A 72,089-nucleotide genomic window follows, 5' to 3' on the forward strand; every position below is an offset into this window, starting at 1 on the left:
AAAATCATTCAGCGAACCCTTTGAATTTGAAATTTTTGGGGAGTAAAACACTACAAATTAGGACCAAGACATGGGAATTTGAATAACCAATTGTTACGTGAAGAGGTGCGGTGGATATACCAATAGTCCTATTGGTTTAAATGAAGGTTTTACCTTCTCTACATTTTTGTAATATAATCAATTGCCTGCAGTAAATCTAGGAATAATTGGAATATGTAAACAAATAACGCCAATAGTGAGCCTTAATAGTGATGTCCAAAAATAAAGAATAATATTTGGAAGAGAATCTCACAAAAATATTTATAAGAATAGAAGGATTTAAAAGCAAGTTAGGGAGGATAGTGATCCCCCATAAAATTCTTGTTAATAAATAACAAATAATAAAAAATAGTTAGTCACTTAATAGCATTAGGAAATAAAATAAATACCTATCAAGAAGTAATAACTAGTGACACAAACACTTACCTTTATTAGAAAATACCTACCTGTGATAGTTTAACTATAGGAATGTGGAATGGTTGGTTATATATATGTGTATGTGTGTATATATATATATATATATATATATTGGTGAATTGCATATGTAAACTCTGTTATTACTCTAGGAAGAAATGGCTAGTTGGATTATATATTTATATAACAACCAACTGGAGTAATAAATGTGAAGGTGAGAGTATCCTATGCACCATCTATGAGCGTTATATTGTTATAGTGTAAAGATTGTAGGCTTGAGATTAAACCATAAGATTACAATGGAGTATATATGTAATTCCTAGTGTATGTGTAAATTCTAGTGTATATTAGTAGTTTGTAATTCATATTTTATATTGCCGAAATCACATCTTGTACCATCTTGTATTTTATACTGCTGAAATTATACTAACAGTCGGCGCAGTCTGTACAGCGCAGCGTAGTGTTTAGTGTAGCCCCGCTAGTACACGTACAAGAATATCAATTAAATATGCACTAACCGTTCGCGCAGCTTGAACTGCGCAGGGAAGCGGAGATTAGAGTATGGGAATTATACACTAACAGGACGCGCAGATAGTACTGCACATATACGTCATTTTACAATTGACCAGTGAGGGAGTGATAAAAATTGCCTGTGCAGTAAAAATAGAGAAGGGCTATAGAACGAGTTATATACTAACAGTACGCGCAGCCTGTGTGGCGCACATACGTCATTATTAACCAGCCAATCAGGAGGTATGTAAACAAAGCAGGAACGCCTGCGCAAAGAAGCATGAGAAGCGCTCCAATAACAGCTCGCGCAGGGAGTTTAGCGCAGAGACGTAGGTAGTAGATGGACCAATTAGAAAGGTAAGAGATAATTGCTAGGACCGATTGGATATATTGTATGTCCATCATGGTGACATAATGAATTGAATGACCTGATGGATTGGCTCTGATAGTAGTCAATCATGGAAAACACCAATGATATGGGTCTAATTGTTTGTGAGATCATTTCCTCTTGTGACATCACTATATAGGAGGTTATAAAAACCCAAACAGAGCTTCAACACATGCCATTGACCCCATAGCCCTTGATAAAGCCACTGCTTGTGGTGAAATGTCGGGGGGGGGGGGGAGTAGTGTGTGACAGTTTTTAATATAAAGTGGTTGTCCCAGCAACATTTTATGTGGACTGCAGCCACAGCAATGCATATGTATAATAGCATGTAGTATCATGCATTGGTAATAATTCAAACTGGAGATGAATCCACTTAAAATTTTAACGTTTTTGGCGAACAATAAAAGTTAAATTTTAGGTATTATTATTTAGTGGGTGGTAAAATTAGGGTCTTAGTGATCACCTAGAGATCAATTGTAAATAAATTGAAGAGAATAACCCTCCACCCATAGGTCCATTTTTGAAGTTTAAATGTCCTGCTGGAAGACCCAAGATCTTGGATGCAAACCCAGCTTTCTGACACTGGGCTGTACAGTGCAATCCAAAATCTGTTGGTAATCCTCAGATTTCATGAGGCCTTGTACACATTCAAGGCACCCAGTGGCAGCAAAACAACCACAAAACATCATTGAACCTCCACCATATTTCACTGTGGGTACTGTATTCTTTTCTTTGTAGGCCTCGTTCCATTTTCGGTAAACAGTAGCATGATTTGCTTTACCAAAAAGCTCTATCTTGGTCTCATGTCCACAAGATGTTTTCCCAGAAGGATTTTGGCTTACTCAAGTTCATTTTGGCAAAATGTAGTCCTTGCTTTTTTATGTCTCTGTGTCAGCAGTGGGATCCTCCTGGGTCTCCTGCCATAGCATTTCATTTCATTTAAAGGTCGACTGATGGTTCACGCTGATAATGATGCTCCCTGAGCTTGCAGGACAGCTTGAATATATCTTTGGAACTTGTTTGGGGCTGCTTATCCACCATCCGGACTATCCTGCGTTGATACCTTTCATCAATAACTCTTCCGTCCATGCCCAGGGAGATTAGCTACAGTGCCATGGTTTGCAAACTTCTTGATCATGTTGTGCACTGTGGACAAAGGCAAATCTAGATCTTTGGAGATGGATTTGTAACCTTGAGATTGTTGATATTTTTCCACAATTTTGGTTCTTAAGTCCTAAGACAGCTCTCTTCTCCACTTTCTGTTGTCCATGCTTAGTGTGGCACACACAGAAACACAACGCAAAGACTAAGTGAATTTCTCTCCTTTTTTATCTGCTTTCAGGTGTGATTTTTATATCGCCCACACCTGTTACTTGCTCCAGGTGAGTTTAAAGAAGCATCACATGCTTGAAACAATCTTATTTTTCCACAATTTTGAAAGGGTGCCGATCATTTTGTCCAGCCCATTTTTGGAGTTTGGTGTGACATTGTCAAATTAGCTTTTTTCCCTCCCTTTTTTGGTTTAGTTCCAATAAACACAAAGGAAATAAATGTGTTTTTTAAAAGTATTTATTTAAATTTTGCAGAGAATAAAACCGAATAACAGAATAATAAGACACAGACAGACACATTCACACAACACAAACATCTGTCCCGGCAAACCCAACCCCCCCCCCCCAAAGCCCTACAGAGAACAGGAAAACCTGCTGGGTTACACTAACCGGAAGGTCCGCCGACACATCCAGCTGGAGCCAGGGGGTCCACACTTTGTCAAATTTCTTGGGGCACTTAGGACTCACATATAGGGCTTGATACAATGGAACATATCTGTTGACAAATGTAGCCAACGGGACAGCAGGGGGGGGGGGGGGGGAGAGAAGTATCCTTCCAGGTCATCACCACCACCACCTTACGAAGACAAAATAACAGAAAGCGAAGTAGTAAACATCTGTGAGAGCTAAAGACTATGTAATTAAAAATTCCCAGCAAGCAAACCACTGGAGTGAACAAAAAATGAAACTCCAACTAATCAGTAAGGAATTGCATTACCTCCCACCGAAAAACAGCAACAGGACACTCCCACACCGAATGCAAAAAAGTACTGACTTCCGCAGAGCATCGGAAACATAAATCAGACGGAGACACACCTCAGAACATATAATACAACCTCAGAACATATCTCGACTACTAACCACTGTAGCATAGTAAGAACCCTCAACCTCCTTCCATTGACTGTCAGACAAGTCAGGGATATCAGCTACCCATTTGGGAAAGGCTAACAAAAAGGAGTTAGGACCCAGCATCTGGAGAAGTGTATAAGCTTGAGTGAGGGGTTTAGAAAAGTCCGTAGTGCCTAGGAGAAGCTCCACCTCAGAAAAAACAGGGGTAAATTCCAGGGAGCCAAACTGTGCCTGAACTGCATGCCTCAGCTGGAGATACCTAAAAAGGCATCTCCAGGGATGTCATAGCGTTCCTTTATATCTGAAAAGGACAAGAAGACTTGGTCCTCCCCAAACAAGTGAAACACAAATTTGACTCCCCGAGGTCCCCAAAAACAGCCTCCTGTAACCCATGTAGGTGAGGTAAGTGTACATTCCACCACAAGGGTGCCCTAGGAGAAACCAGCAGTAGTGGAAATTTGCTCGACACCACGGACCACACTTTAGCAACAGTCAGTAAAGGAACAGGAAAAGACGAATGAGAGTGATACCTGTAAAGCGTATTAGTGAGAGCCTCATAGGAACCCATGAGCACACCAGCCAGGGCCGTAGCCGAGTTGGACAGATCCAAATCGAGCCACCAAGCTGCATAGACCAGTTGCGAAGCAAGAAAATAACTATAGATATCAGGGGCCGCCAGACCACCATGCCGTCTTGGGGCCTGCAGAAGAGCCCGACCGAGTCTGGGAGACTACCACTGCCAGTAGAAAGATCCCAGAGCACCACACAAAGTAGTAAAAAATGACCTAGGGGGGATCACGGGCGCTAAGTGAAACATGTAGAGGAATTTAGGGAGGTATATAATTAAAAAAAAAATTAATCCTGCTCGTTAAGCAGAGGGGAAGGGAGGACCAGGCTTTTAACCGCTCTATAGTGGAGTTCAAGAGAGGGTCCAAATTAAGTGGCATATAGTCTGATAGGGACATAGTCACCTCCACCCCCAAATACTTGAAACAGGAAACCATCTGCACCCCAGCCGGAGGATGGGACAGTAGGGGAACTCCAGATGAGAGCGTCATCAATGAGGATTTGGCCCAATTAACCCGCAAGCCCGAGATGGCCACAAACTGGTCAAGTAGGTCAGTAAAGGACAGGTGAGAGCCCTCAGCATCCTTCAAGTTTACCAGTGTGTCATCTGCATAAAGGGAAACCTTCTCTACAATAGATCCCCGTGGAATACCACAAATATCAGGATCCCTGTGAATAGCTGCAGCAAAGGGTCCCAGCGCAAAGAGAAAAGGGGAGAGGGGGCACCCTTGCCGCATCCCACAGCCTAGGCTAAAAGGATCAGACACAGTCAAATTAGTGCGTATGCGAGCCCTGGGACAGTAACCGAACCCACGCACAGAAACGAGCCCCAAACCCAAATGCACCCAAAACTTCCCAGAGATAGCGCCACAAAGGCCTTATAAATATCTAAGCTGACTACCACAACCGTAGGAAAGCCTTCCCCCACCGCCGCAATGTTGAGTTGCAGACGCTTTACATTAACATCTGTCGCCCTACCTGGCATAAACCCAGTTTGGTCAGGATGAACAACAGAATGAATGACCCCATACAACCTAGTAGCCAATATTCTAGCCATTATCTTAATATCAACATTCAACAAGGAAATAGGTCTATACGAGTCGGGCAGTAACAGGTTTTTACCAGGCTTAGGAAGCACTACAATCAACGCCTCCCTCATTGAGTCCGGAAGAGCGTCAGCTTCCGCTATGGAATGAAACAGTTTGAGAAGTATAGGGGCCAAGCGTTCCTTAGCCGTCCTGTACCAATCGCCCACCAGCCCATCTAACCCAGGGGTCTTCCCATGAGGAAGATCTCTAATAGCTTGTTCAACCTCCTCAACTGAAAGGGGGGCATCCAACTCATCCACCTGGGAGCGACTAAGTGAAGGAAGGGTCAAGTCCCTAAAAAAATTTTAAAAAAAATCTCTCCCTGAAAGGGCATAGAGGGGGCGGCATACAAGGAGGAATAGAAGTCTTTTAAAACATAGTTAATCAACAAGGGATCAGTCAGCACCAAAATCCGGACCCCTGATACTCGGGATAGAAACAGTAGGGCGACAAATGAGCCAGCAATTTACCGTTTTTGTCCCCAAATGCAAACAAGGCAGCCTCCCTATCCGCCAGGCACAACTACCCTATCCTTCTGGACAATCAGCAGAGACCAAGTATTGAACAAGGAAGAACCAGGGTCCGCAGCGGTGGTGCAATCAAGAGCTGGATCAGGAACCACATTGAAATCACCTGTGAAAAGAACAGGATCAAGAGGAAAAGCCAACAATTTAGTAGTGATGAGATCAAGGACAGAAACATTGAAAGGAGGGGGGATATAGACCAAGACAAAGGAGAAAGAGCCTAGAGAGCAATGTAACATCACAAATCTTCCAAAATGGTCACACACAGCTTGAGATACCTCCAAGTGGCAGGGATTTGGTAACTAGGACAGAAACACCCCTAGCATAATTAGAATAAGATGCATGGTAACCCCGCACTATCCAGGCCCTCTTCAAGGCCAGAATCTTCTGACCCGTAACATGAGTCTCCTGCAGGTAGATAACATGAGGAGACTGGCGTTTCACAAAATCGAGACACAAGGCCCTTTTAATCTTAGAATTAAGCCCCCTAACATTCAAACTAATCACCTTCAGGGTCCCCATCTATATAGAAAGCGTAACGCAACAGCAGGAGACGCCACAGGAGGGTCAGGAAAGAGAAGGGCAGGGCCCTGGGACCATACACACCACACACAACTGACGGCAAAACACACAGGGCACAGACTGAACAGAGAAACACAAAAACAACACGGCATAATCGAAAAATCCCCAACAAAACCCTGTCTAGCACTAAACGGGACATAGTATCCACTAACACAGTGCAGACCTAGACCCCAAACTACAACTGGTATAGAGCGTCAAAAGAAAGCCAAAAGAGAGTAAACCACTAGGACAAATATGCCCACCCACCACCCCACTATAAACCGGTGATGGCCGGTAGCTAAATAACTACCCCCAGAAACCTAAGGGATCAGGAACCTATGGGCCCCTAAAGGAGACTACCTACCTACCACCTAACTAAAGACAAGCAGGGGGAACAGTCTCCAGCAGGGATGATCAGGAAAGTTCAATCCGGAGGGGCCGCATCCACCCAGTTAAGTGCTTCGGTCGGGGAAGTGAAGAACTTGGCCATCGCTCCATCAACAACTCTCAAGCGGGCCGGGTATAACGTGGAGTAGCGGTAACCCTTGGCACGCAGCTTCGCCTGAACCTCCGTAAACTGCACCCGCTGCTTGCGAAGTTCCACTGAAAAGTCCAGGTAAAAGGACACTACTGCCATTACAGATGACCTCTCCTTTAACACGCACAACCCTAAGAATAGCATCTCTGTCTCTGAAGTGTAGCAACTTGGCAAGGAAGGGACGTGGAGGGCCGCCAGGAGGAGGAGGCCTAGCCGGAACACGATGAGCACGCTCAACCGAGAAATATGGAGAAAAGGTGTCCAAGGGGAGAATCTCCTTCAGCCAACTCTTGAGGAACAACACGGATTCAGTCCCTTCAGTCTCGTGGCGCAGGTTAAAAAATTCCTGGCACAGTTCGTTGACTTTGGTCACAATAATAGATTGGCAGGAGGTGAAAGCAGCCATAAGTTCAGTAAATCCCTTATCCATAAGTGCAGCATCATAGACAGGCCATGTAGGGGACAACTGCTGCGGAGGAGTAGTGGACCCTTCAAGGGTCGAGAACCGTGGGTCACAAGGCTCACCCCCACAACAGTCCGGGACCCTGGAGAACCGGCTCAGAGCTTTCACCGCCTGCTCCAAGACTCTGGAAGCAAACGGGGTCTGAGCACTAAGATTTCTTTGAGAAGGGCCAACAGAGCAAGAGGACCCATTATCAGAGGAGGCATCCTCATCAGAGGTCGGCCTAGAGGCCTCAACAGGTAACTTGGACTTCTTGTTCTTCTTATTACTCCTAGGGCCCCCCATAGCAGCCAGGGACACAGCAAGAGAAGGCATGAAGTCACTAGCAACCCAGTTATGGAGCAGAGAAGACAGCAGCACAGCAGAGGTAGCCACAGAGCCTGCACTACAAGTCCCAGCCAGGCAATATATTCTCCACCAAGGTACTCACAGTCCGGAGCAGCAGGGCAAGAGGCCTAGAAGGAGATGTCCAGGACACCCGAAGATCCCTTCAGGGTGCCAGCAATCTCCACGGCAACCAGGCCCAGGATGGAAGCCACGCCCATGAAGGCCCGTTATGGCGCTCCCCACCAAAGAGGTCCGAGACAGGAAGGAGCCCAGCACTGGAGGAATGCACCCACTGCCCGCAGACAGCGTTAGGAACCAGGAGGAAGGCACTTCACTGCCAGCAACAGTGCTGGAGCCGCTCGCCACCAGCACCAGCTACCCGGCCGCAAGTGGATGCAGCCACCGCTCCACCACCAGCCACCGAACCAGGACTAACTCCAGATGTTTCGCCACTTCAGAGGGACCCAGCGAACGAAGACTGGCCACTCAGGATGAGGTAAGTCAGGGTTAACGAGCAGGGATAGCGGGAGCCCTCAGCAAGTCCGTCCACTCACTCCGGCATTCAGGCCACGCCGGGAATAAACGTGTATAGCAAAACATGTTACTGCAATCCTTTTCTGTGAGAAATACTTAATTTTCTTGAAAAATTTCAGGGGTGCCACTGCCAACATTTACGGGCCATGAGTGTGTGTGTGTGTGTGTGTGTATATATATAATATATATATATATATATATATATATATATATAATTTAACCCCTTAAGAACCACAGTTTTTTTTCCACCTCACCTAAAAATCATAACGCTTTCAATTCTGCACCTACAGACCCATATGGGGCTTGTTTTTTGCGCCACCAATTGTACTTTGCAAAGACACCAATCATTTTATCACAAAATCTAGGGAGAAACAAAAAAAAAAAATTATCCGGCCCGCCGGGTGTTTTTGCTGCCGCTGCCTGAGGACATCCCTGTGTCCCGAAACATGTTTTCGGGACACAGGGATGCCCCTGTTAACTCTCTGCGGCCCCGCGTTTACTTTAAAAACGCAAGGACTGCTGGGAGGTAGCACACGCAGGGACGTCACTGAGGTCCCGTGCGTGCGTCCAAAGCAACGGAGAGCGGAGCAGCGAGCAGGACATGCGCTGACCAGCTTGGTAAGTGATACCAGCGGCATGTCGGCTTCGGTGCTCTGACCCCCGCTCCTCCGGTCCCAGGACCTACTGCTTTGGCCGGAGCAGTGGTCGGAGCACTGAAGTGGGGCAGTACACCTGCATACATCCTCCAGCCATACTGTATGGCTGGAGGCTGTATGTCTGTGGGGGAACATACTGCCAGCCTAATGTGAGGGGAACTATACTGCCAACTAAATGTGGGGGAACTATACTGCCAACCTAATGTGGGGGAACTATACTGCCAACCTAATGTGGGGGAACTACAACCTAATGTGGGGGGAACTATACTGCCAACTAAATGTGGAGGAACTATACTGCCAACTAAATGTGGAGGAACTATACTGCCAACTAAATGTGGGGGAACTATACTGCCAACCTAATGTGGGGGAACTACAACCTAATGTGGGGGGAACTATATTGCCAACCTAATGTGGGGGGAACTATACTGCCAACCTAATGTGGGGGAACTATACTGCCAACCTAATGTGGGGGAACTACAACCTAATGTGGGGGGAACTATACTGCCAACTAAATGTGGAGGAACTATACTGCCAACTAAATGTGGGGGAACTATACTGCCAACCTAATGAGGGGGAACTACAACCTAATGTGGGGGGGGAGGGGACTATACTGCAAGCCTAATGTGGGGGGGGACCATACTGCCAACCTAATGTGGGGGAACTATACTGCTAACCTAATCTGGGGGAACTATACTGCCAACCTAATGTGGGGGAACTACAACCTAATGTGGGGGAGCTATACTGCCAGCCTAATGTGGGGGAACTATACTGCCAGCCTAATGTGGGGGAACTATACTGCCAACTAAATGTGGGGGAACTACAAACTAATGTGGGGGAACTATACTGCCAACCTAATGTGGGGGAACTACAACCTAATGTGGGGGGGGGGAGGGGACTATACTGCAAGCCTAATGTGGGGGGGACCATACTGCCAACCTAATGTGGGGGAACTATACTGCCAACCTAATCTGGGGGAACTATACTGCCAACCCTAATGTGGGGGATCTATGCTGCCTACCTAATGTGGGGGGAACTGTGCTGCGTACTTAAAGGGGTAGTCCACTAATAAGATATATAAGTGTGTATAGGAATTTGTTAATTTTTTTTTTTTTTTTAAACTATAGTCGGCCCTCCAACGGTCTAAGGGACAGTGAACTGGCCCCCTGTTTAAAAAGTTTGAGGACCCCTAGTCTATATGATTAAAATGATACCCAACTTATATAGGTTTCATTTTCTTTTAGTTCTTTTAAAAAATTTTATAAGGGTGGGTTCCCATCAAGATTTTACCATCCTCTTTTTCTTTTTCTCACGATTTTTTACCTTTAAATTGTACAAAACTGTATGACAAGTCGGATCCATTGGCTTCCATTAAGTAATAATATTCAACACATGCATCAGTTTTGATCCCCATCCGATTTTGCACGATTTTATGTCGGGGATAAAATCGTGGTTGACCATGATTCTTTGCCCAGATTCAAAATAGGATTAAAATTGTGTACAATTTTTAGATTATTATGGTCTATGTAAATCATATTGAATTGTGTGACTGTGATTTCATCAGATTTATTGCACACAATTTTTTTTTTTACACATGCGCAGTAACCTCAATACTCTGGAAAGTGCTAGAAACTTCCTCCTGCTACATACAAGTAGTGTAAAAATTGGATGAAAAAGCTTTAAACAATTATTTACAATATTATGGTATACAATATCAGGGAATCCGTTTTTGTCCAATTTTAATTCTTTTATTTTTCTGCATACAGGGATGTGTGAGGGCCATGATCTGTAGTTTTTATCGGAACCATTTTTGTTTTGATGGGACTTTTTGATCGTATTTTATACAATTTTTTTAGGGTATACAAAGTGACAGAAAATACGCAATTCTGGACTTTATATATATATTGTATATTTTTTATGTGCCATTCACATGCGGTTTAATTGACATGATATTTTTATAGTTTGGACATTTACGCTCGCGGCGGTATTACATGTTTGTTTTTGTTGGAAAAGGGGGGGTGATTCAAACTTATTAGGGAAGGGGTTAAATCACATTTATTAACCTTTTTTTTTTTAGGGGCTATTACATGCAATCCTTAGATTGCATACAATGAACAATGCTATGCCATAGCATCGGGGCACATATCTGAGAGTGAGGAGGCAGGTATGGGCTCTCCCGCTGTCCTCTCATATGTTTGTGACGCCACAATTTCACCGTGGCGGTCCCGAACAGCTAGCTGAGCTAGCCACAATGACTTTTCTCCCATTTTAGATGCCACAATCAACTTTGATCGCAGCGTCTAAAGGACTAATACCGGACATCAGCCAGATCGGCGATGTCCAGCATTAGCTGTGGGTCCTGGTTTCTAATAGACCCTGGGACCCACTTGGTATGAAGTGCAATCAGCTCCTGAGCACGCATCATATAACTGGAGCTTGCAATGGACATAAATATACGTCCATTGTCCTTAACTCCTTAACGACGCATATTTACGTCCTCCGCCGGCTGCCGCGGTATGCCGCGGGGCCACGCGGTGTCCCTGCGTCATATCGGGTCGGTCCCAACGGCTATCAACGGTCGGGACCCGCGGCTAATACAGGACATCACCGATCGCAGTGATGCCCTGTATTAACCCTTCAGACGTGGCAATCAAAGCTGACCGCCGCGTCTGAAGTGAAAGTGAAAGTATCCCGGCTGCTCTGTCGGGCTGTTCAGGACCGCCGCGGTGAAATCGCGGCGTCCCGAACAGCTTACAGGACACCGGGAGGGCCCTTACCTGCCTCCTCGAATGACTGCTCTGTGCCTGAGATCCAGGCAGGAGCAGTCAAGCGCCGATAACACTGATCACAGGCGTTTTAATACACGCCAGTGATCAGCATGAGAGATCAGTGTGTGCAGTGTTATAGCCCCCTATCCGACCTATAACACTGCAAAAAAATTAGTAAAAAAAAAAAGTGTTAATAAAGGTCATTTAACCCCTTCCCTAATAAAAGTTTGAATTACCCCCCTTTTCCCATAAAAAAAATAAAACCGTGTAAAAAAATAAATAAATAAACATATGTGGTATCGCCGCGTGCGTAAATGTCCGAACTATAAAAATATATCATTAATTTAACCGCACGGTCAATGGCATACGCGCAAAAAAATTCCAAAGTCCAAAAAAGCATATTTTTTATACCATTCAAAAATTTATAAAAAGTCCAATCAAAACAAAAATCGTACCGATAAAATCACGGTGCAAAAAATGACTCCTCATACCGCCCTGTACGTGGAAAAATAAAAAAGTCATAGGGGTCAGAAGATGACATTTTTAAACGTAGAAATTTTCCTGCATGTAGTTATGATTTTTTCCAGAAGTACGACAAAATCAAACCTATATAAGTAGGGTATCATTTTAACCGTATAGACCTACAGAATAATTATAAGGTGTCATTTTTACCGAAATATTCACTGCGTAGAAACGGAAGCCCCCAAAAGTTACAAAATTAAATTTTTTCTTCGATTTTGTCACACAATGATTTTTTTTTCCGTTTCGCCGTGAATTTTGGGGTAAAATGACTAATGTCATTGCAAAGTAGAATTGGTGACGCATAAAATAAGCCATAATATGGACTTTTAGGTGGAAAATTTAAAGGGTTATGATTTTTAAAAGGTAAGGAGGAAAAAACAAAAGGGCAAAAACTGAAAAACCTTGAGTCCTTAAGGGGTTAAGGAATTAATAAAATAGCAAAGATTTGAAACATTTGGTTTTCACTTGCTTATGGGGTATAGAGGAGTACTGAAACTATAGTTGTATAACAATACTGGTTATATATACTGTTTATGGGGTTATACTAATCTTATAGTGCTGTACTGGTTATATGGAGGTATACTGATTACATGGTAGTTTACTATATTAAAAAGGGGTGTAGGGGTCTACAATGCATGGATTTATTGGTTACATAGAGGTGTACGGTTTTTGTAAGCTTGCTAGTTACACGGATGTGGTGTAAGCGGGGTGCAATGCAGAGTAGCTGTTATAACCCTAGGAGCAGATGTTATTAACCCCTTCTTGTTGTGACACCAGGGCATGGTTTAGCCTTAACCACCTGAAGGTAATACCGCTGGTCCTGGGCTAGGCACGGGGGCATTGAAGACACCGACACCAAGTTACAGACAACGGTAGCATTACTGAGGGTAGACAGATGACACAGGCATGACTGTTATAATCTTGCTTTTGTCTTCGTTGAGCCTTGCCCATCTTTTTACCAACAATCTCTCTTGCTTCTTGGATCCTTCTTTGATGGTCAGAGACCCACTCCATGGAGGCTTGCGGGGAGTTATTGAATGGGGCCTGAAGCCCAAATGTCCGGTCTTTCGGCAGCTGCCCATGCCTCCCCATCATCAGGTAGAAAGGGGTGTACCCTGTAAAACAATGAACCATGTTGCTATAAATCTCCAACAATTCGGGAAACAATCGGGGCCACTCTTCCTGCTTGGATACAGAACCTGCTTGCAACATGTGGATGAAGACTTGATGCACTCACAGAGCCCATTCCCTTGAGGGTGGTAAGGTGTAGTCTGAAGTTTCTTACAGGCGTGGAACGGACACAGCTCCTGGAAGAGTTGGGCCTCGAAGGCCGCTCCACAGTTTGTTAGGACAGACTCTGGTCACCCAAGGGTTTGCACCCAACTGGAGTAGAACACCTGGGCTACTGTCTTGGCTGTGATGTCTTTAACGGGTACTACAACAACCCATTTGAAGTAGTGATCCACCATGGTGAGAGCATAAGTGTACCCGGACCGGGGAGGAGACAACTTGACATGGTCTAGCGAGACCAACTGATTAGGCTTTTCACTCTGGATGGAGTGGAGGGGTGCTCTTGCGTCCTTGTGCACATTCTTGGTGACGTTGTAGACTGCACGCTCACTGCACCATTTCTCAATGTCGCTCCACGTTCCAATCCAGTAAAATCTTCGCCTGACAGTAACCTCGGTCTTGTGGACTCCAACGTGTCCCGACTGATCATGATATGCGTTGAGGACCATTGCCCTGTCTCTTTGGGGAACCAGAATCTGATGAAGTTAATCACCAGAGACTGGATCCAAAGAATTTCGGTACAACAGTCCCTTATGCACGGGACACAGTCGCTTCCTCTGTCGCCACAGACGTTTCAACTTGTAGTCACACTGGGCCCGGCGTAGACGGGTTGGTACATTTTTCATCAGGAGGTAGTCCAACAGATCCCCCATGACTCGACTTTCGTCTTCTAGAGTCTTCAAGGTGTATAGGTCTTCTTGGACCTTCTTGGACCTGGGTTTACCATCCTCAAGGGCGGTCACAACATTCTGATTCAGAAACTTCTGGTAAAATGGGGACATCTCCATGTTTTCCCACTCGCCTTCGGCAGGTGGTTCTTCGCCGGGGGTCATCCGAGACAGTACATTGGCGTTGACATTTGACTTGCCGCTCCTGTACTTGATGGTGAAACTGTAATTGGCCAATCTTGAGGTCCAACGCTGCTCGATGGCACCCAACTTGGCAGTATTCAGATGGACCAACGGGTTATTATCCGTGTAGACAGTGAATGGTGTGACAGCCAAGTAGTTCTTAAACTTTCACGGCCCATACTAGGGCGATAAGTTCCAGCTTGAAAGAGCTGTTTTTTGCATCGTTTTTTTTTCTGCTCCTCGCAGGTTATGACTGGCATAGGCTATCACACGCTCTTGCCCTTCTTGCACTTGGGCCAGTACAGCTCCCAGACCTTCGAAACTGGCATCATTATATAACCGGAATGGCTAACTGTAGTCTGGATACGCCTGGATGGGTTGTTCTGTCAGCAGATGTTTAAGAGCTCAGAGCACTGCCTCTTGCTCTTCAGCCCATTCAACAGGTAGTCTTCCACTGTAGTTCTCCTTTGCCGTACCCTGCAGGAGAGCTGTGAGGGGTTCTGCAATCTGGGGTAATGGAAGTGGGGAATGAAGTGGCGGTAGTAGCCAGCAAATCCCAGGAAGCCTCTGACATCTTTCACTGTGCGTGGGGTAGGCCAGTATTTTGACAACTTCCACCTTTTCAGGATTGGGCTGGACTCCCTCGGCACTGACGACATGACCTAGGTAGTGTACCTGGGGCTTAAGCAAATGACACTTCGATGACTTAATCTTCAACCCATGTTTGATCAGGACTTGGAAGATGTTTGACAGATGACTGATGTGCTCTTGATAGGACTTGGAATACACAATGACATCGTCCAGGTACAATAGGACACTTTTGAAAATTCTAATGGTCCAGGCACCGTTCCATCAGACGCTGAAATGTAGCAGGGGCATTACATAGCCCAAACAGCATACTTTTAAACTTGAACAATCCCATGGGTGTCACAAAGGCGGTCTTCTCTCGGTCCTCCACGGCCATAGGAACTTGCCAGTATCCACTGGTTAAGTCCAAGGGGGAGAAGTAAGCAGTCGACCCAAGGGCTGTGAGTGACTCTTCGATTTTGGGTAGAGGATGTGTCCTTATGTGCGACATTGTTCAACTTCCTGTAGTCAACACAAAAGTGGATAGTTCCTTCTTTTTTCTTGACCAAAACAAGGGGCGCATCCCAGGGACTTTCTTGAACGATGTCTGCCTCTTTCATATCGGCCAGCATCTTCTTGACAGTCTGATACATGCCTGGTACGATTGGACAGTGTCTTTATTTAATAGGTGGGCTGTCGCCGGTGAGGATTCTGTGTTGGATCATAGACATGTCCAAAGTCTGTAGGGTGTTTACTAAAAGCCTTGTGGTACCTTTTGGCGACGTTGACGACTCCCTTGACTTGAACCCTTGGGGTAGTATCATCTCCTACTTGGAGTTGCGCCCACCAGGGCTCAGGAGTACTTACACCAGAATCTTCAGCCACTTGGGCCGCACGCTGTCGGGCCACCTTGTGCTCTGTTAGGATGTCCCTTGAGTATATGAGTTACAGTTGGGTGACTGGGGTGTATTTAGGTAGCACAGTAGCAGCATCAGACGGATTGACTAACCGTACGGGGACTCTCCCATTGGTAACTGTGACAAGGCTTCTCGCAGCTCGGACAAGGGGATGATCTTCCAGTTGCATAGGTTCCAGCAGGGCTTGATAGTCCTTGTTCCTTATTCCAGGACGTGCACGGCACCAGATGATGGCCTCTTGTGTTAGGTTGTAAGGTCACCGACCTGATGTCTTGTACTCACACTCTGCAGATTTCCCATTGCTTGTTGGCATACTTCTGCTCTGCCTGTAGAACTTTCAAGTGGTGCTGCACAGCCCGCTGGGCTGAAGGAGACATTTAGGAGAGAAAGGCATGCAAGGAATATACTATTTCAGTAAAACAGTTTTTCATAATGTTCATCCCCAGCAGATGCCTTATCTGACACATTAGTTACAATCACCCCAAGGCCTATTGGGCGTGGGGTTGCGGGGGTTGAAAATGCAGGGAGCAGGAACATGTTTTCTATGTGGGGGCTGTTCATAGTCAGGTGGAGTAGCCCGGGCGGCAAGCTCCTTCACCGCCTTACTCAATTGTTCAATGTCCTGCTTAACAATGTAGGTCAGAGGCTGTGGTGACTGGCAAAGCAGATGATACTGGGGCGGGGAGCGATGATGGTGGTGGTGTGGGCCTAACTACCGGCCCTAGTGGCTCTTGGACAGGGAGTACAAACTTCCTCTAACTCACTTTCAATCACTTGAAAAGCCAGCCTCTTAAAAGCGGGGAAGGACAAATTGGAGTTTTGGACTGCTAACATTCTCAACTGGGCTTTGTCCCACTTATTATGAGCCCCATCGATAAATCTGTCCATTAACACCTTGTTCCCCTTCTCAGGAGTTATAGCATCTAGTTTTTGGACAGTCTCTAGGGCATTTTGTAGGGCTACGGCATAAGCTTTTAAAGTCTTGCCTGGCTTCTGTTGCCTTTCATACAGCCAGAGACGTCCCTCTGACGGAGAATGTGACTCAAATACCTGGTACAGGCCCTCAAAGATCTGATGTACAGTTTCCTTCTCGGGGGCTGGTCAGGTGCGGACTTCCTCTAGTGCTTACCCCTGTAGTTGTCCTGTGAGCAATAGCACCTGATTATTAGGAGTGAAAGACAGACTCTGGATCATTTCCTTGAAATCCCTCAATGTGAAGGGGCCTTCATTGTAGGTAGGGAGGACAGGGTTCCCCATGAATACCAGTGCTGACCCAGGTTGTTGATGTGGACTGCAGGCAGGACTGGTAGCATTCCGGCCACTGGGGCAGCAGATGATCCTGCTGCTGGAGATGAAGGGGCACTTTTGCCTGCTTGATCCGGAGAGCTGGGTGGCGACATCCTGTAGATGTCACTTGTCACTTTAAGGTGAGGTGCTGCAGCGGTCTTGGCTGGGTAGTAGACAGCAGAGCTGGAAGCAGCCGCCGGAACCTCCACTATGGCTGCGCCCAGGGAACTTCCTGTTTTGGTCCGGCCGGTAAAGTCTTCCCCTGTGCATCACGGCAGAATTTTGGTTCCTCCTTGCAACACTGTACTGTTGGACATAGTTCAGACTAGGGGGGAGTACTTGTGGCATATGGTGCACACCCGTTTCCTGTTTGTGACGCCAAAAGTTGTGGTGTCAGCGGGGTGTAATGCAGAGTAGCTCTTATAACCCTAGGGCAGATGTTATTAACCCCTTCTTGTCGTGACACTAGGACGTGGTTTAGCCTTAACCACCCGAAGGTAATACCACTGGTCCTAGGCTAGGCACGGGGCAATGTAGACATTGACAGTAAGTTACGGACAAGGGTACCTTTACTGAGGGTAGACAGATGACACAGTTTATGCAGTACAGCCAATACCCCAAGGAGGTGACCAGTGACACGGGGACCTCCCATGAGCTTGCTTGTGGCTGCAGACTTGAGGCAGACTTGAGGCCACCAATGCTCTGGACACACTCTGAGATGACTGCACTGGACCTCAGCAGGAATAGCAATGAGCTAAGAGAGAGATTGCAGCCCCTCCCCTGGTTTTATAGGGGGGAAGGGGCTGTGCAAGGAGCTCATAGGTCACTTGAGGGGTCACCTGGTCACTAGGGACTCCTGGGTAACAATCACATGGTAACAGCTATTAAAGAAACAGTACATTTTATTATGCAACTTATGTACATAGGGGATAACACATAAAGGGGGGGCCCTGAGGACATGGAGAGACTCTGCCTAACAGGGCAGGAGATGTACAGGGACACACCATCCCGTACTGGGCCACCACATGTAGGTTTATTGGTTACATAATGCTGTATTGGATGAAGATAGGTGTATTTGTTCTCAGGGAGCATGATGTTGGCTATACTTTATGCACATGATTCTCTGCTCTGTTCTGTTGATTGTTTTTGCTGATGCAAAGATTTCCTGGGACTCAGCTGTTAACATATCTACTTGTCCTTTTCCAGCTTCCTGCTTCTTTCTTGTTAATATTGAAAGATGGCCATTAAGATGATGACATGAGCTGGAGGAAATTTCATTAAGCAGAAAGCAGCCCCTTCCCCCACACACAGGTCAGATGACTATGACGCACATCAATTGTAAGCAAATGGAGGGATGCTGATACATTCTCCCTTTTCCACACAGATACCCTTCCCGTTTGGTGAATGGCGATGTGGCCACTTCTTCACTGACATGGAACAGGCTGTTCTGTAAATGAAGGAATGGCAGCTCCAAATTCCTGAATGTTCAACCTGTACATCATTTAGACTTTGCTTATAATCCCTATCTTTACAGTGTATGCTAAATGTATCTAGACTTCAGTGACAGTGTGTGACAAGTGTCCCTTTGGCATCCGTAGGCCCTTGTGTGTGCACACTCTTTTTTTCCCCATTTACACAGTTCAACATGCAGAATTGTAAACATTGTAAAACATTATATTTTACTTTTATATTTACTGATGAGCCTACATCCCCAAACCCAATGGTACCATTGTCTGCCTTTAGCAGTGAGTTCTTGGCTGAGTACTCATCCACTATAAAGTGTAAAGTACCAGCCATCAACGCCGAACATTTAGGGCGCATGTCCTTAAGGGATTAATGCATGCAGTAGCATATTTCCTGAAGGTGCCATGTGAGAAGAGTCTGAGGCAGCATTTAAATACACTTTGTTAATGCATGATGTTTATCTTCTAGGGAAGGCCACACTGATCAGCATAAGGAATCCTGCAAAAAAAAAATCTCCCAAGAACTTCATGGGATTGAATGATCATGTTACTGCAGGCAAATATTTAGCAGGCACATGAAGACAGTTACATATGTTGGTGGAGAGAAAGGTAGGGCATGAACAGTGAGACAGCTGTAGATTATGCCCATTCTACCCTCTCCTGCTTTAACCCCTTAAGGACTCAGCCCATTTTGGCCTTAAGGACCAGTTGTCCTTTGTAATGACATAACTCATTATATCATAAAATCTATGGCACAACCAAAAAACACTATTTTTGTGGGGAAATTAAAAAGAAAAACGCAATTTTGCTAATTTTGGAAGGTTTCGTTTTCACGCTGTACAATATACAGTAAAAATAACATGTGTTCTTTATTCTGAGGGTCAATACGATTAAAATGATACCCATTATTACATAGTTTTCTATTATTGTTGTGCTTAAAAAAAATCACAAACTTTTTAACCAAATTAGTAAGTTTAGAATCCCTTTATTTTGATGACCTCTAACTTTTTTATTTTTTCATATAAGCGGCGGTATGAGGGCTCTTTTTTTGCGTCATGATCTGTACTTTTTTTTGATACCACATTTGCATATAAAAAACTTTTAATACATTTTTTATAATTAATTTTTTTTATAAAATGTATTAAAAAAGTAGCAATTTTGGACTTTTTTTTTTTACGTTCACGCCGTTCACCGTACGGGATCATTAACATTTTATTTTAATAGTTCGGACATTTATGCACGCGGCGATACCAAATATGTCTATTAAATTAATTTTTTACGCTTTTTGGGGGTAAAATAGGAAAAAAAGGACGTTTTACTTTTTTTTATTGGGGGAGGGGATTTTTCGCTTTTTTTTTTACTTTAACATTTACATTTTTTTACATTTTTTTACATTTTTTTTTACACTTGAATAGTCCCCATAGGGGACTATTCATAGCAATACCATGATTGCTAATACTGATCTGTTCTATGTATAGGACATAGAACAGATCAATGTTATCGGTCATCTTCTGCTCTGGTCTGCTCAATCTCAGACCAGAGCAGGAGACACCGGGAGCCAGAAGGAGGAAGGTGAGGGGACCTCCGTGCGGTGTTCTGAATGATCGGATCCCCGCAGCAGCGATGCGGGCGATCCGATCATTCATTGAAATCGCGCACTGCCGCAGATGCCGGGATCTGTATTGATCCCGGCACCTGAAGGGTTAATGGTGGACGCCCGCGAGATCGCGGGCGTCGGCCATTGCCGGCGGGTCCCTGGCTGCGATCAGCAGCCGGGTTCAGTCGCGCATGACACGGGCATCGTAAATGTATGTCCTGGTGCGTTAAGTACCACCGCACCAGAACGTACATTTACGTCCTGCGTCCTTAAGGGGTTAAAGAGTACCTAAATGGGTCACACCACGTTTATCACATATGGGGACAGGATCCGGCTGGGAGATGGGAAAGCTGGGCGCTCCCGTATCCCAGCCATACCTGGGCCTTATCTCATTCATTTGAATGAGCCGACTGGAGACAGATAGTGACTCTGGCTCATTTTTGCTCTTTATCTGGTATTGTGACTGGACATAAAACCGCGGTATACCATGGTTTTAGGTCCAGTCACAAAACTGGATACAGGGCAAAAATCAGCCAATTGGAGTCCTCCTAATGGCAAAAGGGTAGAAATGTTGGATTGCTGCAAAAGTTGGCATGCACATTCAGTATTCACCGATAAACAAAAACACCTTACTAAGATAAGTAAGTGTGCACTGAACTAATGCAAAACCAACCAACAGAAAAATAGTGTGCGCACACAAAAAATGTAAAGAAAAAAAAAACTTTATTAGAGCACAAATTGCAGCTTAAAAACATAAAACAGACAGAATATTGTAGGCACCAGGACACACACAGACAAAGGTAAAAGACTGGACACACACACTGAAGGTGTGTAACAGAATGCAGCTGAGTACTGTCCATGACAGGAAAGTGCAACCAACAGGTATACAATAAAGTGCAAGACCAATAATGTAAACAGCTGCCTGGACCACCAGAGAGAAAAAGTATATTACAGGGTGCCAGACCTTACCTACCCACACAATCGTTTCGCTTAACACAAGGCTTCCTCAGGGGGCGCCCCCTGAGAAAGCCTTGTGTTAAGCGAAACTGATCAGTGCTATGCAATCTGAAGATTGCATGTATTAGTCCCCTATTTACTTTTTACACTATTTTTAAGTTAAAGGGGTATTCCGGGTTTACAAATCTTATCCCCTATCTAAAGAATAGGGGATAAGATGTATGATCGCAGGGGTCCCGCCGCTGGGGACCCCCGCGATCTCGGTGCAGCCCCCGGCATTCTGTGCCCAGGTGCTGCTTCCGAGACGGGGATGTGATTTCATGGCCACTCCCCCTAGTGATGTCACACCATGCCGCCTCCCTTAGACATGAATGAAGGGGGTGTGGTGTGATGTCACTAGGGAGGCGTGACTGTGACGTCATGTCCACGTCTCGGAAGCAGTGCCCGGCACAGAATGCCAGGACATCTGCGATCATACATCTTAAATGGGCACTGTCATGAAAAATTATTTTTGATATGTTGTAGTACTTAAGTACTGCAACATATCTCTAATATACTTTTATTTAAAAAAATGCTTTTCAAACATTTTAAAAGCAATTTGAAATTCGGCCACTAGGGGCGCCCTCCTAGTGGCCAAATGCAGTGCGGATTGACGTCTCTGCAAAATTCAGACTGATTCCGGCAGGGCATCTGTCGAAATTTTGTGCAGGCGCAGTAACAGCCAGGGCTGCGCATCGGCTTCCCGCACTCGCCGACGGCCCTGCTGCAAGGTGCGGGTGGCGCGGGGGGGCTGCTCCTGCAAGGTACGGGGGGCACGGGGGGTGCTGCTGCAAGGTGCGGGGGGCGCTGCTGCAAGGTGCGGGGGGGCGCTGCTGCAAGGTGCGGGGGGGGGTGGGGGGCACTGCTGCAAGGTGCAGGGGGGGGATGGGGGGCGCTGCTTTAAGGTACCGGGGGCGCTGCTGCAAGGTACGGGGGGGATGGGGGGCACTGCTGCAAGCTACGGGGGGGGGGGGGGGTTTGGGTGTTACTTACCGAGCGGCAGGAAGAGGCTCCCCCGCACCCGTCCCTCCCGCATCGGCTCCTGGCTCACTCCTTCCCCCATGAAACTCCTGTCCTGGGTGCCTCCAGTTGTTTTACCACTACAACTCCCAGCATGCCCTGACAGCCAATAGATGTCAGGGCATGCTGGGAGTTGTAGTGGTGAAACAGCTGGAGGCACCCTGTTAGGAGAACTAAGGGCGGAAGTGCAGGCCCCAGCAGGCATCAGTGATGTGGTGCCTGCTGGGGAAGTCTGCCTGGAAGTCTGCACACTACCAGGCAGACTAAATGCCATTTTAAAAATAGTAAAAAAAAAATAAATAAAGGCAGGGAGGGTGTTAGGGATAGAACGGCAATAGGCAGGGACAGAAAAAAAAAATCATGATGGTGGGAGCTACCCTTTAAGATGTATAAACCCAGATAGGCTCTTTAATAAATGTGATTAAACCCCTTTCCCTAATAAAAGTTTGAATCACCTTTCCCATAAAAAACAAAAACAAATATGTAAAGGAAAATAAACATTTATGTGGTATCCCCATGTGCGTAAATGTCCGAACTATAAAAATATAACATTAATTGAATTGCACGGTCAGTGGCGTATATGTAAAAAAAAAATGATGTCCAGAATTACGTATTTTTGGTCACTTTGTGTACCCTAAAAAATTTATAAAAAGTGATCAAAAAGTCCCATCAAAACAAAAATGATACTGATAAAAACTACAGATCATGGCACAAAAAATGAGCCCTCATACATCCCAGTATATGGAAAAATAAAAGTTATAGGGGTCGGAAGAGGACATTTTTAAACAAGCAAATTTTTGTACAAAAAGGTATAATGTTTTAAAAGAAGTAAGACAAAATAAAACCTATATACTAGCATTTTAATAATATGGACCTACAGAATAAAGAAAAAATTTTTAAGAAAAAGTGCTCTGCATAGAATCGGAAGCCCCCAAAAGTTAAAATGGCATTTATTTTTATTCTTTGCCCCACAAATATTTTTTTTTGGGGGGTTTTCGCCATAGATTTTGTGATGAAATGATTGATGTCATTACAAAGTAAAATTGGTGGCACAAAAAACACTCCCTCGTAAGGGTCTGTTGGTAAGAAATTGAAAGCGTTATGATTTTTAGGAGGTAAGGTGGAAAAAACGAAAGTGAAAAAATAAAAAACAATGTCCTGAAGTAGTTAAAGGGGTAGTCCAGTAGTGAAAAACTTATCCCCTATCCTAAGGATAGGGGATAAGTTTCAGATCGCAGGGGGGTCCGACCGCTGTGGCCCCCCGCGATCTCCTGTATGGGGCCCTGGCTCGCTGGCCAGATAGCACATGTTGACCACCGCACGAAGCGGCGGATAACACGCCCCCTCAATACAACTCTATGGCAGTGCCGGAGATTGCCGAAGGCCATAGAGTTGTATTGAGGGGGCATGTCAGCTGCAGCTTCATGCGGTGGTCAACACGCCCCCTTCCCACGGGCTGCCGGGGCCCCGTACAGGAGATCGCGGGGGGCCCCAGCGGTTGGACCCCCCCCCCCCCGCGCGATCTGAAACTCATGCCCTATCTTTAAAATAGGGGATACGTTTTTCCCCACTGGATATCTCCTTTAACCCCTTAAGGACCCGGGGTTTTTCCGTTTTTGCATTTTCGTTTTTTCCTCCGTACTTTAAAAAAAATCATAGCTCTTTAAATTTTGCACTTAAAAATCCATATTAATTTACCAGCCTCACACACACTCCCTTTAAATCAGATTTATTCTTTTCATTCCAAGCGCCTGCGGGACCTGAGCAGAGAGTCCCTTGATCATGCTCTTGATACACTAATAGGCACCACGCCACACAAGACGTCTATCTCCGAAATTTACCCAGTGACCGTAAAGTACTCCTCAAAATTGACCCATCCGCGATTTTCTCCTCCTGGTCCTCTTGGATACCGGATGAGGATATTTCGGACTGCATTCTCCAGGGCTGGTTGGTGGTGCGGCGTTGCATCATAAATCAACGCTGGCGTGAAACTTATTACAAACTAGCACATAAAGCACTCTACGGTTTTAATATTTTATCATCGCCTAATTTTCCAGATAGAATAACGGCATGCCCTAAATGCTTCACCCCCCTGACTAATTTATGGCATGGGGGCTGGACTTGCTCCCACTGTCAGGATTTCTGGCACATTATTCGCTCTTATATTACAGATACTTGGGACATTACATTGCCCTATACTCCTAGATCTTTACTTTTTCATCAGTTCAGACCCCTCGATGGCACCACTTCACTTCTACCTAAGATTCCCCAGATGATTCATATAGTCCTGGTAGTAGCACTAAGATGTTTATTTGCTTCATGGTTGTCTGCTTCTATCCCGACACTGACTATGGTCGTATCACAACTTAAAACATTCTGTGGCATAGACAGGCTGGACACGGAAAGACACAAAAACAGGAAAAAATTTTGATAAATGGAAGGTATTTATACTCAGTCACTACACTACAGAGGAAATAGCTTACATAGTACGACCTTTTAGTTCCACCGAATAGTACTGCCTAGGTGCTATTGGGGATACGCTGGGGGCCTTGAGACTTCCCTCATAGACTTCACTGACGGTAGAGTATATGGCCGGTGAGAAGTGGGAAGTCCGGAGTTGGGAATCCACTACCACTACTGCACATACTGTCTGTTTTGTATCCATTTCGGTATCTACAGATATGCATGTCCTCTCTCGATAACCACGTGTTACTTTGGAACTATGAGATTTTCTTTCTTTCTAATTGTCCTCATTTAGCAGCAGGATTAACTCATGCTATGGACTCAGCTAATTGCCTATGGACTTTAATTTTGATGTAAGAACTCGTTCTCTCCATTCCATTTTGCTCTATTGCATGATGGTTTATTCCGATGTACACTTTTGTTCATCGTTGTACTTTGGCCTTACGTTATTTGGCTTTTCTGTGTGTAAATGTTTTGTTTACAAAAATTGCAATAAAATGTGTTTAAAAAAAAAAAAATCCATATGATGGCTTATTTTTTGCGCCACCAATTCTACTTTGCAGTGACATCAGTCATTTTTCCCAAAAATCTACGGTGAAATGGAAAAAAAATAACTGTGAGACAAAATTGAAAAAAAAAAACGCCATTTTGTAAATTTTGGGGGCTTCCGTTTCTACACAGTACATTTTTCGGTAAAAATGACACCTTCTCTTTATTCTGTAGATCCATGCAATTAAAATGATACCCTACTTATGTAGGTTTGATTTTTTCGTACTTCTGGAAAAATCATAACTACATGCAGGAAAATTTATACGTTTAAAATTGTCATCTTCTGACCCCTATGAGGGCTCATTTTTTGCGCCGTGATCTGAAGTTTTTAGGGGTACCATTTATGCATTAATAGGACTTATTGATCGCTATTTTGGACTTTGAATTTTTTTTGCGCGTATGCCATTAACCATGCGGTTTAATTAACGATATATTTTTATAATTTGGACATTTCCGCACGCGGCGATACCACATATGTTTATTTTTATTTACACAGTTTTTTTTTTCTTTATGGGAAAAGGGGGGTGATTCAAACTTTTATTAGGGAAGGGGTTAAATGATCTTTATTCACTTTTTTATTTCACTTTTTTTTTTGCAATGTTATAGCTCCCATATGGGGCTATAATACTGCACACACTGATCTTTTACATTGATCATTGGTTTCTCATTGGAAACCAGTGATCAATGATTCTGCCGCTTGACTGCTCATGCCTGGATCACAGGCACTGAGCAGTCATTCAGCGATCGGACACCAGGAGGCAAGGTAGGAGGCCCTCCTCGTGTCCTACAGCTGTTTGGGATGCCGCGATTTCGCCATGGCAATCCCGAACAGCTCCCTGAGCTAACCGGCATTGTTTTACTTTCACTTTAGACGCGGCGTTCAACTTTGAACGCTGCGTCTAAAGGGTTAATAGCGCGCGGCACCGCGATCAGTGCTGTGCGCTATTAGCCACGGGTCCCGGCCGTTGTTAGAGGCCGGGCCCGACCGTTATAGATCGGGAGCGGACTCATGACGTACCGGTACGTCATGGGTCCTTAAGAGGTTAAACGGAAGGTGTAGCAGGAATAGCAGCAAAGTGAAGGAGAAAATTCTAAATCTTCATTTTTTACACTAATATGTTCTTGAAGACTCCGTTTTTGAAATTTTACAAGGGGTAAAAGGAGAAAAATCCCCCCAAAAATTGTAACCCAATTTCTCTCGAGTAAGGAAATACCTCATATGTGGATCTTAAGTGCTCTGTGGGTGCACTAGAGGGATCAGAAGGGAAGGAGCAACAATGGGAATTTGGAGAGTGAGTTTTTCTGAAATGGTTTTTCGGGGGCATGTTGCATTTAGGAAGCCCCTATGGTGACAGAACAGCAAAGAAAAAAAAACACATGGCACGCTATTTGGGAAACTTTTACCCCTTAAGGAATGTAACAAGGGGTACAGTGAGCCTTAACACCCCACAGGTGTTTGACGACTTTTCAGTAAAGTCGGATGTGTAAATGAAATGCTAATAAAATGCAGTTTTTACCTCAAATTTACCATTTTTACAAGGGTTAATAGGAGAAAATGCCCCCAAAATTTGTAACCCCATTTCTCCTGAGTATGGAAATACCTTATGTGTGGATGTAAAGTGCTCTGCAGGCGGACTACAATGCTCAGAAGAGAAGGTGCTCCATTGATACTTTTGAAAGGAAATTTTGCTGAAATGGTTTTTGGGGGGCATGTTGCATTTAGAAAGCCCCTATTGCGCCAGAACAGCAAAAAAAAAAAAAAAAAAAAACACATGGCATACTATTTTGGAAACTACACCCCTCAAGGCATGTAACAAGGGGTACAGTGACCCTTTACACCCCACAGGTGTTTGACAAATTTTCGCTAAATTTGGACGTGAAAATGAAAAATAACAAAAAAAGATGTCAACAAAATGCTGGTGTTACCCCAAATTTTTCATTTTCACAAGGGGTAATAGGAGAAAAAGCCTCCCAAAATTTGTAACACCATGTAAAGTGCTCTCCGGAAAACTACAATGCTCAGAAAAGGAGGAGGACCATTGATCTTTTGGAGAGAAAATATGGTTGGAATGGAAGTCAGGGGCCATGTGCATTTACAAAGCCCCCGTGGTGCCAGAACAGTGGAACCCCCCCCCCCACATGTGACCCCATTTTGGAAACTACACCCCTCACAGAATTTAATAAGGGGTGCAGTGAGCATTTACACCCCACTGGCGTTTGACAGATCTTTGGAACAGTGGGCTGTGCATATGAAAAATACAATTTTTCATTTTCACAGACCACTGTTCCAAAAATCTGTCATACACCTGTGGGGTGTAAATGCTCACTGCACCCCTTATTACATTCCGTGAGGGGAGTTGTTTCCAAAATGGGGTCACATGGGGGGGGGGGGTTCCACTGTTCTGGCACCACGGGGGCTCCTTCTCTTCTGAGCATTGTAGTGCGCCCGCAGAGCACTTTACTTCCACATATGGGGTATTTCAATACTCAGAAGAAATGGGGCTACAAATTTTGGGCGGCTTATTTTTCCTATTTTCCCTTGTGAAAATGAAAAATGTAGAGTAACATGAGCATTTTAGTGAAATATTTTTTTTCATTTTCACATCCAAATCACATCCAACGAAAAATCCTCAAACACCTGTGGGGTGTTAAGGCTCATTATACCCCTTGTTACGTTCTGTGAGGGGTGTAGTTTCCAAAATCAGGTCACAAGTGGGTATTTATTTTTTTGCGTTTATGTCAGAACTGCAGTAAAATCAGCCACCCCTGTGCAAATCACCAATTTAGGCTTTAAATGTACATAGTGCGCTCTCACTCCTGAGCCCTGTTATGCACCCACAGAGCATTTTACATCCACATATGGGGTATTTCCGTACTCAGGAGAAATTGGGTTACAAATTTTTGCGGGGTCTTTTTTTTCCCCTTTTTTCCTCTTGTGAAAATGAAAAGTATGGGGCAACACCAGCATGTTAGTGTAAAAATTTTTATTATTTTGACACTAACATCCTGATGTAGACCCAACTTTTCCTTTTCATAAGGGGTAAAATGAGAAAAAGCCCCCCAAAAGGTGTTAGGCAATTTCTCCCGAGTACAGGAATACCCCATATGAGGCCTAAAATAGGGATTTGCATAGGGAGGTACTCGGATGCAATCAGTACACTTGCCTCTGATACCAAATAATACCCTACGGCAGTGTTCCTCAAACAGGGTGCCTCCAGCTGTTGTAAAAATTCCCAGCATGCCTGGACAGTCAATGGCTGTCCGGCAATACTGGGAGTTGTTGTTTTGCAACAGCTGTTTTGCCGTACGAATTTTGCCGTACGAGAGGTTTTTCATTTTTATTTGGGGGGGGGGGGGGGGGGGGGGTGGATGGGTGGACTGTGTAGGGGTATATGTAGTGTTTTACTATTTATTTTGTGTAGTCTAATGTACTGTTTTTAGGATGCAGTCAAACAGGCGGGGGTTTACAGCGAGTTTCCCGCTGGGAGTTTAAGCTGCGGCAGAATATTTGCCACAGTTCAAACTTCCTGTAAAGTCCCGCCCGTGTGAATGTACTCTGTACATTCACATGGGGGGGGGGGCAAACCTCCAGCTGTTGCAAAACTACAACTCTCTGCATACCCTTTGGCTGTCCTTGCATGCTGGGAGTTGTAGTTATGCAGCAGCTGGAGGCACACTGGTTTTGTTACTTAACTCAGTGTTTCGCAACCAGTGTGCCTCCAGCTGTTGCAAAACTACAAGTCCCAGCATGCCCTTTGGCTGTGCATGCTGGGAGTTGTAGTTTATAACAGCTGGAGGCACACGGGTTTGTGAAACACTGAGTAAGGTAACAAACTCTGTGTTTCGCAACCAGTGTGCCTCCAGCTGTTGCAAAACTACAAGTCCCAGCATGCCCTTTGGCTGTGCATGCTGGGAGTTGTAGTTTATAACAGCTGGAGGCACACGGGTTTGTGAAACACTGAGTAAGGTAACAAACTCTGTGTTTCGCAACCAGTGTGCCTTCAGCTGTTGCAAAACTACAACTCCCAGCATGCCCTTTGGCTGTGTATGTTGGGAGTTGTTGCTAAGCAACAGCAGGAGGCAAACAACTCGCCTCCTTCTGTTGGATCCCTCCGCCACTGAAGACTCTGCTGCCGATGACGCTGGGGACCCTCCACGCCTATGCCAGGGACCCCCGCCTGCCCCTATGGACAGGTAAGGGACCCCCACCTTGCCTGTTCACCGCCCAGCAGGCTCGGTGATTGATCGGTCGTCTGGTGGACACCCATGCCACCTCCCTCCTGCTGGTAAAGAATGATAGGTGCCGTCTCGGATGCCACTTATCACCCTTCCCGGGTCACCAGAGACCGGATTAACCCAGAATTGCCGCTAATCGACGATCACCGACATGGGGGTTCACTGGACCCCCAGGGGTTTGCACGGTGTGCCTGCTGAATGATTGCAGTAGGCATCCCTGTGAGGTTCCCGCCTGGCGAGCGTCGGGGACCGAAATTCCCACGGTCGTACAGGTACGCCCTGTGTCCTTAAGTACCAGGACGTCAGGGGGTACCTGTTCGCCCTGTGTCCATAATGGGTTAAAGTCTGTCAATTGGGCAATCTGACCAAGCTATTAGGAGGTGTTGGGAAAAGGTTACATGAGGGCAGCATATGGATAGCCCAGTAGTAGAGAGGATTTTTTGATTGGCCGACAAGTGTCTGCAGCTCCCAGTTTCATTTTCATCATCCAGACCAGAGGTCTCAAACTGGTGGCCCTTCAGATGTTGCAAAACTTCAACTCCCAGCATTCCCGACAGCCATTAGCTGCAGCAAATGGCTGTCTGAGCATGTCCAGGCATGCTGGGAATTGAAATTTTGCAACATCTGGAGGGCCACCAGTTTGAGACCCCTGATCCAGACATAGGTAGCACTTCCATTACACACCCTGTCTCTTTCTGGAGCATTTCTAGATGCTTAGCATAACAAAATTTTATACACTGCTCAAAAAAATAAAGGGAACACTAAGATAACACATCCTAGATCTGAATGAATAAACTAATTGTATGAAATACTTTTGTCTTTACATAGTTGAATGCGCTGACAACAAAATCACACAAAAATTATCAATGTATCAACCCATGGAAGTCTGAATATGGAGTCACACTCAAAATCAAAGTGGAAAACCACCACTACAAGCTGATCTAACTTTGATGTAACGTCCTTAAGGACCCAGCCAATTTTCACTGTAGGACCCGGCCATTTTTTTGCACATCTGACCACTGTCACTTTAAAGGGGTTCTCCGGTGCTTACACATCTTATCCCCTATCCAAAGGATAGGGGATAAGATGCCTGGTCGCGGGAGTCCCGCCGCTGGGACGCCCGTGACCCGCCCCTCAATGCAAGCCTACGGGAGGGGGCGTGATAGCTATCACACCCCCTCCCGTCGGCTTGCATTGAGGGGCGGAGGCGTGACATCACACACCGCCGGCCCTGCAGTCGCCCGTAATCAGACCCGGAGTGAACACGCTCCGGGGACTGATTACAAACAGGGTGCTGCGTGCATGATCACGGGCGTCCCCAGCTGCGGGACTCCCGCGATCAGGCATCTTATCCCCTATCCTTTGGATAGGGGATAAGATGTGTAAGCACTGGAGAACCCCTTTAAGCATTAATAACTCTGGGATGCTTTTACCTTTCATTCTGATTCCAAGATTGTTTTTTCGTGACATATTCTACTTTGTTAGTGGTGCAATTTTGTCGATACTTCTTGGTGAACATTTTTTGCATTTTTTTTTTACTTTGAAGCTCTCTGCTTACAAGGAAAATTAATATTCCAAATAAATTATACATTGATCCACATATACAATATGTCTACATTATGTTTCCATAATAAAGTTGACATGTTTTTACTTTTGGAAGATATCAGAGGGCTTCAAAGTTAAGCAGCAATTTTCCAATTTTTCACAAAATTTTCAAAATCGGAATTTTTCAGGGACCAGTTCAGTTTTTAAGTGGATTTGAAGGGCTTTCATATTAGAAATTCCCAATAAATGACCCCATTATAAAAATTGCACCCCTCAAAGTATTCAAAATTACATTCAAAAGGTTTGTTAACCCTTTAGGTGTTTCACAGGAATAGCAGCAAATTGAAGGAGAAAATTCTAAATCTTTATTTTATTTTTTTTTTACACTGGCATGTTCTTGTAGACCAAGTTATTGAATTTTTACAAGGGGTAAAAGGAGAGAAATTTTCCTAAAATGTGTAACCCAATTTCTCTCGAGTAAGGAAATACCTCATATGTGTATGTCAAGTGTTCGGCAGGTGCACTACAAGGCTCAGAAGGGAAGGAGCGACAATGACAATTTGGAGAGTGAGTTCTTCTGAAAAGGTTTTTGGGGGGCATGTTGCATTTAGGAAGCCCCTATGGTGCCAGAACAGCAACAAAAAAAAAACCACATGGCATACTATTTTGGAAACTACACCCTTCAAGGCACGTAACAAGGGGTACAGTGAGCTTTAACACTCCACAGGTGTTTGACGACTTTTTGTTAAAGTTGGATGTGTAAATGATTTTTTATTTTTTTATCACTAAAATGCTGGTTTTCCCTCAAATAAAATTTTTCACAAGGGATAATAGGACAAAATGCCCCCCAAAATGTGTAACCCCATCTCTTCTGAGTATGGACATACCCCATGCGTGGACGTCAAGTGCTCTGATGGCGCACTACAATGCTCAGAAGAGAAGTCACATTTGGCTTTTGAAAAGCAAATTTTGCTGAAATGGTTTTTGGAGGGCATGCCGCATTTAGGAAGCCCCTATGGTGCCAGAACAGCAAAAACAGCATACTATTTTGGAAACTACACCCCTCAAGGAACGCAACAAGGGGTACAGTGAGCCTTAACACGACTTTAACCTTTTTGTTAAAGTCGGATGTGTAAATGAAAAAAAACATTTTTTTCACTAAAATGCTGATTTTTCCCCAAATTTTACATTTTTACAAGGGGTAATAGGAGTGCTCTGCTGGCGCACTACAATGCTTAGAAGAGGAGGAGCGCCATTGAGCTTTTGGACACAGAATTTGGTCATGTGCGTTTACAAAGCCCCCCCGTGGTGCCAGAACAGTGGACCCATTTTGGAAACTACACCCCTCACAGAATTTACACCCCACTGGCGTTTGACAGATCTTTGGAACAGTGGGCTGAGCAAATGAAAAATTACATTTTTCATTTTCACGGACCACTGTTCCAAAAATCTGTCAGACACCTGTGGGGTGTAAATGCTCATTCCCCTTATTACATTACATGAGGGGTGTAGTTTCCAAAATGGGGTCACATGTGGGGGGGGGTCCATTGTTCTTGCACTATGGGGGCTTTGTAAACACACGTGGCCTTCAATTCCGGACAAAAAAAATTTTCTCTTCAAAATCCCAATGGTGCTCCTTCTGTTCTGAGCATTGTAGTGCGCCAGCAGAGCACTTTACATCCACATATGGGGTATGTTCTTACTCAGAGGAAATGGGGTTAAAAATTTTGGAGGCTTTTTTCCTATTTTCCATTGTGAAAATGAAAAATTTTTGGTAACATGAGCATTTTAGTGATTATTTTTTTAATTTTTCCATCCAACTTTGAAGAATTTTCATTAAACACCTGTGGGGTGTTAAGGCTCACTATACCCCTTGTTACGTTCTGTGAGGGGTGTAGTTTCCAAAATGGGGTCACATGTGGGTATTTCTTTTTTTGCGTTTATGTCAGAACTGCTGTAAAATCAGCCACCCCTGTGTAAATCACCAATTTAGGCCTCAAATGTACATAGTGCACTCTCACTCCTGAGCCTTGTTGTGCACCCGCAGAGCATTTTACACCCACGTATGGAGTATTTCCGCATTCAGGAGAAATTGTGTTACAAATTTTGGGGGTCTTTTTTTCACTTTAACACTTGTGAAAATAAAAAGTTTTTTTTACACTAACAGGGTGGTGTACCCCCAACTTTTCCTTTTCATAAGGGGTAAAAGGAGAAAAATCACCACAAAATTTGTAGTGCAATTTCTCCCTAGTACGGGAATACCCCATATGTGGCCTTAAACTGTTTTCTTGAAATACGACAGGGCTCCGAAGTGAGAGAGCGCCATGCGCATTTGAGGACTAAATTAGGGATTGCATAGGGGTGGACATAGGGGGTATTCTACGTCAGTGATTCCCAAACAGGGTGCCTCCAGCTGTTGCTAAACTCCCAGCATGCCTGGACAGTCAGTGGCTGTCCGGAAATGCTGGGAGTTGTTGTTTTGCAACAGCTGGAGGCTCCGTTTTGGAAACACTGCCGTACAATAATTTTTTTTATTTTCGGGGGACGGGGGGGACGGGGGCAGTGTAAGGGGGTGTATATGTAGTGTTTTACCCTTTTATTATGTGTTAGTGTAGTGTTTTTTAGGGTACATTCGCACTGGCAGAGGTTTACAATGAGCTTCCCGCTAGAAATTTGCACCGCGGCGAAAAATTTGCCGCAGCTCATACTTGAAGCAGGAAACTTACTGTAAACCTGCCCGTGTGAATGTTCCCTGTACGTTCACATGGGGGGGACAAACCTCCAGCTGTTTCAAAACTACAACTCCCAGCATGTACATACAGACCGTGTATGCTGGGAGTTTTGCAACAGCTGGAGGCACACTGGTTGGAAAACCTTCAGTTAGGTTCTGTTAACTAACTCAGTATTTTCCAACCAGTGTGCCTATAGCTGTTGCAAAACTACAGCTCCCAGCATGTACTGATGCTGGGAGATGTAGTTATGCAACAGCTGAAGTTACGGAACTACAACTCCCAGACAGTTGTTTGGGCATGCTGGGATTTGCAGTTTTGCAACATCTGGAGGGCTACAGATGGAGACCACTGCACAGTAATCTCCAAACTGTGGACCTCCAGATGATGCAAAACTACAAATCCCAGCATGCCCAGACAGCAAACAGTGCAGTGGTCTCTAAACTGTAGACCTCCAGCTGTTGCAAAACTGCAAATCCCAGCATGCCCAAACAACTGTCTGGGCATGCTGGGAGTTGTAGTTTTGCAACATCTGGAGGGCTACAGTGTAGAGACCACTGTATAGTGGTCTCAAACTGTAGCCCTCCAGATGTTGCTAGGCAACTCACCGGCTTCTGTAGGATCCAGGGAGCCAGCCGCACGACATGCCGCCTGCGCCGATCACCGCAGCCGATCGCGTCCCGCAGCCTCCACCGATGGGTAAGACGACTTTGGCGCCTGGCCCCCTTCGGGCAACCGCGATCCCCCTTATATTCCGGGTCACCATAGACCCGTATGACCCGGAATAGGCGCAAATCGCAAGTGTGAATTCACTTGCGATTTGCGCCGATTGCTGACATGGGGGGGGGGGGGGGGGTCTGATGAGCCCCCTGGGCATTTGCGCCTGGTGCCTGCTGATCGATATCAGCAGTCACCCCGGTCCGGTCCCCGCCGCACGCGGGGTGTCAGGATGTACCTGACCCAGGGTGTCAGGATGTACCTGTACGCCAAGGGTCCTGAACAGGTTAAAACAAGTCTAAATGAGGCTTAGTAGAGTGTGTGGCCTCCACGTGCCCATATGACCTCCCTACAACGCCTGGGCATGCTCCTGATGGATTTCCTCCCAGACCTGGACTTGGTGGTGTTGGTGGATGGAGCGAGACATGGTGTCCCAGATGTGCTCAATCGGATTCAGGTCTGGGGTACGGGCGGGTCAGTCCTTAGCATCAATGCCTTCCTCTTGCAGGAACTGCTGACACACTCCAGCCACATGAGGTCTAGCATTGTCTTACATTAGGAGGAACCCAAGGCCAACTGCACCGGCATACGGTCTCACAAGGGGTCTGTGGGGTCTCATCTCCGTACCTAATGGCAGTCAGGCTACCTCTGGCAAGCATATGAAGGGCTGTGCGGCCCCCAGATGTTGCAGGCAGCAGAACGTTCTCTGCGGCGTCTCCAGACTCTGTCACATGTGCTCAGTGTGAACCGGCTTTCATCTGTGAAGAGCACAGGGCGCCAGTGGCGAATTTGCCAATCGTGTTCTCTGGCAGATGCCAAACGTCCTGCACGGTGTTGGGCTGTAAGCACAACCCCACCTGTGGATGTCAAGCTCTCATACCACCCTCATGGAGTCTGTTTCTAACCGTTTGAGTGGACACATGCACATTTGTGGCCTGCTGGAGGTAATTTTGCAGGGCTCTGGAAGTGCTCCTCCTGTTCCTCCTTGCACAAAGGCGGAGGTAGCGGTCCTGCTGCTGGGTTGTTGCCCTCCTACAGCCTCCTCCACGTCTCCTGATTTACTAGCATGTCTCCTGGTAGCGCCTCCATACCCTGGACACTATGCTGACAGACACAGCAAACCTTCTTGCCACAGCTCGCATTGATGTGCCATCCTGGATGAGCTGCACTACCTGAGCCACTTGTGTGGGTTTTAGACTCCGTCTCATGCTACCAGTAGAGTGAAAGCACCGCCAGCATTTAAAAGTGACCAAAACATCAGCCAGGAAGCATAGGAAATGAGACGGGGTCTGATGTCACCACCTGCAGAACCACTACTTTATTGGGGGTGTCTTGCTAATTGCCTGTAATTTCCACCAGTTGTCTGTTCCATTTGCACAACAGCATGTGAAATTGATTGTCAATCAGTGGTGCTTCCTGAGTGGACTGTTTGATTTCACAGAAGTGTGATTGACTTGGAGTTACATTGTGTTGTTTAAGTGTTCCCCTTAGTTTTTTTGAACAGTGTATCAAGGTGCTCATTACTAGTGTTGAGCGGCATAGGCCATATTCGAATTCGCGAATATTCGCGAATATATGGACGAATATTCGTCATATATTCGCGAATATTCGCATATTCGTTATATTCTCGTTTTATTTTCGCATATACGAAAATTCGCGTATGCTAAAATTAACATAAGTGAATATTGGCATACACAAAATTAACACGCACGAAAATTTGCATATGCGAATTTTTGCACGCCAGTCTCACACAGTAGTATTACAGCCTTCTTTACACCACACAAGCTGGAAGCAGAGAGGGGTGATCACTGTGATGTGTGTGAAGAAAAAAAAAAAAATAACGAATATTCGTAATTACGAATATATAGCGCTATATTTGCGAAATTCGTGAATTCGCGAATATGCGATATTCGCGAACAATATTCGAATTGCGAATATTCGCAAGCAACACTACTCATTACATGTCCAGCCTGGACTACGAACTGTAACATCTTTAGGATCCAACAATAGTTGAGTTCAAATATTGAGGCCTTGTTGTGAGTGCTTTTATCCTGTCTTTGCTGTGGACTGACACACTGCTGCTGGTGTGATGATCTGGGGAGCCATTTCATATGACAATTGGTCACTGCTAGTGATTTGAGAAACACTAAAAGCTCAGGAACATGTGCGGCCACATGTTGGCTCTCATGGTAGAGCTTTTAACTGCCATTTTCAGGATAATAATCACCCACACAGCGAGGGTTTGCCAGGAATATCTCCATCAATTGGCCTACCCGGTCACTAGATTTATTGCCAGTTGAACATTACTCCCTTAGACTGCAGGCACTTCAGCCTACAATGCTTGACACAGGCCAACGTGATGCAATGACGCTACCACACCTGTTTACAGTGTGCCTATAGCCTGAAATACTCCACTCATTGTGGGGTTGAATTATTATTATTATTTTTTTTTTAAATGCCCGTTTACAGTATGGACCCATTACTGTGTGGGTAGGTTGCATTTTAGCCCTAAAGCTCCCATTCACTTGAATAGAAGCTTCAGCATGTAACCTTGCACAAAAGTGACAAAACTCCTTTCCTATGTGGTTCTCCCGTCTGCCATTGAAGTAGATGGGAGTGGGGCTTTCAAAGATTACAATGCATTGTATATGATGTGAAAATAGTAACGGTTTCCATGCCAAAAACCAAATAGTTATAAGCCCAGTGAACATGGTACTATTACAGTAGGTAGATGTCAGGATCCGGAGTGATATGCAGGGTAGATATAGGTAGTGGATCCTCTATGTCAGTGAGGTGATGACGTGGGCCGTACCAGGGGAACGGAATCTAAGGGGTTACTGGTTTTCACCAGAGCCCGCCGCAAAGCGGGATGGACTTGCTGCGGCAGGTAACCCCCAGGTCGTTCCACCCGATAGTGACTCAACCTCACTGACTGCTGAGTCAGGCACGGTACAGAAGGATTAGGCAAAAGGCAAGGTCAGACGTAGCAGAAGGTCAGGGCAGGCAGCAACGGTTCGTAGTCAAGGGTAACGGCAAGGGTCTGGATACACTGGAACGCTTTCACTGGCACAAGGCTACAAGATCCGGCAGGGACAGGAAGGGGAAGTGGGTTTTTATAGTGTAGGGAGTGCTTGGAACTAATTGGACCAGGTACCAATTAATGGTGCACTGGCCTTTTAAATCTGAGAGACCCGGCGTGCGTGCGCCCGCCCTAGAGAGCAGGGCCGCGTGCGCCGGGACTGAGCAGGAGGACGGGGCCAGTGAGTGACATGGGACGCAATCCGAGAGCGGGCACATCCCGTGCCTCGGATCGCGTTCCCTCCGATGACACGGGAGCACCGCCGCGCGTGCTCCGGGAAAGCAGCGGGACCCGGAGCGCTCGGTGTGACAGTACCCCCCCTTGGGTCTCCCCCTCTTTTTTGAACCGAGGAATCTGTGGATGAGGTCTTTGTCTAAAATATTGGCCTCAGGTTCCCATGATCTCTCCTCAGGGCCACAATTCTCCCAATCTACCCCAAATTTTTTTTTACCTCGGACGATCTTGGAGGCGAGGATTTCTTTAACGGAGAAGACATCAGAGGAGCCAGAAATGGGAGCAGGAACAGTGACCTTGGGAGAAAAGCGGTTAAGTACAAGAGGTTTGAGAAGAGACACATGGAAAGAGTTAGGAATGCAAGAGAAGAGGGAAGATGAAGCTTGTAAGAGACAGAATTGATATGATTCTTGATTTTAAAAGGGTCGAGGTAGCGAGGACCCAACTTGTAGCTAGGGACACGAAACCGTATGTATTTGGCAGAGAGCCACACTTTGTCCCCAGGGAGAAAGACAGGAGGAGTTCTTCTCTTTTAATCTGCATGTCTCTTCATTCGAGACAAGGCCAGTAGGAGCGACTTTTGAGTCTCCTTCCAGATAGCGGAGAAGTCCCGGGTTACTTCATCCACGGCAGGAACTCCAGAAGAAGTGGGAATGGGGAGGGGGGCAGTGGGTGACGGCCGTACACCACAAAAAATGGAGATTTGGCGGAAGACTCAGAATTCAGCTCAGGGCAGAAGGTCGACCCAATCATCTTGGCGGGAGGAGACAAAATGTCGCAAGTAGTCACCGAGAATCTGGTTCACTCTTTCCACTTGTCCATTGGATTGGGGGTGATAGGAGGATGAGAAATTTAATTTGATCTTTAATTGATTACAGAGAGCTCTCCAAAATTTTGACACAAATTGAACGCCTCTATCCGAGACGATATCCGTGGGAAGCCTGTGAAGACGAAAAATCTGCAGAAAAAATTGCTTCGCCAACTGTGGTGCAGAAGGAAGGCCTGGAAGCGGAATAAAGTGAGCCATTTTGGAAAAACGATCAACGCCATGGGATACAGGAAGATCAGTGATGAAGTCCATGGCTATGTGGGACCAAGGCTGTTCAGGCACCGGCAGCGGATGGAGAAGACCTGAAGGCTTCTGACGAGGGGTCTTGTCACGTGCACACACTGTACAGGCTCGTTCGAAATCGGTCACATCCTTTTCCAAGGAGGACCACCAATAGTGTCTGGCGATCAACTGTAAAGTCTTTTTGATTCCAGCGTGACCAGCCAGAAGGGAGGAATGGCCCTATTTGAGGATCCGGAGGCGAAGGCAGGGAGGAACATAAGTCTTTCCTGGCGGGATAGGCACCAGAGAAGCAGGAGCAGAAGAGATCAGACACTCAGGGGAGGATGATGAGCTGAGGAAGGGTCTCGGCTTCAGAGGCATCTGTGGTACGAGATAGAGCATCAGCTCTGACATTCTTGTCTGCGGGCCGAAAATGGATATGAAAGTTGAAACGGGCAAAAAACAACGACCACCTAGCCTGGCGAGGATTTAGCCGCTGGGCGGATTGAAAATAAGACAGATTTTTGTGATCTGTATAGATGGTGATGGGGTAAAGGGATCCTTCCAGAAGATGTCTCCACTCCTCAAGGGCCAACTTAATCGCCAATAGTTCACGGTCTCCAATAGAATAGTTTTTTTTCAGGGAGAGAAAAGGTTTTGGAGAAAAATCCGCAAGTGACATTTTTTCCTTTAGCGGATTTTTGTAGGAGAACAGCTCCGGCTTCAACAGAGGAGGCGTCACCCTTGAGGAAGAGGTGCTTCTGAGGATCTGGTCTGGACAAGACTGGAGCAGAGGAGAAGGCGGCTTTGAGGTGGTTAAAGGCTTCCTCCGCCTGTGGCGGCCAGGATTTCGGATTAGCATTTTTCTTAGTCAGTGCTACAATAGGAGCAACGATGGTGGAGAAGTGGGGAATAAATTGACGATAATAATTTGCAAATCCGAGAAATCTTTGGATTGCTCGCAGGCCAGTGGGACGAGGCCAATCAACTACCACAGATAGCTTATCAGGGTCCATTTGAAGACCTTGTCCGGACACAATGTATCCCATTGACTGCTGCGTTCAAATAGACACTTCTCAATTTTGGCGTAAAGTTGATTTTGGCGTAGTCGCTGGAGCACTTGACGAACATGAAGGCGATGTTCCTCTAGGTTGGAGGAAAAAATGAGGATGTCATCAAGATAGACTACCACACAGGAGTACAGCATGTCCCGAAAAATCTCATTAACAAAGTCCTGAAAGACTGCTGGGGCGTTGCATAGACCAAAGGGCATGACTAGGTATTCAAAGTGACCATCTCTGGTATTGAAGGCGGTTTTCCATTCATCGCCTGCTCGAATACGGATGAGGTTATATGCGCCCCTTAGATCAAGTTTGGTGAAAATCTTAGCACCACGCAGTCGGTCGAAGAGTTCGGAGATGAGAGGCAGAGGATAGCGATTTTTGACAGTAATTTTATTGAGACCGCGGTAATCAATACAGGGGCGAAGAGATCCATCTTTTTTAGCAACGAAGAAAAATCCAGCTCCAGCTGGAGAAGAAGATTTCCTCTTTTGAGGTTTTCTTGTATGTACTCAGACATAGCCTGTGTTTCCAGGGCAGAAAGTGGGTAGATCCTACCACGGGGCGGTGTGGTACCAGGGAGCAGGTCGATAGGGCAGTCATAGGGTCTATGTGGAGGTAAGACGTCTGCTTGCTTTTTACAAAAGACGTCCGAAAAGTCCTGATAGGCCTTAGGAAGACCTGGCAATGGAGTAGTCTTGGAGACCTGGCAGGAAGAAACTGGGTGGAGACATCGCTTGTGGCAAGAAGATCCCCAACTCTTAATGTCCCCGGTGACCCAGTCTAGGCTAGGTGAATGACGTTGGAGCCAGGGCAAGCCCAGAAGAATTTCAGAAGTGCAGTTGGGTAGCACAAAAAATTCAATATGTTCATGATGGTGAGCTCCAACACTCATGAGTAGCGGTTGAGTGGGGTAACGCACGGTGCAGACCAGTCTTTCTCCATTGACAGATGAAATGAAGAGAGGTTTGACAAGACGGGTAACTGGAAAATTGAATCTGTTGACTAGAGAGGCTTCAATGAAACTTCCTGCTGAACCCGAGTCCAAGAAGGCCACGGCAGGGAAGGAAGTAGTATTAGCGGGTATAGCAATCCGCACAGGTAAAGTCAATCGTGGAGAGGAAGAATTCACACCTAGCAACGCCTCTCCTACGTTAACTAGGTGAGTGCGTACGTTTCTCAGACGCGGAGGACGAATAGGACAGTCTTTTAGGAAATGTTCAGTGCTTGCACAGTATAGGCACAGGTTTTCATTGCTACGGCGAGTCCTCTCTTGTTGGGTCAGGCGAGACCGATCCACTTGCATAGCCTCCTCAGCAGGAGGCACAGGAACAGATTGCAAAGGACGTTGGAAGAGAGGTGCCAGGGAGGGAAACCGCCTGGTGCAAACAAGATCCTTTTCCTGACGAAGCTCCTGGCGTCTTTCCGTGAAACGCATGTCGATGCGGGTGGCCAAATGGATGAGTTCAGACAGGTTAGCAGGAATTTCTCGTGCGGCCAGGACATCTTTGATGTGACTGGATAAGCCTTTTTTGAAGGTCGCGCAGAGGGTAGCTCAGAGGCGAGGGTGCGGAACTGGATGGCATATTCGCCCATTGAAGAACTCCCTTGGACAAGATTCAGCAAAGCAGTCTCGGCTGAGGAAGCCCGGGCTGGCTCCTCAAAGACACTACGTACTTCTGAGAAGAAGGACTGGATTGTAGCAGTGGCAGGATCGTTGCGGTCCCAAAGCGGTGTGGCCCATGACAAGGCCTTTCCAGATAGCAGGCTGACCACGAACGCCACCTTAGACCGTTCTGTAGGAAATTGGTCTGACAACATCTCCAGGTGTAGGGAACACTGGGAAAGGAATCCACGGCACAGTTTAGAGTCCCCATCAAACTTATCTGGTAGAGACAGGTGGAATCTGGGAGCAGCCACTCGCTGCAGAGGAGATGCAGGAGCTGGCGGAGGAGATGGTTGCTGTTGTTGCGGCAGAAGCTGTTGCAGCATAGCGGTCAACTGAGTCAACTGCTGTCCTTGTAGCGCGATCTGCTGTGATTGCTGGCTCGACCACGGAGGTTAGGTCAGCGACACTGGGCAGCGGGACCTCAGCGGGATCCATGGCCGGATCTACTGTCAGGATCCGGAGTGGTATGCAGGGTAGATATAGGTAGTGGATCCTCTATGTCAGTGAGGTGATGACGTGGGCCGTACCAGGGGAACGGAATCTTAGGGGTTACTGGTTTTCACCAGAGCCCACCGCAAAGTGGGATGGACTTGCTGCGGGTCGTTCCACCCGATAGCAACTCATCCTCACTGACTGCTGAGTCAAGCGCGGTACAGAAGGACTAGGCAAAAGGCAAGGTCAGACGTAGCAGAAGGTCAGGGCAGGCAGCAACGGTTCATAGTCGAGGGCAACGGCAAGGGTCTGGATACACTGGCTAAGGACACACGGGAACGCTTTCACTGGCACAAGGAAACAAGATCCGGCAGGGACAGGAAGGGGAAGTGGGTTTTTATAGTGTAGGGAGTGCTTGGAACTAATTGGGCGAGGCACCAATTAATGGTGCACTGGCCCTTTAAATCTGAGAGAGGACTGAGCAGGAGGACGGGGCCGGTGAGTGACATGGGACGCGATCCGAGAGCGGGCACGTCCCGTGCCTCGGATCGTGTCCCCTCCGATGCTGTCCTTGTTGCGCGATCTGCTGTGATTGCTGGGCGACCACGGAGGTTAGGTTTAATAATTTTAGTTATAAAGGCACCAGGGGGAAGCAGCTGGATTAAAAGAGTTTAGCAGTGTTCTAACAAAACCATTTACATATTTAATTTACCAATCACTGGTAACAGAAGTTGTCCCAAAAGACTGTAAATTTGAAAATGTTGTGCATATTCACAAGAAAGGTAGTAGGGAGGAATCGGGCAACTATAGGCCAGTAAGCCTGATATCAATAGTGGGGAAAGTAATGGAAACTATACTAAAGTATGTATGCAAATAAAGATAGCAATTACAGCTCATCTATACCGGGCAGGGATGGGATGGGCCCGTGGGAATTTCGGTGCCCATGCTCGGGATGGGACCGGGATGCCTGCTGAAATCATTCAGCAGGCATCCTGGCACATCACCGAGGGGGGGTCCTGAGGCCCCCAACATCGGCGATCGCCGCAAATCAACGGTCAATTCAGATTGGCGATTTGACGCTATTCCGTTCCTCGCTTGGCGGGAACCGGACCGGAATGCCTGCTGAAATCATTCAGCAGGCATCTCGGCACAGTGCCGAGGGGGTCTTGAGGACCCCCCATTTCGGCGATCACCGGTAAATACAAACCGGTGATCTGCGGTGATTCCAGGTCATGGGGGTCACATGTGACCCCATGACTGGGAAAAGGAGGATGATTAGTGGTGTAATATACACCACCAATCATCATCTGTACTGTCCTGGGAGGTGGCAATCACATTGTATGAGGAAGGGGAGGAGAGCAGGAGCATGTTGCTCCATTCTGATCAGCACCACTTTGTGTCTGGTGCTGAGCAGGATGGAGCCCCGTGCTGCATCTCCCCCCCCCCCCCCCCCCCCCCCTCAGAGTGATCTTAGTGCCCCCTGGCATAGTAGCGATTAGGGAAAGCTTTAAATTAGGCAGGGACAGATTTAGCAGGTAAAAAAAAAAGTTTTTAGTTTTTTTTGCCAACGTACCATCTGTAGGTGTGTACGGGTCTGCAGCACCTTTAGCTGCGTGACCCAGGCCCTACAGGGTTGCTGCGGTCTGCCCCAGCTGGTTTTTTGGGGGGCGTTTCCAATAACCATCAATAAGCTTTTTACACCTCTCAGCAAGAATGTTGGACCACTCTTCCTTTGCAAACTGCTCCAGGTCTCTCTTATTGGAAGGGCGCCTTTTCCCAACAGCAATTTTAGGATCTCTCCACAGGTGTTCAATGGGATTTAGATCTGAACTCATTGCTGGCCACTTCAGAACTCTCCAGCGCTTTGTTGCCATCCATTTCTGGGTGCTTTTTGACGTATGTTTGGTGTCATTGTCCTGCTGGAAGACCCAAGATCTCGGATGCAAACCCAGTTTATGACACTGGGCAGTACAGTGTAACCCAAAATCCATTGGTAATCCTCAGATTTCATAATGCCTTGCACACATTCAAGGCACCCAGTGCCAGAGGCAGCATAATAACCCCAAAACATCATTGAACCTCCAACATATTTCACTGTAGGTACTGTGTTCTCTTCTTTGTGCCTCATTCCGTTTTTGGTAAACAGCACATACACTAATACATTTTTCCCCCCACATACACCCCCCCCCCCCCATTAGAGTAGGGAAATGGCCTGCAGGGCGTTTTCAGTGGAAGAGGCATATGCCATAATTGCCTCTGACACTGAAAGCACCACAGAGGATGAGCAAGACCCCACCTTCCTTATTTCCTCATCCTCCTTATCATCTAGTTCTGATGATGAGCTACCAAGGCAGCGGACATGCGAGGCCGCAAACCTCCTCTGCTCCTGACTCTGTGCTCCATGTTAGTATGAGTCCCCCTGGCGTTCATACTATTCAAGCCCCCCAGCCATGTTCACTGGTGCTCCATACCGGAGAACTTGACTGGACTGAGCCAGCGGACCAAGAGCTTCCCAAGTTTGTTGGCGAATCAAGATTGACATTGTCTGGTTCACTGAAATAGACTATTTTAGTTTTCTTTTTCAGTGACAACTTTGTCAATATGATGGTTGAGCAGACAAATCTGTACGCCCAACAGTTCGTCGCCGCAAACCCGGGCTCCTTTTTAGCCAGTGTGGTGGTGCGGTGTGTGGTGCAGGGCAGATGTTGTTACCCTAGAGGCAGATGGCATTAACCCCTTGTATTCGTGATGCCAGGGCATGGTTTAGCCTATAACCACCCGAAGGTATACCGCTGGATCCTGGGCTAGGCACGGGGGCAATAAATACTCCAACGCCAAGTTACGGACAACGGTAGCTTTACTGAGGGTAAAAAGTTGGTAAAGTCTATACAGTTCAGCCAGGACCCAAGGAGGTGACCAGTGATGCAGAGACCTTAAGGGTTTGCTGAGACTTGTAGTAGGACTGGACAATTGAATGGAGACCACGCTGACTTGACAGATGACAGGGATTGACTTGACTTGACTCATAAAGCTGTGACTTTAGCTTACTTGAATTGTTGGTGGCTGCAGGACTTTGAGGCCTCCAACACTCTGGACACACACACTAGGCATGACTGCAATGGATCTCAATGTTAATGTTAAAGTTTTACATGTTACATAAAAACATTCTCGGAATCAGAATAAAAGGTAAAAGCATTCCAGCGTTATTAATGCATAGTGACAGTAGTCAGAATTGCAAAAAAGGGCTGTGTCCTTAAAGGGGTACTCCGGTGAAAAACTTTTTTTTTATTTATTTATTTTTTAAATCAACTGGTGCCAGAAAGTGAAACAGATTTGTCAATTACTTCTATTAAAAAAATCTTAATCCTTCCTGTACTTATTAGCTGCTGAATACTACAGCAGAAATTATTTTCTTTTTGAAACACAGACTGTCTGCTGACATCACGAGCACAGTGCTCTCTGCTGACATCTCTGTCCATTTATGAACTGTCCAGAACAGCATATGTTTGCTATGGGGATTTCCTTTTACCCTGGACAGTTCCTAAAATGGACAGAGATGTCAGCAGAGAGCACTGTGCTCATGATGTCAGCAGACAGCTCTGTGTTTCAAACGGAAAATAATTTCCACTGTAGTATTCAGCAGCTAATAAGTACAGGAAGGATAAGATTTAGATTAAGTAATTTACAAATCTGTTTAACTTTCTGGCACCAGTTGATTTAAAAAAAAAAAAAAAAGTTTTTCACCGGAGTACCCCTTTAACCTGTTAAGGACGAAGGACGTTAGAGAACGTCCTTGGTCCTGCTCCCGTGATATAACGCGGGGTTACACGGTAACCCTGCATCATATCATGGCGGGCGTGGCGTCATAATGAAGCCGGGACCCGCCGCTAATAGTGCGCGGCACCGATCGTGGTGCCGCGCGCTATTAACCCTTTAGCCGCGCGCTCAAAGCTGAGCCGCGCAGCTAAAACTGAAAGTAAAAGTGCCCGGCTAGCTCAGGGAGCTGTTCGGGATCGCTGCGATGAAATCGCAGCATCCCGAACAGCTGTACTTCAGGAAGAAGGTCTCTTACCTTGCTTCCTGAAGTCCGATCGCCGATTGAATGATTCAAGCCTGAGATCCAGGCTTTATCATTCAATCGCCGAAAACACTGATTGATGCATTCCTAGGGAGATGCATCAATCATTGTTAAAGATCAGTAAATGCCATGTTATAGCCCCCTAGGGGCTATAATATGGCATAAGAAAAGTGTAAAAAAATCATTAACCCTTTCAATGATCCCTTCCCCTAATAAAAGTTTGAATAACCTGGCATTTCCAAGAATAAAAGAAAAACAGTGTAAATAAAAATAAACATATGTGGTATCGCCGCGTGCAGAAATGTCCGAATTATAAATATATACCGCTTTTTAACCGCACGTTCAATGGCGTACGCGCAAAAAATTTCCAAAGTCCAAAATAGCGTATTTTTGGTCACTTTTTATATCATGAAAAGATTAATAAAAAGCGATCAAAAAGTCCGATCAATGCAAAAATTGTACTGTCAAAAACTTCAGATCACGGCGCAAAAAATGAGCCATCATAGCCCCCTGAACATGGAAAAATAAAAAAGTTATAGGGCTCAGAAACTGACAATTTTAAACGTATAAATTTTCCTGCATGTATTTATGATTTTTTTTCAGTAGTAATACAAAATCAAACCTATATAAGTAGGGTATCATTTTAATCGTAAGGACCTAGAGAATAAAGATAAGGTGTCATTTTTACCGAAAAATGTACTACGTAGAAACGGAAGCCCCCAAAATTTACAAAATGGCATTTTTTTTCAGTTTTGTCGCACAATGATTTTTTTTTCTATTTCGCCTTAGATTTTTGGGTAAAATGACTGATGTCATTACAAAGTAGAAATGGTGGTGCAAAAAATAAGCCATCATATAGAATTTTAGGTGAAAATTTTAAAGAGTTATGATTTATTAAAGTTAAGGAGGAAAAATTGAAAATGAAAAAAAGGAAAAAGCCCCGATCCTTAAGGGGTTAAAGTGAAAATGGGCTGGGTTCTTAAGGGGTTAAACAAGCCCTTATAAATGCCCCCCCCCCCTTCCCACAGGAAAAGTGTTTTTTTCTGTTCTGTTTTCCAGTCTGGATCCTGCCTATACTTTTTTTTATATACACTTTCTACTTATCTCTGCACTGCGGGTACTGGTTTAAAAAGGGATTCAAATAATAAATAATAATTTTGTTTTATTTGTTTTTTCTTTTAGAACTGCTTCTGGTATAATAGGCTATGAGCTCACTCCAGGGGCAGGTGAATTTGAATTTGGCACCCTCCTGTGTATTTAAGGAGCACTCTGTCTCCACTCATATCTCTTGCTATGTAGCCCACATTGCTTTTTGCACTATTTCTTACCTGTTTATTTAAAACTGCAAGTTACACTAGGTACTTCTCCCTACTTGCTTTGTGGTATTTCTTTTTGGATTTTATCTTACTATTTTGTTCTCTTTTCAGATGGCATCTCCACCTTCTAGTAATCCACATAGCGGACCCAGTAAATCTGCTTCCAAGAGAACACATCTTACTTGTGTGATTTGTGGGACACCAATACCAGACTCTTATGAATATAATAGGTGTCCAGGTATCCACCGCCTAATCATGCGAGCCTAAAGTCCAGGATAGGTTAATCTGGTTGAAATTGTTTATTGTTTGTGAAATGAAAAGCTAGCCTTCTAGTAAGAAAGCCAGGAAGTTATCTCCTAGACCTGTTTTCATGGGAGAGGAGTCTGTTATTTCCATTGAAGACCATTCTTCTAGTTCTGTTGAGGAAGAGGTTTCATTTCTGTTCACAGCTTAAGAAAAACAAAGATTATTGAGATTCATCCGGTCAGGGGACCGGGATGTTGATCAGGGGGAAGCTCCAGCATGCACCTCTAGAGAGCCAAGGTCCTTAAAAATGGACAAGTCTCTAAGAAAGCTTATGCAGATGGAGTGGAAACATCCAGGGAAGGACCAGTTCTCACTAAGAGATTCAAACTAATGCTCCCTTTGGCAGAGAAGGAGTCGGACCTATGGATACCACCACCGAAAGTGGACATGGCTATAGCCAAATTGTTAAGAATTCTAGTTCCCTCTGATGATGAAAATCAGGCAAGACCTTAGTGATCGCCATCATGCCATTCTGGCTGAAAAGGTCATGGTCCACCCAGCTCATGCAGATGAACAGTGGGTCTTACTGGAGACTTCCCCGAATGCAGGACCTGATATATCAGGATACCAGTCCCTGCCCAGGTCTGAGGAGACTCAGTCTGACAGCCTTAAGATTGACAGGTCCCTACTAGAAGCTAGAGAACTTTCTGCAGAGGTGTGGGGAACCATTACACACTCTAGGGCTGAGTCAACAGGGCTTATGCCAGAGTAAACCAAATCTTCCTTCAGCCTCAGATCCTCCTCTTTCTGCAATATTACAGTTTCTGCAGGATGGCCTAGAAAAGGCTCTTAGACCAACCACTTTGAAAGTACATATTACTGCTCTTTGTGCCTGTTTGGTCAGATCTTTATCTCAAGACTCCCTAATCAGGAGGTTCCTTAAGGGAGCCAAACCTAGCATCTTGAGAGTGGGATTCATCTTCTGAACCATTTGAAAATGTTGACTTCAGATAGATTTTTGTTGGCCATTACTTTGGCCAAAAGGATTGGAGAATTCTCTTCCTCCTGGACAGGGCCCAGTTGGAGATTTTTTGCCAACCTTTGTTTCACAAGTTCAATCTTTCTTAAATATCAACCAGCTTATTTCTCTATAGGTGTTATCTTCGTTACCTGAAGAAGAAGCGATGCATTCCTTGGACATTTCTAGAATCCTAAGAATTTAAATATGTAGAACCAATGACTTCAGAAGATCTGAAAACCTTCTCATTACTTTCTCAGGTAAAAGTGAAGGTCTTAAAGCCTCTAAGCCCTCTCTGAGTAGATGGGTTAAGGAGGCAATCTGTGAAGCTTTTGTAGCTCAGGATTTGGCTCCTCCTTTCTTTGTAACTGCATATTGTGACCCAGCAGATAACCTTGTTATCCTTGTTTTTTCCCAGTTGAAAATTGTTCTTACTTCCTCCAGAAGTGCACGAGACCTGATAGCTCCCTGTTTGTTCATATAGATTTGCGAGGCCATGTTGTCCGATTTGATCCGGACAGCTTTTCCTGAGAGAAGAGGGGCAAAATGCTTCAGTGCATTGTAAATGGCTCTCAATTCTCTGGTGTTGGAAGAGAGATTCATCTGTTCCAGACTACACCTCCCGAACACTTTGACATCCAACATGTGGGCTCCCCCGCATGAGCTGGACGCATCTGTGGTAACTATAGTCCTTATCAGTTTTTCTAGAGGCGTGCCATCTTGAATCTCGGCCCACCAGCAAAGAGACTGGTGTCGGTTGACAGAACTTGAAGGCAGTCTAGATCAGACAATGTCCGGTTCCACAGGTGCAGGATTTTCAACTGAAGGAGCCTAATATGCCACAGAGCCCATGGTACGGCTTCTACCACAGAGAACAACAGACCGAGGAAGCTCATTAAAGAGGAACTCCGGTGGAAACAAGTAGAAAACAAATGTTTTCAAATCAACTGGTGCCAGAAAGTTAAACAGATTTATAAATGAAGTAAGAATAGAGGATGGCACTCACCCAGGATAGTAGCTTCAAAAGTTCTTTATTTTATGAGCGGTGTCAGACAGGTGGATAGACAGGAATGCTGAGGGCCTCAGTTCCTGTCTATACACCTGTTTGACACCGCCACCGTGTTCATAAAATAAAGAACTTTTGAAGTTACTATCCTGGGTGAGTGCCGTCCTCTATTCTCACTTCATTTATTGTTGGATACATCTGCTATTTCTGGACTGAGCACCACATGGAATAGTTTTTTGCTTCTAACATCCACCTGTAGCTACCTATTTGCCGTACCCTCAGCAGTGCCGGATCTGTATCTATGGTCTGTTAGATTTATAAATGACTTCTATTAAAAAAAATCTTAATTCTTCCAGTACTAGTGCATTTCTTTTCTGTCTGACAACAGTGCTCTCTGCTGACACCTCTGTCCATGTCAGGAACTGTCTAGATTAGAAGCATATCCCCATAAAAACCTCTCCTGCTCTGGACAGTTCCTGACACAGACAGAGGTGTCAGCAAAGAGCACTGTTGTCAGGCTAGAAAGAACTTTACAAATTTCTCTGTATATATTTCTCGGGATATAAAGTATATCTGTAGTATATAGAAGGGTTAAGATTTTAAAATAGAAGTGATTTACAAATCTTTAGACAATACTAGAAGGAGAGAGCACACCACGTAGCTAAGCAGATAGATGCAAACATACAATACCGCAAGGTAGTCACTGGGAGCGTCCGGACCCGATGCAATAAATAGGCAGCACCTGCGGGGTGCACACACTAGATGAAGTATCAATAAATACAACAAAAGAGAAAAGCATGCACTCACCGCCGGTAAACTGCTGCAGGCCCAAGGTCCGGGATCACCACTGCATAGACTGAGACGGTAAGGGGCGCTCAGAGGCTACGCCGGAAGAAGGACGTTCCTACGTCCGAAACAGCCGGCGTAGCCTCTGAGCGCCCCTTACCGTCTCCGTCTATGCCGTAGTGATCCCGGACCTTGGGCCTGCAGCAGTTTACCGGCGGTGAGTGCACGCTTTTCTCTTTTGTTGTATTGATTTACAAATCTGTTTAACTTTCTTGCACCATTTGGTCTTGAGGTCCCCAAGCGCTGGAGTAAGTCCAGGGTTAACCTGACATGATCCAGTAATATCGACTGTGTTCTGCCAATTATCAGCCAGTTGTCCTGATATGGCCAGACCGCGCTGCCTGAGTTTGGTCTCCTGCCAGTCCAGCAGGAGACCAAAGTCTGTGGTTTTGAGCAGACGGAATGTGGTCTGGACCAGAAGGGAGATCCCCTATTGGCCAGATTTATAAGGCCATGAAAGTGACATAAAAGGACATATGTGTATATATATAGTAGAAGAAGGAGGTGGAAGCAGCACTTCCTGACAATCAATAAGCTGGTGCTCGCAAGTCTCAGGGGTCCCGGTCACGGCCCAATGTAGATACAAAGTAGAGAGGCGACTGCAGCACACAAATTCAGTGCAAAAATAAGTGTTTCTTTTATTCCATGAACAAGAGCGACATTTCGGTGTTCTCACAACACCATCCTCAAGCTAAATGCACAGTGATCCAACAAGGTATATATACACATCAAACATCATATATCAGTGCAATTGTTTAACAATTATCAATTAATCAAAAATAGTGAATAAAATCATCATACAAAATATAAAATTCATAAAGAAACAGTGAACAGTGTTTAGGGGATACATAAAGTATCCAAGTAATGTGAAGTGCAAATTAAAATTGCTGCACAGCATAAAATAAAGATAAAAACAGAGAATGGTATCATGATAATTAATTAATATCATCTGTGTACATTATTCATATAAACAGGAGAAGGCGGGATGCTCATAAGACTCACCATCCATATCGGCAACGTACAAATATCTAGCGTGGGTAAAAAACATACTGCGGCTGCGCCGCGTCCTCCATCACCATAGTGATGTGGTGTGTGATAATCCATGGCCAATCAGATGCCGCCACCTCACCTTTCCCATAGTACCTATGCGGTGGTCAGCTGATCAGTCAGGAAGTGTTGTGCATCACACATTGGTAAGGAATCAGAGGCGGCCACGTAACAGTCACGCGATCGCACAGAGCGGTCACGTGCACAATAGACTGCACATGCAGGCGCATCGGGCTGTCAGCCCGCACGCATGCGTGCTATCACCATCGGGCTGGCCGATCACCAAATCGATTAAGGGAAAGAAATACAAGAATCAAAAATAAATAAAAATAAATAAAATTAAAAATAAATCAAACCGTCATTGTTTCAGCAGTCCTTAGACATTGCTGATAGACCCCATACTATCCGTATATATTCACAGGTAAGCACCCTTGTATTCATCCGTCACATTCGGTAACCCTTAGCAATCAGAATCCATTTCTGGTTCCAAGTTGCAACCACATTCTCCGACTCTAGGGGGGGTCTCCCTCCCGAATCGTCTCCATGTGGGGGACCTGAGTGCTACTATCGGAGGTGCCACAATCCATAGCATGTATCTTGTGGGGTATAAATAAAATGATAATTGAAATAAAATAAGTGTAAATACTTTTTATTTTGTAAGAAATAAAACATAAAATGTAAATAAAAAAATAAAGAATTATAAAAAATAAAAAATTCAACATAAAGAAATAAAATAAAATGAATTAAAAATAGTGAATAAATTAAAATGAACAGCAAAATAAGAATAAGTTGCAGATATGAATTGTTCGGACAGTCCCCAAGGGTGATTAATGTCTACTGCCATGAGGCCGCATTCCATTCGCACCAATCAAATACACAAATTACTCTCCAATAAAGTGCTCATATAAAATCTTGTTACATGTGTGAGATAAATTTGATGGAGAGTCTTGGTCAAGAGCAGCACGCCTCCCCCCTATAACAGATGAGAAAATATATATTAATAATAGTAATACATAAAAATTGGAATAGTTATATTAGAAACATCAAATATTAACGAATCACTGATGCTCTCAGATTCTGTGATGACACGTGAACAGATGATCTAGGCTGCAATTACCACTATCTGGATGACACCTATCAGATATTATGTAAGTCCCTTCCTTGGCTATGTGTAGCTATGATGTTATTAGCGCCCATTAACATTATATATTTTTGGAGTTACAGTGAATTCCACATCGAGGCCCCCGGCTGTAACTCTCGGCGTTTGAGAATGCTCACACGATCTCCACCTCTCTTTAGTGGAGGAATATGGTCTATTAAGGTGAATTTTAGGTCTCGTTCTTGATGTTGAGCTTCCGCAAAGTGTCTGGACACTGGAAGGTCCAGACGCTTCTTGCGGATGCTATGGCGGTGTTGATTAAATCTCACTCTGAAGTCCCACGTGGTCTCCCGCACATAGAGGAGACCACATGGGCACTTCAGATCATAGACCACATGGTCTGATGTACAGCTAAGATAGTGTCTTAGTTTGTAGCTCTCATTGGATGTTGGATGGGAAAATGTAGGCCCCTTTTCCATATATTTACATGTGACACATTGACGGCAAGGGTAAGATCCCTTGCTCCTTACCGTCATGTATCTCTGGGTACTCACTTTATTTGATACATCACTCTTATCTAATTTAGCTCTCAAATTAGGTGGACGTCTGTACGAAATCAATGGTTTTTATTTGAATTCTGTAATATTAGGGAAGCTTGTCTGTAAGATATGCCAGTGCTTATTTAAAGCACTAGCAATCTTCTTGGAATGTTCACCAAAGGTAGAGACAAAAGGGACTCTCACTCTCCTGTCTCTACGTTTTGTGGAATGAATCAGTTCTTTTCTATCCAAGGTGATCACCCTGGATCTACTCTCCAAGAGAAGATCCTTGGGATAACCACGCTTGGAAAAATTGGTAATCATCCTGTCCAATGCAGGTGAAATTTGTTCCTCCGACTCGATGATGCACCTTGCCTGTAGCATTTGGCTATAGGGCAAGGATCGCACCATCGGGCGGGGATGACAACTTGAAAAATGTAAAGTTGAATTCCGATCGGTACTCTTAACAAATTAATCCGTGGTTAATCTGTTACCTGAAAAGAGTGACCAATGTATCCAAAAAATTAACAGACGAATAGGAAGCATGCAACGTAAACCGGATATTATCATTAACAGAGTTGAGGCAACCATGGAATGCATTTAGTTCCTCCATGGTCCCTGTCCAAATTAAAAAAACGTTGTCTATGTACCGCCACCACCCCAGCAATTTGCTGGAGTGGTGGGACACATAGACGAACGTTTCCTCCAGCACCGCCATGTACACGTTGGCGTAGGTGGGCGCCAAGTTCGTGCCCATGGCGATGCCGGAGGTTTGCAAAAAGAACTGATCATTAAACAAAAAATAATTATTGTTCAGGACCAATTCCAGAAGGGTGATGATAAACTCAGTTTTTTGATTAGAGAAATAATTTGCCCCGCTGGACCTCACAGCCTGCACACCCCCATCATGTGGGATGGAGGTGTACAGGCTGACGACGTCCAGCGTGGCCAATATGGTGTCCGAAGGAATTTGAATGTCAGCAATTTTTGAAGAAAATCTGATGTATCTTGTAAATATGATTTCGCCGCTTGTGCATAAGGGCGAAGAATCTGCTCCACAAAGATTGACAAGCCACTGGTAATGGACCCCCGTCCGGACACAATCGGCCTACCAGGGGGGTCCTCCAGTGACTTGTGAATCTTTGGGAGCAGGTATAACATCGGTGTTACTGGATGAGGAATAAGTAAAAATGTATACAAAGTCTGGTCGATCAATTGTGATTGTAATGCTACATCAAGTACAGTTTTAATTTTAGAATGGATCTTTTGTGTAGGGTCAGAGTTAAGTCTTAAATAAGTAGAACAATCATTTAATTGCGTCTCAGCTTCCAAAATATATTTTCCCCGATCCATGATCACAATCGCACCACCCTTGTCGGCGGGCTTCACCACCAGATTGTGATCATGGATCAGGGAATTAAGGGCCAACAATTGTTGTCTAGTCAAATTAGAATATTTGTATGTAGACAGAGTATCTCTGATCACAGAGATCTCATGTTTAATCAGATTACAGTAGGTATTCAATGCACTGTTTTGTACAATAGGATTAAAATTGCTGGGAAGATCTAGATCAAAATCTGTGCCAGTGCCACTTATGTCGTTTCACTGATTCCATTTCGCCCTTAAGTTTGGATAAAAAGGTCGCTTGTTTCTCCATCATGGTGTCCAATTCCTCTTTATTGGTGCTTCCCAAAGCTTCTTCAATTTTGGTGAGTTTAGATTGAGTATTCACAATGTCTTTATGTAAAAATTCGATGTTAAGAAGGATTAAATCCTGTGCATACTGGTTAGAGATTAATTCATATTTACTTCTATAATCCGGGTCAGAGGAATAGGTATTATTGCCTGGTTGCGAACGAAGACCTCTGGGAATCTGTTGGGCTGCTTCACTGAGGATGTATCCTTTCTACATGCCCCTTCGGTTATGGATTTGAAAAGACAATATGAGAACGAATCAGAGACTTTTATCATTAAAACTACATTCAATGACATTAAGCGAATATTATCGTTCCCAACGGATTCCCCGAGGTCTGCATTCGCAACCAGGCAATAATACCTATTCCTCTGACCCAGATTATAGAAGTAAATATGAATTAATCTCTAACCGGTATGCACAGGATTTAAACCTTCTTAACATCGAATTTTTACATAAAGACATTGTGAATACTCAATCTAAACTCACCTAAATTGAAGAAGCTTTGGGAAGCACCAATAAAGAGGAATTGGACACCTTGATGGAGAAACAAGCAACCTTTTTATCCAAACTTAAGGCGAAATGGAATCAGTGAAACGACATAAGTGGCACCGGGACACTATGGACTATTCGTCTGGACATGTATACACCTGGACTCATAACACCTTTAATGCCCCATCCGCCAGGAAACCACGGAGACCTAAGGATACTAAAGGGAATACTAATGAAGAACTATCTAATGATTTGAACACGGACAGATCGAATGATAATAATGCCGTTTTTTTAGGCCAGGACAGTGGTTCAAGCGGAGACCCACCCGCAGAGGAGGGAAAAGACACAGACGTTCCAAAAAAGACCCGGGCACAGAAGAGCACACGCACGGGACAACAGAAACTACAGTTCAAGAAGAAGTGAACGAGACTCCACTTACGGTAAATATATCCTCTACTGAACTCTCTAAAACACAACTAGAACTTTTGTCGAAGGGCCTCAGTTTCTGCCCGAGTGCAGCAACCGATTGGTTCCAACTTGAATTAGATATTATACAGTTTTTCCATAGACTTAAATAAAAAATATGGTTCGCACAGAATCCATGTAGCAACAGAAAATTTGTGCCAAGAGATGTTGGTGAGGATGATTGCTTTGTATTTTCAGATTTTGATCTAGATCTTCCGAGCAATTTTAATCCTATTGTACAAAACAGTGCATTGGATACCTACTGTAATCTGATTAAACATGAGATTTCTGTGATCAGAGATACTCTGTCTACATACAAATATTCTAATTTGACTAGACAACAATTGTTGGCCCTTAATTCCCTGATCCATGATCACAATCTGGTGGTGAAGCCCGCCGACAAGGGTGGTGCGATTGTGATCATGGATCGGGGAAAATATATTTTGGAAGCTGAGAGGCAATTAAATGATTGTTCTTCTTATTTAAGACTTAACTCTGACCCTACACAAAAGATCCATTCTAAAATTAAAACTGTACTTGATGTAGCATTACAATCACAATTGATCGACCATAGTTACATAGTTACATAGTTAGTATGGTTGAAAAAAGACAAACGTTCATCAAGTCCAACCAGGGAATTGAAGTGAAGGGTGTAAGGGGATAAGGGGAAGGGATGTAGTTTTATAATTCTGCATAAGCATTAATGTTATTTTGTTCCAGGAATGTATCTAACCCTGTTTTAAAGCTGTTAATTGTTCCTGCTGTGACCAGTTCCTGAGGTAGACCGTTCCACAGTCCTCACGGTAAAGAAGGCGTATCTCCCCTTTAGACTAAACCTTTTCTTCTCCAGACGGAGGGTTTGCCCCCTCGTCCTTTGGGGGGTTTAACCTGGAACAGTTTTTCTCCATATTTTTTGTATGGGCCATTTATATACTTATATACGTTTATCATATCCCCCCCTTAAACGTCTCTTCTCAAGACTAAACAAATGTAACTCCTTTAATCGCTCCTCATAGCTAAGATGTTCCATGACCAGACTTTGTATACATTTTTATTTATTCTTCATCCAGTAACACCGATGTTATACCTGCTCCCAAAGATTCACAAGTCACTGAAGGACCCCCCTGGTAGGCCGATTGTGTCCGGCCGGGGGTCCATTACCAGTGGCTTGTCAATCTTTGTGGAGCAGATTCTTCGCCTTATGCACAAGCGGCGAAATCATATTTACAAGATACATCAGATTTTCTTAGAAAAATTGCTGATATTCAAATTCCATCGGGCACCATATTGGCCACGCTGGACGTCGTCAGCCTGTACACCTCCATCCCACACGATGGGGGTGTGCAGGCTGTGAGGTCCAGCGGGGCAAATTATTTCTCTAATCAAAAAACTGAGTTTATCATCACCCTTCTGGAATTGGTCCTGAAAAATAATAATTTTTTGTTTAATGATCAGTTCTTTTTGCAAACCTCCGGTGCTGGAGGAAACGTGCGGGGGGGGGGGGGGGGGTTGTTGAATGTATGCAGGGCAAGAAGCGGGGAATGGAATGGAAGCAGGGGGGGATAAATGGAAGGAGCGGGGGGCTAATGGAAGCAGGGGGGGGATAATGGAAGCAGGGACAGGAGGGGGTGAATGGAAGAAGGAGCAGGGGGTTAATGGAAGCAGGGCAGGAGGGGTGAATGGAAGAAGGAGCAGGGGGGGTTAACGGAATCAGGGGGGCTAATGGAAGCAGGGGGTGGGTGAATGTAAGCAGGGGTAGGAGGGGTGAATGGAAGAAGGAGCAGGGGGGTTAACGGAATCAGGGGGGCTAACGGAAGCAGGGGGTGGGTGAATGGAAGCAGGGGTTGGAGGGGTGAATGGAAGAAGGAGCAGTGGGGTTAATGGAAGCAGGGGGGTTAACGGAAGCAGGGGGGTTAACGGAAGCAAGGGGGGTTAACGGAAGCAAGGGGGGTTAACGGAAGCAAGGGGGGGGTTAACGGAAGCAGGGGGGGTTAATGGAAGCGGGGGGTTAATGGAAGCGGGGGTTTAATGGAAGCGGGGGTTAACGGAAGCAGGGGAGGTTAACGGAAGCAGGGGAGGTTAACGGAAGCAGGGGAGGTTAACGGAAGCAGGGGAGGTTAACGGAAGCAGGGGGGTTAACGGAAGCAGGGGTGGTTAACGGAAGCAAGGGTGGTTAACGGAAGCAGGGGGGTTAACGGAAGCACGGGGGTTAATGGAAGCAGGGGTAGGAGGGATGAATGAAAGAAGGAGCAGGGGGATTAACATAAGCAGGGAGGTTAACAGAAGCAGGGGGGTTAATGGAATCAGGGGGTGGGTGAATGGAAGCAGGGGTTGGAGGGGTGAATGGAAGAAGGAGCAGTGGGGTTAATGGAAGCAGGGGGGGGTTAACGGAAGCAGGGGGGTTAACGGAAGCAGGGGGGTTAACGGAAGCAGGGGGTAAATGGAAGCGGGGGGTTAATGGAAGAAGGGGGGTTAACGGAAGCAGGGGAGGTTAACGGAAGCAGGGGAGGTTAACGAAAGCAAGGGTGGTTAACGGAAGCAGGGGGGGTTAACGGAAGCACGGGGGTTAATGGAAGCAGGGGTAGGAGGGATGAATGAAAGAAGGAGCAGGGGGGTTAACATAAGCAGGGAGGTTAACGGAAGCAAGGGGGGTTAATGGAAGCGGGGGGTTAATAGAAGCAGGGGGGTTAATGGAAGCAGGGGTTGGAGGGGTGAATGGAAGAAGGAGCAGGGGGGTTAATGGAAGCAGGGGGTTAACGGAAGCAGTATCCGTAGTTTCTGGTGCTGCAGAATGGGCAAAACAAAAATTGGAACAGGACCCTCAGTTTACACAGAAGGTGTCACAGAGTTCACCAAGACACGCCCTCTCCTCACACATAAAACACAGCCAACACGTGGAAAAAGATGCTAGCCGCAAGACATAAAGTAGCGGCCAGACAGAAAAGAAAACTGCCTGGCCATCATCCCATCACTGTGATGCTGACAAAATGATAGGGAATGTGACCTTCAAAGGCTAAGTTTCCACTTGTTTTTTTTTCTGGCAGTTTTTGGAATACTGCCACTGCAGTTTTTGAGCCAAAGCCAGAAGTGTATTCAAAAGGAATATGACATATAAAGGAATGACTTGTACTTCTCCTCCCTTATGGATCCACTTCTGACTTTGGCTCAAAAAGTGCTGTGCCAGTTTCCAATAACCGCCAGAAAAAGAACAAGGGTGGAAACAAAGACAGAAATCTATAGTCTACATTCTCTAAGGGTTCAAAATGGGGCGGGCATAACCCCTTAAAGAGTACCTGTCATCAACTAAACTTTCCCTCATCCCCATCTGTCCCTTGCTCTAACTATGCCTATCCCTGTGTTTATTGAGGTTTAAAACGCTGTGGAAATACCTTTTTTTTATCCCTCTTCATTAGCTCAGGAGCACTGTCTTTCTGAGGGGTGGAAGGAGGCGGCTCCCGGCAGGCATGATGTCACATGAAGCCTGGCCGGGACTCTGCTTCTGCCAGTCTTCCTGTATGCTGCTCTCCCTCTGCAGCAGTGTTTCCCAACCAGGGTATCTCCAGCTGTTGCAAAACTACAACTCTTAGCATGCCCAGACAGCCAACAGCTGTCCGGGCATGCTGGGAGTTGTAGTTTTGCAACAGCTGGAGGCACCCAGGTTGGGAAACACTGCTCTGCAGTGTGCATACAGACTAAATACAGGGGAAGGACGGCAGCCTCTGTCTCTCTCTCTCTCTCTCTCCTGTGTCTCTCTGCACTAAAAAGTCAATGCTGAGAACCAGGGGCGGTGGGAGCAATGGGGAGATGACTGGCCTCTGTTATATGAGAGGCATGTGCAGGCTTGTAGCTCACAGTGCTGGGAGCGAGTCCTGAGCTGAGAGTACTGAACATCAAGTGGAAGGACCAGATCCCTTTCAGCATTAGTCCTAAAAGCTGTACACTTACTATGAAAAGCATAGGAAGCTGCCTGCAGACCAGGCATAGAAGAGAGACCCCTAGTGGCCAAAAGTATAAAATGAAAAAACTGGTATAAATATTAATATTTTTTAATGAAGATATATTACAATATGTCTTCATTAATGATTATGAACAACATATTAAATGATTTTGTTGATGATAGGTACTCTTTAAGAACAACAGATAGATCCCACTGTGGGACCAGTCTCAGGATGCTAGGTTTAAATCTTTCGCCTCCTTTCAGGAACCTCCTATAGAGCCTAGAGAGGCAGAAAGCACAGCAATGTGGACTTTTAACCCCTTAAGGACCCGGGGTTTTTCCATTTTTGCACTTTCGTTTTTTCCTCCTTACCTTAAAAAAAATTATAATTCTTTAAATTTTGCACCTAAAAATCCATATCTATTGTGCCACCAATTCTACTTTGTAATGACACCAGTCATTTTACCCAAAAATCTACGGCGAAATGGAAAAAAAATTATTGTGCGATAAAATTGAAGAAAAATGCCATTTTATAACTTTTGGGGGCTTCTGTTTCTACACAGTACATTTTTTGGGTAAAAATGACACCTCTTTATTCTGTAGGTCCATACAATTAAAATGATATCCTACTTATATAGTTTTGAATTTGTCGTACTTCTGGAAAAAATCATAACTACATGCAGGAAAATTTATACGTTTAAAAATTGTCCTCTTCTGACCCCTATAACTTTTTTTCAATTTTTCTGCGGTGGTATTAGGGCAAAATTTTTGAGCCATGATCTGAAGTTTTTAGCAGTATCATTTTTGTATTGATCGGATTTTATCGCTTTTCATACACTATTTTGGATTTTGTAATTTTTTTTGTGTGTACGCCATTGACCATGTGGTTTAATTTACGATATATTTGTATAATTCTGACATTTCCGCACGCGGCAATACCACATGTTTATTTTTATTTACATTTTTTTTTTTTAAATAGGAAAAGGGGGGTGATTCAAACTTTTATTAGGGAAGGGGTTAAATGATCTTTATTCACTTTTTTTTGCAGTGTTATAGCCCCCTCTAGCGGCTATAATACTGCACTAACTGATCTTTTATATTAATCATTGTTATCTCATATCAATGATTCTGCCGCTTGACTGCTTATGCCTGGATCTCAGGCACTGAGCAGTCATTTGCCGATCGGTGACGCAGGAGGAAGGTAGGGACCCTCCTTGTGTCTGCCAGCTGTTTGGGATGCCGCAATTTCGCAGGGCCGGTCCCAAACAGCTCACTGAGCTAGCTGGGAGTAATTTACTTTCACTTTAGACGTGCCGATCAACTTTGAACGCTGCCTCTAAAGGGTTACAAGCACGCGGCACCGCGATCAGTACCGATGCAATCAGTACCTATGCAATCAGTACTATTAGCCACAGGCCTCGGGCATTGTTAGAGGCCTGGCCGTGGCCCCGCGTTATAGAAAGGGTGCGGACTCAGGGCGTACAGGTACGCCCTGGGTCCTTAACTGGTTAAAGGTGGACAAGCACAGAACCTTGTGGAGACTGTCCTGAAGAAACTGTAGAATTGCAGAAAGAGGAGGATCTGAGGGTACTACCTCTTTTACAGCACACCAGATACATAGGAGACCACACTCTTGCAGCTTAGACAGCAATAAGAGGCAAAACGAGTGTCCGGGCTGGCTTAAATGCACAAAATGCACCGGGCGCCAAACTCAACTTGGCCCGCCCCCAGAAGTGATCCTATATGTACACTGGAGATCAAAATTAGAGAACAACACACAATTTCTTAAATGTCAAGGTCATAGTGCATTCCTATATGAATATATCCTAACATGAGTAAGTATTTTAAGCAAAATTAGAGAACACTTTCAGATACCTGCAAGTTGTTGGTGTTAATCTGGCAACTGGTGCTTATTTCCTTAATGATCTGACAAACCTTATTTAACTGGCAGCCTAACTTTCCAGTTTTCACTGACTTTGCATAAATGGTGTGCCGCTCCAAAGTGACTGAAAGCCTCCTGCAGCAGGTTGTCCAGATGAAGACCAAAGGGGTGACCCTATCAGCCATAGCAAGAGAAGTTAGTCGTTCCAAGTCTGTGATTTCTAGAAAATTGCATCTTTACAACATCACAAACTCATTTAAGGCTGGTCACCCTTGAAAGACAAATGCAAGAGAGGACAGGATAATGCAGAGAATCTCAATGGGTATTCGTTTCAACACCACAGCTGGAATTGCTCGCCAGTTCAGCACTGAACAGGGTAAGGATGTCTCGTCATACAGTGTCTCGCCATTTAAGAGCATTTGGACTAAAAGCCCACTCTGCAGTGACCAAACCTCTCATTAGCAGAAAGAATCTTACCTCTAGTTGGGGTACCGTGCACCCGGGCAGCAGCATCTGTCTGTGGCGTCCGATTTCCACTCTGTGTTGCGGAGCCGCGGATCTTCATCTGACGACTTCAGGTCCGCCGTTTTTTCCTTTCTAGCGCCGATTGCGCTAGTATTTGTTCATATTTAGTAGCTTCTGCCCCTTCCAGCATTTAGGAAGGGGCACAAATTATTATATATTTTGTTAAGTATTTTAAAAACTTAACACTCAGCAGCTAGGTCAGTTCCAGGGTGCGGAGTCTATTTCAAAATTGGCTCCCTTTGACCTATATATAGACAGCATTGGCCTCTATTAGGCCTCTTGCTGCCTATCTAGCTAGGCTACACTTTGTGTGGTACCTGCTGTGTGGTGGTGTTTTTTTTTTTGCAAAGAGCCCTATTTATTTCATAGGTATCTTTTCTTCTCTTGCGCTGCAACAAAGCGGGTTTAGTTTTTTTCCAACCTATTGTTTTAATTCCAGAACAATGTCTACTCCTCCGTCGAGTGATCCATATTCTGGAGGTCGCAATTCCGCCTCTAAGAGGCGCCATCTGACCTGTGCTGATTGTGGTACTCCGCTACCTGATGCTTATGAATTCAATAGGTGTCCTGGATGTCGCCCACCTGCTAATCCGGCTGAACCCACGGGCCATGACATGTTCGTTTGGATGAAGGAGTTTATGGGGAACTCTATTAACAAAATCAAGAGTTCCATTTCCACCAAGAGACCTAGAACCTCATCTAGTCCTCCTTCTATTGTGGAAGATTCCGCCATGTCCATAGAAGATAAGTCAAAGTAATCAGTAGAAGTAGTCTCTCAGTCTCTTTTTCCTGTTGAAAAGACACAGAGATTACTTAGATCTGGCCGATCAGGGGATTTGGATGTTGATCAGGGGGAAGCCTCAACATCCCCCTCTAGAAGACCTTGGGTTTTCAAAGTGGATGACACACTTGGGAAACTAATGGAGGCCGAGTGGAAGCATCCGGACAAGACTATCCAGGATCCTTGAGTTCTGGACGTTATTCAGTCGGGGTACAAAATAGATTTCATCTCCCCTCCTCCAAGGAAATTTTTTTAACAAAATTACTTCCTCAACCAAAACAGGCTATTCTAGAGGACTCTGTCCTCCAGTACATAGGAAAGCCTGCTCTCGAGGAAGTTCCCCCCAATCAAAGAGGATCAGGGTGTATTCCCCAATCTTTCTAGTGCTGAAACCATCGGGCGACTGGGGCATGATCGAAGATCTTCACTTTCTAAACCGTTTCATAAAGAAAAGACGGTTCAAAATGGAAACCATTTGTTCAGTCATTAGCAGCCTGGACCCTCAAGATCTTATGGTTACCATCGACTTGAAGGATGCTTACCTTCATGTTCCTATATTTACTGCTAACAAGAAGTTGTTTAGGGTTGCTGTCACCATAAAAGTATGGCAAGGCATCTCCAGTTTGCCATTCTGCCCTTCGGCATTACTTCAGCTCCCACACCTTTACAAAGGTGGGGGCTCCCGTGGTCTCTGCCCTCACACTAAAAGGTCTAGACAACTGGCTTTTAAAAGCCGCTATTCTAGACGTTTTACAGTCGCATCTTCATTTGGCTCTAGATTTTCTCCAGCGCTTGGGCTGGTTTATAAATTGGGAAAAGTCTGAAATCATCCCATCACATCCAGGAAGTTCCTGGGTTTTGTTCTCAACTCCTCTCAGATGACTTTGTCTCTCACTCCGGAGAAAAGAGAACGAGTCATAAGAGCCATTGAGTTTCTGATGATTCTTCGTAAGGTCTCCATCAGAACTCTGATGAAGATGTTGGGTCATATGTCAGCGTCTGCAGAGGCAGTCCCTTGGGCCCTATGGCATCTCAGACCGCTTCAAAATCAAGTCTTGGCTGTCTGGAATTGCAAGCCCAAGGGGTTGGACAAAGAGTGCACCCTGTCAGCCGAGGTCCGTACATCTCTCAGATGGTGGACGAATCTGACAGATGGGAAGTCCTTGATTCAACCTCGTTGGATCATTTTGACTACGGACACCTCCCTTCTGGGCTAGGGAGCCCATCTGGACAAGAATCCTGTACAAGGTAATTGGACCCCTCAGGAGAGATTTCTCTCCTCCAACATGAGAGAGCTGAGAGCAGTTTGTCTAGCTCTCCACCACTTCGCACCCCTTATTCTAGGGAAATCGAAGAGTTTGGTCAGACAACACCACTGTGGCGTCTTACATCAATAGACAGGGTGGCATGAAGTCTCAAGTTCTCCTCAAGGAGACCAGACTAATTCTCTCTTGGTCAGAGACCAACCTAACCCACCTTTCAGCAGTCCACATCAAAAGAGATCTCAACATAGTAGCAGATGGTCTAAGTCGCGGCCTTCCAGTCCAAGGCGAATGGTCCCTGAATGAAGATAACTTCAAGAAAATAACTCTAAAGGTGGGGTGTGCCAGAGATAATCTCATGGCAACTCGTCTGATCGCCAAGGTGAACAAGGTTTTGCGCTCTTTACAAGGAGGACAATCCTGTGGCGATAGACGCTCTGTCCATTCCATGGAGATTCAGGCTGGCCTACATATTCCCTCCACTTTTCATGATATCAAAGGTATTGATGAAAGTCAGGCAAGACCAGACCTCAGTGATTGCCATCATACCATTCTAGCCCAAGAGGTCCTGGTTTACCCAGCTCATGAGTATGAGTTATTATTGGATGAGGCTTTATTGGGGGCTTCCCCCTGTGCAGAACCTTGTGTCTCACAACACAGGCTCCTGCCTAGATCTGAGGAATCTCATTCTGACAGCCTGGAGATTGACAGGACCCTACTATGTAGTGGGCTTCCTGCGGAGGTCTTAAAAACCATTGCACACTCTAGAGCAGAATCAACAAAGTTTATTCCAGGATAAATCAGATTTTCCTTCAATGGTGTGCTAGGAAAGAGTTAGTAGCCTCAGATCCTCCTCTTTCTGCACTACTAAGTTTTCTTCAGGATGGCCTTGACAAGGGTCTTAGCCCATCCACTTTAAAAGTTTCAGCACTCTCTGCCTCTTTAGGCAGATCTTTGTCGCAAGAAACCCTAATCAGAAGATTTCTCAGGGGAGCTGAAAGACTTAATCCTAGTGTTCTCAGACCTATTCTCAAATGGGATTTGTCTACTGTTCTTAAAAGGTGTTGTGCGCTGCCCTGCCTTTCGGAGCTCCGCACGCAGCGTCCGGAAGTTCATTACTCCGAACGCTGTGCGCGGGCTTCCGTGTTTGCCGCCGCCGGGCGTGACGTCACGCCCGCCCCCTCAAGCCCGGCGGCCCACACACAGCGTTCGGAGTAATGAACTTCCGGACGCTGCGTGCGGAGCTCCGAAAGGGGTTATGCTCCCCCCCTTTTGAACCTCAGGAAAAAGTCGACCTTAGGTGTTTGTCCCTTAAAGTCACCTTCGTAATGGCCATAACTTCAGCCAAGAGGATTGGTGAGCTTCAAGCCCTTTCAGCTTTTGAGCCTTATAAATTTTTTCTCCAGATATTTACCTACCTTTGTTCCTAAGGTCCCAACTTTCTCCAACATCAATCAGGCCATATCTCTACCAGTTCTGTGTCCTAATCCACCCTCTCCCGAGGAAGTTGCAGATCCTACTTTGGACATTTCAAGAATCCTCAGAATTGATATTTCAAGAACTGGAGAATTTAGAAGATCATAACACCTTCTTGTTTCCTTTTCAGGGAAGAACAAAGGTCTTAAAGCTTCTAAACCCTCCCTGAGACGATGGATTAAAGAGGCAATCCGGGAGGCTTTTGTAGCCCAGGAGTTAACTCCTCCTGCCTTTGTCACTGCCCACTCCACTAGGGCAGTCTCTACTTCTTTTGCCGAAAGAAAAGCTGTTCCTCTAGAACAAATCTGTGCTGCTGCCTCCTGGGACACGCAGAATACCTTTATTAGTCATTACAGGGTTAATGCCTAACGTTCGGAAGAGTTGGCCTTTGGGCAATCCATCCTAAGTGCCACTCTTCCGTAGTCCCTCCCTATTTGTCTTGTTACTTGCTAAGTTCCCACTTGTGCTGCTGGTTAGGACGTAAGGGAAGCATTCATTTTTAACATAAAGTTGTTTTCCCTTAGTACGAACAGCGGCACACAAATTTCCCTCCTGTAATTTTTGTTTATTTTACTTTTTATTAAGCAATAGGGCCTAGGGGAGGAGGGGCAATTAAAAGTTAATTACTTGGGCGGAATTAAAAATTCTACCATCCTGCCAGCTTCACAGGGGCAGAACGCCCCACTTGTGCTGCTGTTAGGGAAAACAAATTTACATAAAAAATGTACGCTTATCTTTATTCCGTAGGTCCATTCAGTTACACGGATACCCAATTCATGTAGGTTTTATTTATTTTACTACTTTAAAAAAAAAAAATTATAAACTACATGCACCAAAATTTGTATATTTAAAGGGGTAGTCCAGTGGTGAAAAACTTATCCCCTATCCTAAGGATAGGGGATAAGTTTGAGATCGCGGGGGGTCCGACCGCTGGGGCCCCCTGCGATCTCTCTGTACGGGGCCCCGGCTCTCCGCCGAGATAGCGGGTGTCGACCCCCGCACGAGGCGGCGGCCGACACGCCCCCTCAATACATCTCAATGGCAGAGCCGGAGATTGCCGAATGCAGCGCTTCGGCTCTGCCATAGAGTTGTATTGAGGGGGCGTGTCGGCCGCCGCCTCGTGCGGAGGTCGACACGCCCCCTTCCCGCGGGCTGTCGGGACTCCGTACAGGAGATCGCGGGGGGCCCCAGCGGTCGGACCCCCCGCGATCTGCAACTTATCCCCTATCCTTAGGATAGGGGATAAGTTGCTCACCACTGAATCACCACTGGACTACTCGTTTAATACATCTTCTGACCCCCATAACTTTTTTTTTTCAACATATGGGGCTATATGAGGGCTTATTTTTTGTGTTGTGGTCTGTAGTTTTTATCGGTACCATTTTTGTTTTCGTGGGACTTTTTGAACACTTTTTATTAATATTTTTATGGTATATGAAGGGACGTGACGCCATCGACCGAGCGGTTTAGCTAACCTTATATTTTAATAGTTCGGACATTTATGCACGCAGCGGTAGCACATATGATTATTAATTTTATTACATTATTTTATTTTAAAAATAGGAAAAGGGGGGTGATTCAAACTTTAATTGGGGGGGGGGGTGCTTATTCACATTTATTCTTATTTTTCTTACCACTAGCATAGCATTGATCAGCATTACCGGCGCTCTGCTGCTCTAGCCTGCGGTGCAAGCATGGAGCAGTAGATCCCTATCGGATGACGAGGAGGACCCTCCCGCCGTCCAGTAATGTGATTGGGACATCGCGATTCTGTTGCAATAGTCCAGATTAGCTGAGTTGCCGGGATAGTTTTACTTTCAGTTTAGATTGTGGCGTCTAAAGGGTTAATGCCGGGCATCGGCTCGATCAGAAGTGCCTGGCATTAGCAGTGGGTCCTGACTGCCCGTAGCAACCGGGACCCATGGGGATCAACCCATTCTCAACTCGTGAGAACAGTTTAAACCCAGTAAGCGGGACTCAGGACGTACAGGTACAACCTGAGACCTTAAGGACTCGGGAACGGGAGTGTACCTGTACACCCTGCGTCCATAAGTGGTTAATTGTACTTTGGCAGAAATTTTATAAAAATTCTGCCTGTCCTGCCAGCTTCACAGAGGAGAAATTCCCCCCACTTATGCTGCTGGTTAGGACGAAAGGAAATGCACCTGGCGCGTTAAAACTCAAAGGCAGAGTACAGAATATGTGATGCAGTCCTCAACATCTGAGGAAAGGGATTTAGGGGTTATTATTTCAGAAGACTTAAAAGGAGAACTCCAGTGAAAACCTCTTATTCCCTATGCCCGGACTTGTTACATGACACTGCTACTCAGCCTATTACTAGCTGAGGTAGGACACTGCTGCGGCCGGCGATTTACATGTTGGACACCAAAAGGTCACAAAAGGACCGGGCTAGAGGACAGTGATATCGGGGAAGTGGCAGAAGGTTAACATTTTATTATTTTTATTCCAGCAGCCTGAGCATAAAGAGGACAGAGGAGATATTATAGAAAATTTTACATACATAAAGGGAAACAACATGGTAATGGAGGAGAGGATATTCAAAAGAAGAAAAACTACTACTTTACTGAGAGTAGTGGATACATGGAATTACCTTCCTGTAGAAGTGGTAACTACAAATACAGTGAAGGAGTTTACAAGAATGAGAATAGACATAAGGCCATCCTCTATATAAGATAGGGCCAGGGACTATAAGTATTTAGAATATGGAACATGGTTCTTATCTGCCGACAAATTCTATGTTAAGATGGCTGGGTGGAGGGCCCACTCAGACCATAGTGTTTTGTTATCCCTATGCTGAACCCCTAGCTGAGCCGCTGTGGTAAAACCAGGCTCCCTGGTTGAAGAAGGCAGCATGTCTCTACCAAAACATTGCACATTTTAATTAACTTTTTTTTTTCTTCTCATATATAGACTTGTGCTGTAGTTTTGTTTTAGCTGGATTTGAGGGGTTTGTAAAAGGTCAGAGCCTGATGCTGCTTATACTTACAAACAAGGCCTTCTCTGAATAGATTTGCTTTGATTTGTTGTGCTGCTGTATCCTGGATTTTTTCCATACAGGTAAAGTGCATTTTAATTCTGCACCTAATTGAGATTGAGGATGTGACCCTTGTGCATCCCCCGAGACCCCCTCCTCCTCACTCCTCGTCTAATGGAAAGAGGAAATGCATGATGTCAAGGATGCTGCATTAACCCTTGCAGCACATAACGGGAGGGTACTAAACTCTGGTAATAGACTCTCTGCATGAATCTCTAGACCAGTGGTCTCAAACTGTGGCCCCCCAGATGTTGCAAAACTTCAACTCCCAGCATGCCAGGACAGCCAACCACTATCCGGGCATGCTGGGAGTCGAAATTTTGCAACATCTGGAGGGCCACAGTTTGAGACCACTGCTCTAGACTATCCAAGCCTGTGTTGTTGTGAAAGGAGTTTTGTTCAGTGTAGGGGAACCCGACTCTCTGTTGCCCTAAAGCAAATGAGAGAAACAGATTTGTTTGCATTGTGAGAGATTAGAAGGAAGAATCTGCGTTACTCCAGTTCACATGAATGAGGTTGGACTGTAATACCAGACTGGACCCTGATGAGGCCAGGTTCATACTTCAGAATTTTGTGTTACCGAAGATTTCTAGTGCGGCCTGTGCAGATTGAATCAGTTGGCGCTAGGACCGCGCAGACATTGGCCACCTCACAGACAAGTTTAATGTTCTGGTGGAATTTTTTGAGCGGATTTTCTGGTCGGAAAGTCCGCCTCGAATACTCCACAGTGTGCACTGAGCAGCAGAATCCCATTGCCAGCAATGGGACTTTGCTGCAATAGAATTTCAAAACGGAGTTCCACTCGGAAATTCTGTAGTATGAACCCGGCCTAAGTGTACATTCCCACATGAAGGAAATTAGGAAATTATGTGGATTACCTGCAGCCTTTCACACCAAATCATGTGAAATATGTAGAAGTTTTGAGGAAAAAGAAAACCAATATATTTCAATCTAAAGTTGTGGATTTCACTGTGGAACCGCAACATTTCTGCAGATAAATCCACTGTGAAATTATAGTAGATTCTAACGTTGCTATTTAAATCAATGGGGAAAATGCAATCTCTCAAACACAACTTGACCTGCTGCAGGTCAATTTACACACTAATCAATTTACAGACAGATTTAGTCAGTTTTTTTGGGATAAGGCTCGGTTCACACTACTTTTTATGCAATACGGGACCGCATATGTCTGGGGGGAGCTAAAACCGGGCACTTCCGTATTCCTGCCGTTTGCGGCCTGTATGTAATGTATTTCAATGAACCGACCGGAGTGGAATGCTGACTCCGGTTGGCTCATTTTTGTCCTGTATGCGGTTTTCCCGCCGGACCTAAAACCGCGGTCCACCACGATTTTAGGTCCTGTGGGAAAACCGCATACGGGACAAAAATGAGCCGACTGGAGTCAGCGCTTCACTCCGGTCGGCTCATTGAAATACATTACATATGGGCCGCATACGGCAGGGATACGGGAGTGCCTGGTTTTAGCTCCCCCCAGCCGTATGCAGTCCCGTATTGCATAAAAAGTAGTGTGAACCCAGATGAAGTTTTTTTTTTTTTTTTAAATCTCATCCACTTTCCTGCTACTGTAAATGTTTCAGATTTTTCCACACAGAACTCACATGTGAACCTGCCTTCTGTTCTTTAAAGAAACTTCTGACATATGGGCTCCAACAATGAAACAGATTTAATAATGAAATGGGGAATAAGGAGCGCTGTCGCATGCTTTCCCTGGCCATAGCCATAGATCATGAGGGTTTCAAGACTGAGACCCAAAATCTAACTATTTGCATGACACAAAGGATTTTTTTAAATGACAGTAAGTTTTAACCTGCTGCTCTAAAAAAAAAGAAAAAAATGTATGTATGCCTGTCAGTCCTTATGCCCCTCCATAAATAAATTTTGGCATATTAACAGGGAAGAAGAAAGTGGTCATCGGCACTATTTGTTGTGTCAAAGGGGTTATCCAGGGGTAGAAAACCTGAGCTAATTTCTTGCAAAAACAGCAGCACCACCCCTGTCCTCATGTTGTGTTTGGAATTTGAGCTCAGTTCCACTGATGTGAATGGAATCAAGTTGCAGAACTAAACACAACATAAGGACAGGTGTGGTGCTGTTTTTGGAAGAAATTATGTGTTTTTTGCACAAGTAAACAAACTTACCCATCTGTCTGCTGTATTGACACCACTGCACTCATTCTATTACGCTGTATAGCGTTGGCATTCTTACCTATAAGTGAGTTGTACTGACACAGTGGCACGCTATGTGGTACTCTTGTGCTCACCATTGTGACATAAAAATTTCCAATTTAATGTTTAGAAAACTTTAATAAAAACAAACATTTGGGTGGTGCTAATCATGCAGAGGCTGCGATGCACAGGCCATAGTGTGGGCCCAGCCCCTACAGAATTTCCCTTCTTACCCAAGACTGACATTCCACAGGAACAACGGACTCTCTGATAGACAACAGGGAACAGACCCTCCCGCCCCCCATCTCTAGCACTTGATTGGGAGGGGAATCTGCTCCTTGTTTCTATCTTGTGTCCATCTTAGGACTTGTTCAGTGCAAAATAAAAATTATAGAAGGTGGCGGCGGCGGCACCCTAACCGCACTCACGGCAGACATTCATTGTAATGATCAGGGTCATGTGCAACACAAAGTACCAAGAGCTACATGGTGCAATTCACAAGTGCAATTATCACAGCAGCCACATGGTGTCGCTGTCCAGAGTATTACCCCAGCACACCTGCAGAGGGTGGCAGATACAGCACCTCCACTGCCACTTTTTTAAAGTTCCGCAGGTTGGGAGGAAGGGGTGGTCTGCTCCCATGTTAGCACCACAAAAAAAATGTAAATTAAAATGTACAAAAACCAAGATGGCTGGAAAAGTGGGAAGCGATGGATGGCAAGTGGTCATTGAATGGGGGTGGGGGGGGGGGGGGGGGGAGGGGTCACACCCATTCCTGCAGGGAACGCTTGCAGTATCGGAGGGATTTTGGAGGCCCTTTTCTGTGCATCTGAACAATGATGTAGATTAATCCCAGGATGCATAGCAGCAGTAGTAGAGGCACAATCACCATGGCAACACTGACTGCACGTGTATACTCATCAATATGGACAACCACATCCACATCTCGGCCATTGTCCTCCCTGCCTGCAGTCTCCTTGTCCCTGTCCTGATCCTCAGGCTCAACATCAGGGTTAAATGGTGGCTGCTCCACATCTGGCCACCTCGGGGCAGCATCTGGTTCCTTGAACACTTCTTCCTGGCAGCCCATGAGGTCTCGTAATATAGACTTGGGGTACCCAGGCTCTGTCTTCAGACGCTGGTTGTCAAATTTCCAGTATTTGGCTCCTCTGTAGAAGTAAGTGTATGCTGCCGGGGACAAGACAGTGGCATCAGTTGACATTGAATCCCAGGACCCCTCTGTGAAGATTCACCTGGTTGGCTAATTCTCTCTCATAAATCCTATTAAATGTTCATCAGGATTCATCAGTG

The 72,089-nt window shown here is 45.3% G+C and overlaps 1 protein-coding gene and 1 long non-coding RNA gene across 2 annotated transcripts in view; one reads left to right on the top strand and one right to left on the bottom strand.

The window, feature by feature from the left end:
* Positions 1-29,158: 29,158 nt before the first annotated feature.
* Positions 29,159-47,389, top strand: LOC130277632 (uncharacterized). Its single transcript, XR_008845499.1, has 3 exons — positions 29,159-29,270; positions 47,090-47,133; positions 47,335-47,389. It is a non-coding gene; the product is annotated as an uncharacterized LOC130277632 (long non-coding RNA).
* A 22,868-nt stretch (positions 47,390-70,257) lies between these two features.
* The window catches only part of MMP15 (matrix metallopeptidase 15), a 9,280-nt gene continuing 7,448 nt past the window's right edge, over positions 70,258-72,089 (bottom strand). Inside the window, exon 10 of the mRNA XM_056525400.1 lies at positions 70,258-71,966. Coding sequence (XP_056381375.1) covers positions 71,542-71,966 — 425 coding nt within the window. The 3' untranslated portion in view covers positions 70,258-71,541. The remainder of the gene's footprint in view (positions 71,967-72,089) is intronic.

This window comes from Hyla sarda, chromosome 6 (assembly GCF_029499605.1).
Source record: "Hyla sarda isolate aHylSar1 chromosome 6, aHylSar1.hap1, whole genome shotgun sequence".
Taxonomy (NCBI): Eukaryota; Metazoa; Chordata; class Amphibia; order Anura; family Hylidae; genus Hyla; species Hyla sarda.